General features: G+C 38.0%; 4 protein-coding genes and 1 pseudogene across 8 annotated transcripts; 3 read left to right on the top strand and 2 right to left on the bottom strand.

Moving 5' to 3' along the window:
- The first annotated feature begins 310 nt into the window (after positions 1-310).
- On the top strand, positions 311-5202 carry LOC103708094 (glycerophosphodiester phosphodiesterase GDPD2-like). Of its 2 annotated transcripts, none has more exons than XM_008792872.5 (7): positions 311-787; positions 912-1093; positions 3531-3590; positions 3692-3973; positions 4092-4187; positions 4293-4489; positions 4579-5202. In XM_008792872.5, the coding sequence occupies exons 1-7, from the start codon at positions 691-693 to the stop codon at positions 4814-4816; spliced, it is 1152 nt and encodes a 383-aa protein (XP_008791094.2). In that variant the 5' UTR covers positions 311-690; the 3' UTR covers positions 4817-5202. The 2 variants fall into 2 exon arrangements, with proteins under 2 accessions (XP_008791094.2, XP_038989344.1); XM_039133416.2 differs by having other exon boundaries at positions 314-787; positions 867-1093.
- A 10104-nt stretch (positions 5203-15306) lies between these two features.
- Positions 15307-17325, top strand: LOC103708093 (NAC domain-containing protein 83-like). The gene is made up of 3 exons (XM_008792871.5): positions 15307-15843; positions 16095-16381; positions 16800-17325. The coding sequence occupies exons 1-3, from the start codon at positions 15663-15665 to the stop codon at positions 17055-17057; spliced, it is 726 nt and encodes a 241-aa protein (XP_008791093.1). The 5' UTR covers positions 15307-15662; the 3' UTR covers positions 17058-17325.
- An 8329-nt stretch (positions 17326-25654) lies between these two features.
- LOC103708128 (tetrahydroberberine oxidase pseudogene) lies at positions 25655-27397 on the bottom strand (annotated as a pseudogene).
- Positions 27398-31762: 4365 nt separating this feature from the next.
- LOC103708092 (dihydrolipoyllysine-residue succinyltransferase component of 2-oxoglutarate dehydrogenase complex 2, mitochondrial-like) lies at positions 31763-41513 on the top strand. 3 transcript variants are annotated; one of them, XR_015976960.2, is made up of 15 exons: positions 31763-31924; positions 36516-36576; positions 36659-36686; positions 36909-36979; positions 37073-37147; positions 37537-37592; positions 37667-37711; positions 37839-38111; positions 38237-38331; positions 38778-38868; positions 38945-39055; positions 39227-39421; positions 39507-39777; positions 39878-39965; positions 40121-41513. XR_015976960.2 is itself a non-coding variant. In XM_008792870.6 (13 exons), exons 1-13 carry the CDS (start codon positions 31883-31885, stop codon positions 39696-39698), a joined length of 1335 nt encoding a protein of 444 aa, XP_008791092.1. In that variant the 5' UTR covers positions 31763-31882; the 3' UTR covers positions 39699-39992. The 3 variants fall into 3 exon arrangements, 1 of the variants encoding a protein (XP_008791092.1); XR_015976961.2 differs by lacking the exon at positions 40121-41513 and having other exon boundaries at positions 39878-39992; XM_008792870.6 differs by lacking the exon at positions 40121-41513 and having other exon boundaries at positions 39507-39992.
- A 6614-nt stretch (positions 41514-48127) lies between these two features.
- On the bottom strand, positions 48128-70820 carry LOC103708091 (zinc finger (CCCH-type) family protein / RNA recognition motif (RRM)-containing protein). Of its 2 annotated transcripts, XM_008792864.5 has the most exons (8): positions 70670-70814; positions 66642-66730; positions 65292-65390; positions 63812-64734; positions 62063-63292; positions 61291-61632; positions 56342-56912; positions 48128-48531 (listed from the first exon to the last, which is right to left on the bottom strand). In XM_008792864.5, the coding sequence occupies exons 1-7, from the start codon at positions 70723-70725 to the stop codon at positions 56343-56345; spliced, it is 3309 nt and encodes a 1102-aa protein (XP_008791086.1). In that variant the 5' UTR covers positions 70726-70814; the 3' UTR covers positions 48128-48531; position 56342. The 2 variants fall into 2 exon arrangements, with proteins under 2 accessions (XP_008791086.1, XP_008791088.1); XM_008792866.3 differs by lacking the exon at positions 66642-66730 and having other exon boundaries at positions 70670-70820.
- Between the last annotated feature and the right edge of the window lie 344 nt (positions 70821-71164).

Here is a 71164-nt window from a genome sequence, read left to right as displayed (position 1 = left end):
CAAAAAACTTCAACTAGACTATATTATTGTTTACCCATTAAAAAAAAAGATTATTACTATGCAAGAATACATATGTATGTATAGTAATAATGATGGTTGTTAAAAGGATAAACCCAAAATAATGAATTCCAAAATAAATGGTAAACCGTTAGCCTTTCTCCTCAGAATAGCAAGATCATTATATCCCTTGTGGGGACGTAGCTTTGACGAGTCAAATGGATGACCGAAAATGATAGAATATTTCAGAGGCATATTCCATCCCACCAACTTCCCCCCTCCCCAACGAGAGGGAAGATGGAGGCTTTGAGAAGGTCCTCCTCCTCCTTATCCCTGGCTAAACCACCCCCACCAATCCTTATACACAATAGCTAGCCCTTGCCATCCACAGCCTCTCCTATCCCTCCTCCGTTATCCACTTTATCCCCCCCTGACGGAGTAATCCCCTCCTGATATCATATCCCCCACCCCGGACCGACGTCGACGTTTCCCAAGAAGCTTCGGAATCCGAGTTATCCCGTGGACCCCATGGAATATCCCGCGGCATAAACCTCCCATCCGCGAACGCTATACCGAATATTCCCTCTCCTCCGCTCTCCTTTAAATTCCTTTCTCCTCCCCAACTCTCTCTCATCGCCCTCTCCACCTCCAAATCCCAAACTCTTGACGCTAAAACCAATCATCTTAACATCAATGGCTCTGAAGGCCGTTCATGTCTCCGATGTCCCCAATCTCGACCTGGTCCCCGAGGGCCCGACGATCGCCGTAGCCTCCTCCCTTCTCCCCAAAGGTAATAAAAAAAACTTTATTTTTTTATTCTTTCTGTAATATATCTCTCAAGAGATTATTCTTGGATTTTGGGTGCATAGAGGTTGGGGGTTGGATAAAGCTGAGGCAACGGATGTTGTGAACAGGGATGGAGGTGGTGAAGTCGGCGTTCAAGCCGGCGAAGTTCGTCGTCATCGGCCACCGGGGGAAGGGGATGAACGCTTTGGCGTCGCCGGACCGCCGGATGAAGGAGATCAAGGAGAACTCCATCCTCTCCTTCAACCACGCCGGACGTTTCCCCGTCGACTTCGTCGAGTTCGACGTCCAGGTATATAAAACACACGCCGCCATCCTTTTCCCGTTATCTCTCCTATCCCCCTCTTCGCCGGCGTTTTGTCTCCGGCTGCCCGTTTTTGTCGGCGCTCCGTTCGGACCGCGGCGATCCGCGCCTGGTGCGCGGCGTTCCGCCGGTGAGTCGCCGCGGCCCCTTGTCCCATTGGGAAAGAGGTCAAAGGGCGGGTTCATGAGGCCGCGTGGCTGTGTATCGAGTGGGCCACGTGTGCTTTTATGGCCGGAAAAAGAGACGACGGTTGACCCGTTCTTCGGTGGACGCTGTGATGCGATCTGGACCGTCAGATCGGTCGTTTGGTCCACGGTGTTTTTGGTGGGTCCCACAAAAATTGGCCATGGTCATTTAATTATAAACCTAGGCATTGCATCAACGCCATTTAATTTTATTATGTTATGAGTTTCATTTTAGGAAGGGTTGAGGATGACTGGAGAGGTTATGGTGGTTTGTGGAGCCAGAAAAGCTTCCGTTAGCTTTACCGCTCCAGGACAAGGACTGATCACGTGACTTGCACGCGGTTAGGATGAGAACAAAATCTGGATCTATATTTTGTGGTAGAAAAAGTTTTACAAGGAGTGATTGAATTGCGATCACATAATACCATTTTTTCGATCATGGATGCCAAGGTGCTACATTAGATGATTGTGCTTGCAATTAGGATTCTTTATGGTGCGTAGACTGCACCGTAGAGTGCTGTATAGCCCTTTTTTTTTTTGGCTGAAGACGGAAGTTTCATACATATGAATACAACCAAGAAAATCAGAAAGCGGTACATCACGAAAAGCTGTAAGCAACTCCGCTTCTCCCTTCCATAGGTGGTCCCCCGAATGGTTAGCCACAAAAGAAGCTACTCAATCAGCCACCCCATTGGCTTCTCTAAATACATGCTTCACTTGAAGCATCAGCCCGTCGGAAACCATGGCTCGGATGTCTCTCACCAGCAGATGGTAGTCGCCAAGCACCTTAGAAGTCTGCCAAATCCATTCAATAACCGTCGCAGAGTCACCCTCCGGGAGGACGTGCTGTAGAACCTTCAATGATCATCGTAGATTGTCTCATTTTAAAGCCGTTCATCTTTTGATGGTAGCTATCGATGGTTACATAGGCGCTTTATGGTGCAGCCTATGCACCATAGAGGATCCATTCTCCTGGTTTCTGAAGAGAAAGGACGTGCAAAACTAGTATTTCTTGATCTTAATAAAACATTTGTATAACTTTGCACGTTAAAGATTGTTTTTTCATATTGTCCATTGATTAGTAATCTGATTATTTTTAGATAAAAGTCAAAATCCCTAGGATGTGGCAACCTAGGGGAAAATGTATTAAGTTGTTGCCCCTGGTAACCTTTTATTGGTTTCATCATCTCATTATGGTGTTTGTCCAAATAAGCCCATTAACAAAGTGCGGTATCATTAATGAATTCTGAGTCACAAAGTACTAAGTTTGTCCAACTTTCCAATAATAAATACACATATGCAAACATGCAAGGCTATACCTTTACACTAAGGTGCTTATGCTGCATGTCAATAAAGGGGTAAGGATCCTCTAGGGTACATGTTTTGCACCGTAGAGAGTTGTGTAGTCTTGAATGACCACCATATCATCCGATTACGAAGACGGATGGCTATCGAACAAGATGTGGCGGACGGCATGCAAAACATATCGTGAATCGCACACAACGTTGCCATTTATTTCCATGATCGGATGATGTGGTGGCCATCTAGGATTGTACATGCACCGCAAAGGATCCGAAGTCAATGGTGTAAGGTTGGGTATGCAAATGTGTTTAACTATTGCTATTTCAGGTGTAGTGGGCAATTTACGTACTTGATCTGCTTGTTCCTAGACCACCTTAGAAGTGGCCATTCTTTACGGTGGGAAATAACCATCTGCATTTCTCAGAAAAAAGATATTTCCTTGTAGGGCATTGGCCCATACTTGTAATTTTTTTTTTCTTTGGCCACTCAATAGTGTGATCTTTACTTTTATTTCCCAAGTTTTACGTTACACCAAATCAAGGCACTCCAAAGGGCACCGGCGGTGTGGGTGAGTACCACCTCCTGCTTTGAGACATTCGAACTATAGTTGGTGGTGATGTGGCCTTTCAGGCCAGGCATGTTTATAGAAAGGCTAATGGGGTTGCAAATTGGGTGGTCTCGTATGTAGCCAATCACTCTAGTGGGGGCTTTGTGAGTTGGAGAGAGAGAGTTACCTAGAGCGCTCCAAGGCTCGCTATTCTTTAACTTTTTTGGATATATTCGTACTAGAATTGTATGAATCATCCGTTGTAGCAAAAAAAAATAAAATCAAGGCACTGATTTCTTTAATTTCGTGGGGTTTTTTCTTTCTTTTCTTCCTTAAAAATATTGGATGAGCGAAGAACCTTATAAGAGAACCATGAATGTGATTTTTGTAGGTGACCAGAGATGACTGCCCAATAATCTTCCACGACAACTTTATACTCACTGAAGAGGATGTAAGATTCTATATCTTCTCTTTTTTTCTTATGATCACAATTAAACATTTCTTCTTAATCTTATTCTGTTAAATAATCTTTTTTTGCTTTTGATCATCCAGGGCAATATATCTGAGAAGCGTGTGACCGATCTTACCATGGAAGAATTCCTCTCTTATGGGCCCCAAAGAGAGCCTGGGAAGGTGGGAAAGACATTATTTAGAAAGACCAAGGATGGGAGAGTGTTTGATTGGAATGTGGAAGTTGATGACCCTCTTTGCACATTGGAAGAAGTATTTCAAAGGGTTGATTCCCATCTTGGATTCAACATTGAGTTGAAATTTGATGACAATCTTGTCTTCCAAGAAGAGCAGCTAACTCACATTCTCCAAGTAATTTTGCAAGTATGTACATCTTATCCCTATGGCTACTAATCAAATTTCTTTCTTCTTATTGTTTTTTCTTAGAACAATAATTTTGTGGATGTGGTTGTTCTTAACTTCAGTATATTATTCTTGGCAGGTGGTCTGCAAGTATGCAAATGAAAGAACAATAATCTTCTCAAGCTTCCAACCTGATGCAGCACAACTTATTCGGAAATTGCAGGACACTTACCCTGTAAGTAGAGCTTCCATTCCTCGAGACTTACAATTAGAATTTAAAAGACTCGGATAAGCTATAAAAATAGTAATTGACCTTTTGATTGCATGACTTTTGAAACAGGTGTTTTTCCTTACAAATGGCGGATCAGAGATCTATAGTGATGTGAGGAGGAATTCTCTGGATGAGGCCATTAAATTATGCTTGGCAGGTGGCCTGCAAGGGATAGTATCTGAAGTTAAAGCCATCTTTAGAAATCCATCCATGATACCTAGAATAAAGGAATCCAATCTAGCCCTCTTAACTTATGGTCAACTAAAGTAAGCCTCTATCAACTTTCCTCTGATCGAGATAAATGTCGGGTTTTATTAGTTTGGTGTCACTAATCCAATATTTTTTGTGTCTGCAGCAATGTTCCTGAGGCAGTATATATGCAGCATCTGATGGGAATTAATGGTGTTATTGTTGACTTGGTTCAAGAGATCGCTGAAGCTGTTTCAGATTTCATTAACCCAGAGACAGTAGGAGATGAAAGCTTGTCTAATTCAGTAAAGGAGGAGAAGGCAAAGGAGTCAACAAAGCTAGAGTTTTCTCAGGGCGAGCTTTCATTTTTGATGAGGCTTATACCTGAATTGGTGCAACAATAGCCAAGTTTTTTTTTTTTTTTTTTGACCAGGCATTAACACTGTTATGAAGAATCCTATCATACTCGTATACATCATGGCTGAGACCCCTTCTTAAACTGCAACTGGAATTTGCTATGATGGTTTTTAAGCAGAGCCTCTCATGTTGTCCTCTATCTTGGTCAAGTCTTTTGGATACCAGGGGAAGGATGGCTTCTCTTTCCATAATGGAAAGTGTTCAGTTTGTAGAGGTAAAATGTGAATGAAATGGAGCCTTTGGGAGCTTGCTCAGCAAATTTATACTAACTTTGAGAGGACTGCAAGCCAAATGCATGCAACAGTATGTAAGTGAGGGGTGTAACTTATACTTGTCAAAAAGAATTTTTGTTATTGGAAGGCATTTGGTATCATGCTATGATTGCTCTGGTGCTTGCAAATGCTCAGATCACTTTTAATGGTCAGGCATTTGCTACTATGCTCCCTTCATCAGTTTATACTGATCAGAGTTTGGATTGAATGGATCTCCACACAGTTATCAGGTGGACCAAATGGTGTTCATCCATTGTAATTGAGAGCCTAATTGATTTTTTAAGAAAAATGCTGATAGTTTTTTTTGCAGCTTGCTCCATATTTATCCTCTCACTGATGAAATTGTCCCTTCAAATATCGAATAATGTATTTTCTCAATATGGTGACCAAAATATTACGATAAGACAAATCGAGATTAGCTAAATGAGATGCAAGAGACCCTAGAAACAAAAAAGCGGAGGTGGTGCCAGCAATGTTGAGATGGTGCTTATGGGCAATGATGACATCGACATCTTAGGTGGTGATCAAGAAAAATGAGTTAGGGTTGAAGATGAGGTGTGGCTGGGGAGAAAGTCATGGAGGAGGGTGTGGCATTGGTTGCTAAGCTTCATCTCTAACTTCACCACCACCACCACCATCACCACTATCGCTCCTGTCCTTAGCGGTCTCCTACACTTCATTGAGCTAATCCTAATTTCACTCACCATATATGTTTTCGCCACTCTATCGAGAGATACATTATCAGGTATATGAAAGGACAATTTTGTCTGGGAGAGGCTAAAAAAATCAATATGCCCTTTTCTTGCAAAATCTATCAGGAAATAGATTATTTTTGCAGAATCCACTTCCAATTGTGGGTAAAAAGGAGCAACCACTTCAGCTAGGCCATTCAAGTCTTGAATTAGAAACGTTACTGGCGAAGTAAATCATCACACTTGGAGACTTAGCCCATGAAGTAATTCATTGTATCTATGATCCAACAAATTGGAAGAGAATCAATAGATTCTGTTTTGGCAAGCGATTCATCCTACCCGGATGCAGTATACTACTATTACTGCACTCTTCATACTCCCCCTTTGGCCTTCTCCCTTGCCATGGTCCCCTGATTTATTTAGAAATAGACAGCAACTATTGGTGAATGCCAAGAACTAATTGATGGTTTTCATTTATCTTTTCCTAAACATAGAACATGATCAAAGTCACAGTTAAACAGAACATGCTCAACGTGGGACTTATGTTTGTAGTGTTTGTTGAGTCATGAAGTTTAGACTTATGTTTTGACAATATAAAAAGTGAATAGTCTCACAGAGAGTATGTTATAATCTAGAATCTCATCCAAAAAAAAAGCCAGCCAAAAAATATTATTTAGTTTTTTTGATCCCATGTAAATATCCAACATCTATCCAGTGCATAGTCGATATAGAACTAAATGCATGCCCGCACGGATTCTCGCATACAACTCTATTTAAGCCTTAGCATCTTTAACAGGCTGAGGGTCCAAATTAATTCAAATCTAATCGTAAATATCACAATCGGCCTATAGTCAGCCTTTATGAATCTATGCTGCAATGTCTCATAGTTCATATTAGCTACGGGCCGGATCTGCTTTGATATTATTTATCATGAATCAGGACTTCATTCAAAGATGGTAGCTAGAAAATACTATTTGGATTTTTTGATTCTGTGTAAATATATAAGTTCTATCCCATGCATGACCAATATCGAACTAAATCTATATCTATTTGGATCCTCATATAATATAAGAATGGAATGAAAAAAATCCGGCCATAATGTTGCATCCTCGTGGAAAGCATGGGGCCTCTATTTGGATGGCTTGGTTTCATCTAAGTTAGTGCTGTCTTCCATGGGTGGAGGCCTGATGATTAAGTTGGCCCAATGAAACCATTCAAATTGTTGTGGTAAAGTATGATGAGACGTTCATCCCTTATATATTCTTTGAAGGCATTTAAAATTGGAGACCCCATAGTCATCTTCTCCCAAAAATTTTTGGAGATCATGGAGCACTTTACTGGTCATAACAAGACAACATGGATCACACAGCATATATTTAGTTCTATATTGATTATATATTTAATGAATTTTGAATATTGATATATAATTAACTAATTTAAATAATGTTTTTTGACTATTTTTTTGAATAAAGTCGTACATCGTTGCAATAATAACAAAAGAATAAAGCACTGATTATAGGATGTCATATTGAATTGAAATCCTCTAAGTTGACAGTTAACTGGCTTAGAGTAGAGACTGGTGAGTTTTTGTGAAGAACCACCAACCTTTAGGGCAAGTTCCATCCTCTTGGAGGGCGACTCGGCCACGGTGATCAGTTGGGTCCGGAAGAGCTCTCACAGTGATGGAGGAGTTCACCCTTTGCTTCATGACATATGGTTGATGGTAAGGGAGGAGGTTATTTTTCGAGCTATGCATGTATATCGTGAGGATATTGGGGCGGCGGACTGGGTGGCAGCATATATTGCGAGCCACTCAGGAGGCATCCTATGGGTTGGTGAGGATGATTTGCCCGGTGCATTCCGGGACCTTTTGTTTGTAGACTCTACTGAGTGTATTCGTACCTGTATAGTATGAAACACCCGCTTTAGCAGCAAAAAAAAAAAAAAAAAAAAAAAAAAAAAGAAAGAACCACCAACCTTTTTTATCTTTTTTTCTCGCCATTTTATCCTTTTATTCTTTTGAAGGTTCAAAAGGAAAATGCCAATGGAGTGCTATTTACAGCTTATTGGTGATAGATAAGCTTCATGAGAGCAACAAGCTCCTGCAATGAAGGTAAGGAAGTTCTTGGCCAATTGATCTCGCCTCCTCGCCGGATAGCTTCCTCGGAGGGCCAATTAGAGGGTTGATTGAGTCGATTGGCATCTCCACGGCCATATTCAATCTCAGTATGTGATTTTAGATAGAAAAAAAATCTTGTTTCGGAATAATTGAAAAAAGAGGCTCATATGGTACCTTTTGTTTTCTAAATCAAATTTTCAATAAATATATGGGAATACAGATATGTTTTTCAAAAGAATAAAATATGCGTGGTTTCATTTTTCATCAATTGCATTTATAATCTTAGCCCTCGAATCAAAATTGAAGAATCCTTTAGAAAAAATACAGCTACAGAAGCAATAAAGAGATAGTCACAATAAATCAATCCCGCATTGTGGGGACAGACATGTATTGAAAGAATTTTTTTGTAAATTAGTTATTAAATTATGATCCAGCTTTATTAAATTCTTAAAAAAAATCTTTGTAAACAAAATAATAAACATAAAAATCTTTTGGTTTGTCTTAGGATCTTTTTGACTTTGTTTTTGTTACCATTGTCATAATATTCATGCTCTTCATGTCCATATTAATTCCTCTTCCAGTGCTTTTCCTAATCTTCCTCTTCCACTCTCTAGTCCCGGAAGCTCTTTAGATTAAATCACTGGAAAGAAGGTGCCAATGCATAGCTGGTAAAGTTGGTAGGAGTTGCCTTCTCCGTAATAAAAGGAAGGGCTCAGAGAGAGACAGAAAGAGAGAGAGAGACTTGAGAAGTCTTAATTAACCTGCATAAGAGAGAGAGATGGCTGCATTATACCTTCAATCACAGAGAAAGTGACATAACATTGTCAACTTAGGCCAGGTTAGGCAATTTCCAAGCTTTAATACCAGTCTGAATCTGATTTCCTTGGCTGTCCTACTCAAAACAGGCTCAGAATTGAAAGGCCCAACTATGGCCTGAGCCTGAGATTCTAGTGGGCCATGGTTGGATCTAGACTTTTTTATTCGCCTAGCTCCAATTTATTATGTTTTAGGCTCCATCATAAGGGTTCGGATTGTATCTTTAGCACAAAAGAATAATTGATCTTCTCTTGCAGCATTGCCTATTGGGTCGCACTCTGTACAAATGTCAAAGCACTCTGAATCTATTCATTCGCCAGCCTGCATGGATATCGAAGCAACCATTTTGCGATCCAATGGTGGATTCATGCAAAGGAAGGTGAATCCTTCTTTCCCGTGAAAGATTCAACCCCGTTTCTGTTGTATACTTGAGCCCGAGCCCCTTCTATAGCCTAGACCAATGACATAAATTAGTTAACTTTTATGGACTTCTACTTCCATGGCTCTCACTTAATTGTTGAACGTTTTATCGATTCTCATGATTGTATTTATTCAAAAATAATATAATAATATCCAATTTTGCAAAAAATTAAAGAATGACTAAGATTGATGGTTAAGGGGTTAGCCTCACTTTTTTTTTTCCTTTGAGAGAAGCACTTTTGGTTTTTTTTTTTGTCAAGAGCGGCTGCTCATTTTATATAACTCTAACGTGAGTGCAACCTGCCAAATCGCGGAAAAGTAAAAGATACAAAGAGGGATGAATGTCTGATACAGACGTCCAAAGAAAATCTCTGGAATACCGGACAACAAAGGAGGCGATCCAGTCTGCAGCTCTGTTCGCCTTCCTGAACATCACCCATCAACCGCGCCATCCTATGGGTCTTCCGAATGAGGGGATGACCATCCCCAAACCGATCCGCCCCTCGGAGCCAGTCGATAACTACAGAAGAATCTCTCTCGAGACATACCTGCTCCACACCAAGTACCTGCCACGCATAGGATATACCCTCTCACGCTGCCTGCAGCTCTACCCTGACCACTGTGGACCCGGCGTGCACCGCCCTCCTGCTGCTATCATCCTACCAAGGTGGTGCCTAATTACAAATCTAACCCCTCCAGTCACACCATCCACTGACCGACTACCATCGAAATTTACTTTGAGAAAAACACTTTTGGTTCGAAACATTTCCATCTCCACAAACCTACTGCATCAAGCCATTATGTTCAGTGAGGCAACCACCTCACGCTCATGAGATGCGCTAGCTGCTTTCGAGCTGCACCAGAATAGCAAACAATTGAGTTCATATCACTCTATGAACTGTCTCCACTGACATCACCCCTATTCTCCAAAACCCCGAGAAAATAACTAAGAGAACGCATATTAATTGAAACATTTCTCATTAGATCTCATCCCTAAGAACATTAAAATAATGCCGCCCATCTTCGCTCGAAAAATATAAAATCGTGACCCTTCCAATGCGTCGATCACCCACCGACATACCACTTGCTAGGAGATAGGCCAAAATTATCAGATAACTCACCATTAGAATTAATCCATGGGTCCCCTAAGATATATGCATGGCCTAATAAGCTTGTAATTTCAGGTGTTGCTTCATTTGCAAGAAAATATCGTATGCCTGGTCATTCCGCTCCAAAAGCATTGAGAAAGCACACCACCCTCATGGAGGAAGACCTCAAAGGTCATTTTCTCTTTAATTATTACTGTGTCATTTGCCACGCCTCTTGGAGGGTCATTGGTTTGTGTTCACATTCGTCCACTTTTTTAATGTCAGTCTTATTTTTTGATAAGGAAATGATGATGCCAACGAAGAGTGAAGAAAGAAGAGAACGGTGGACAAGCTAGGGAGCGTCATAAATAATAGGAGAGAATGAAAATTGTTGAAAACCTCTTCCAAAAATTTAAAACAAATTGAAGATGGATCCTGTTGCTGGTGGTCCAAACCGAGAACGATTGACACAGCGGTGTGAACGGGGTTCCGTCTGAGTTGTCTTGGTTGGTGTTGGTTACGCTTCACCTTCCACCGGGAAACCTGCGAGCAAGCCTCGCACCACCACTGGGGTAGTGGAGGCCCTCCGACGATCAAGTCAGAGGAGATTGGAGGAGAAGGAGAGATAATAATCGCAAGCAAGAGAGTGCTCTGGAAGATATTGCTTACCCCCCCTTCTCCCCCCAGCCGCATATATACCTGGCTGGGGGGTCTCTGAGGGGGGTTTGTCATCGTGGGCGCGGCGGAGTGGCCACTGACATGGCCGTTACAGGGCGTCGTGGAGCAGCGCTGGGTACGGCCATGACAGGGCGTAGTGGAGTTCCGCTTTGTACGGCTGATACAGGAGATCGTGGAACAGCATCGGATACAGCCGTTGCAGGGAGTAGTGGAGCAGGAGGCCTCGGCGTGCCTCTGGGAAGCAGCCTGTCGTTATCAAGAGATCTCCGACTCGGGGTCGGAGTGCTGGATCAGGGGGCAGCCGACCCGGGGTCGGGCTGCGGTGCTGAGGATATCCGACTTGGGGTCGGATTGCTAGATTAAGGGGCAGCCGACTCGGGGTCGGGCCGCGAAGCCGAAGATGTCCGACTCGGGGCCGGACTGCTGGATCGAAGGGCAGCCGACTCGAGGTCGGGCTGTGGAGCCGAAGATGTCCGACTCGGGGTCGGATTGCTGGATCAAAGGACAGCCGTAGTCTTCATGGGCGCGCGTGCCGGTCACGTGGAGCATGGCGGCTTAGTTCCCCCGTAACAGATCCTATTGAGAGATAAATGATCATTAGAATGATGAAAAATTAATTTATACTAATAATTATAATATTTTATATATTTATTATTGTATTATACTATAAATATAATATAATATTATATTATATCATAATACATTGATATATTATGTTAAATAATTTAATATTATATTAAATTATTATTCTATAATACATAATGTTATAGTACTATATTATAATAATATTATATTACATTACATTAATATTATACTATATTATATATTTATGTATTAATACATATTTTATTTTATTATGCTCTATTATATAAGACTGGTAATGTCCTTTATGGTCATTTTGTCATACAAAAGTACTTTCGCAGTTTGTTTACCAAATACATGTTAAAGTGCCAGAGCACTTTAGAAATGTAGTTATCAAACAGCAAACAGCTTTTTATAAACGCTCTGCTTCAAACAGCTTTACTTCCAAAAGTTCTACTACTAACAGCTCTCCCAAACAGGGGCTTAGTTTCTTTCAAAATATAAAAAAATTTATTGTTCCTTAAAAGTAATGCAATGTGATAACTTATCATGAATACATGATTCACGTTGTGTTAATCTTTGCTTAACTCGATCAAACTTAGGAGAAAAGGAAACAGGGGGGGCATTTGCTCCCAACTTGGGATGCCCATCACCATCAGAAAAATTCTTTTCTCTCCACTAACTTTTTGATATTATTTTTCTTCTCGGAAAAGAGAGTTTCAAAGCGTGTTCCTTCCAAGGATGAGGTTCAAGGATTCTTCCAACATCCCCCAATGATATGAACCACAACATTTAGAATCCACCCTTTCAAAGCCACACACACACACACACAAGTGGGACTGGGACACACCTTGATGCGTAGATACTTCCACAAAGGGCTGCCAAGGAGGAAAAAGTTAAGTGGTGCACGAGTAAGACCCAAGCCCATTTCACATGATGGAACCAACTAAAAACAGAGTATGATTGAGACTTGAGAGCTCTAATAAACCATGATTGGGCTGTAATTTTATCAATGTTTCAATCTTGAAACAATTAAGGACACCTTTTATTCTCACATTGTTTGGTTGCTTCAACTATGTCTAGAATGCCAATTTCGTTTAACTAATGGCTTTTGACTCCAACAAAAATAGATTGATGAGCTTGCAATTCTGAAAAACCTACCAGCAACACCCGAAATTTCGATATCTGTAAATGTTTGATTTTTTTTCTTTTTGATAATGAAATAGTAAATTCATTAAATTTTTAGTCAAACTAAAAACGGTTAGTGAATTACATCAGATCATGGGCGAAAGTCGTAAATGATTAAAAGATATGGCATTGACAAATATTGGTGCATAATTTCTCAAAACAAAGGACGTATTGGAATATCATTTTAAATGCGTTGCCTCCTTATAGTGCTTCCAGACCAAAATGCAGTTGACATCAATATGAAGAGTACTATTAGGTAGTCCGAATAACTTAGTTTTGTATTTCAAAATTTGTAGCTTGCTGATATGCAAATGTTTATCACCTGATCATATAATATATACAAGTAAAAATTACATACTGAAAATGAAAACAACAAGAAGATTTTTTTTTTTTTTAATCACAAGACTGACAACTTGCTAGGTAAAAAAAGTTTTTGATTTTTAGATTTTTTAACATGATAAAATAGAATATCCACCTCATACTTTTTTTTCTTATGCCTGTGTCATTATGTGTGGTCCATGAATGGCACAACCATGTGCAAGCCATCCCCTCAGAAGTTTAGAATGGGGGAGGGGGGCAAATGGCCTTTTTGGTTCTTCCACTCAATCAATTCGAACCGCTGAAGCCAATAAATAAACAAAGCCAAGTCCAAACAAAACAAGCAAGAATTTTTCTTTTTTTTTAAAAAAAAAATATCCAAGCACAATAATTGTACCTTTTGACGTCTCCTCTTACTCCTACAAACCCTCTTCTAATCCCAACACGCAAACCTCTTTTGACCAGAAAAAAGAATTATAAAACCAAAACGGCACCTACAAAGACACCAACTTCAGAGGCAAGAATTGAGATGGAATAAAAACCTAATGAGCGAAAGCAGACAAAATATCTTACAATAAAACCCAGCCGCATTCCGGCTTGAGATGTTTCCACACTGCAAGTGGAATATGACATCTCTTTCCTGCCTTTTTACCTCTTATTCTCGTATCTATTTATATAAAAATCCACTTTTCCCCTCTCCCTACGGCAACGAAAGCCCGTCCACGTTCCTCACGAGGCTACACTGTATTCCCATTACCACCTCTGGTTTTTTTTTTTTTTTTTGGTATATCAACATCGCTCACATAAATCTCATGTGAGCACTACCATAAAAACTTAAAAAAAAAAATACACCCAAGCTATAGATTAGGTCGCTTTTTTTACTGTTCACCATCTGTTGTCTGAATTCTTAAGTTTTACTTTGAAATTACTAGTAACCATAGCTTGGACAACTGGAGCATCGTCTACTACATTTAATTTTCTCATGACATCTTTGGAAATACTATTCATGCATAGACACCAACAGCCCCCATGGTCTCTTTATTTTTTTTTTCTATTTCTATAGACAAATTATGATGGTTACATACAAGCTACCATAAGTTGATAGAGGCTCTGATTGCAACCTACAATATCCTTGGCAGAGTTGGTGTCACAATTTTTCTAACAAGCCAGTACTTTCCCCTCATCAATTTTGTCACCCAATAATATGCAGGAAATATATATATATATATAAAGGAAAACTTGTCCCCTTTATCCTGTAGGAAAGTTTCAATCTTAGCTTCTTGTTATTCTAATGCTTCTTTAACTTCCAAAACTCCTCAAGGATAATTCTTATCTTTTAAAATTCTCAATATGCCTTATCTTTTCTTCTTTTGTGTGTGTGTATATATATATATATATATATCCTCCTGTCTGTTGTTCTGGAAGCAACTTGGTCCACAACCGTGTCTCTATGCAAATTGGATTCCCTAACCCACTATGACTCATAAGATTACCATATTAGCCTTATCTCATAATGGAAAAAATTGAAGGAATTCAGTAAAAAGAAAAAGCTCTTTTTTTTTTTTTTTTTTTAAAGATCTCCTGATCATGCTTGGTTAAGACTGGAGAGATCCTCATTAGAAAGAGATCAAGCTATCATATATCACCGTCCTAGTAATTTTATCTTTCAAACTTGTATGCAGAAATTTTATGTTGGCTACAAAATCTATCCACCATTGCTTTTTACATGCAATTCGATTTAACTTAGTGCAGAACAAGATGAAAAAATAAGCAAGCAAATAATAAATCTCATCCTAAAAAGTAATCATTTGGTGTGCAGTGATCGCTTTTTGAACGTAATTACTAAACTATCACAAAAAATAGCTGAGTTGATAATTGGCAAAAATAAACTAAACTGAGCGGCTTCGATTCAGCTGTGTGGATTTTTGTTTTTTTTGAAGAGTCATGTTAAAGATGGAAGGCTATATAATAATGTAGTCATAAATAGTTAAGAAAAGGTCGCTTGATGTAATAAGTTATGAACGTGAAGGGTATTTTAGTCATCTTACTAGTCCACGGGAGCCGTTGATGCTCTCCAGCTGTAAGCATGACGTAAGCTTCCCCTATTCCATACGGCGGAGCCACTCCGCGGCAAAATGACCAAAACGACCCTCCTAATCGGCGAGCAGCTGGCGTATCTTCTCCGCAGATACGACAAAAGGATAAGGGTATTTAAGTCAACTGGAAGATAATCGATTCAGAAAAGTCCTCCTTCTGTCCTTTTCAATAAAAAAATATATATTTTTGTTTTCCTCTAAAATCCATGTCGCCACACATTTGTTAAAATGCGTCAAAGGGTTCGAGTCTGGTTCACGCCACAGCGGTCGTCGCCTTCTCCCCGCAACCTTACTATAAAGCTGCCCCTCGCTTTTCTCATATACAAACTCACCTCCTCCTCCTGCTTCTCCTCCTCCTCTCCTTTGTCCTCCTCCTCCTTCCTCCCTCCCTCCCTCTCTCTCTCGCCCCCTCTTGCTTCCTCTCTCTTCCTTGGATTTGAGAGAAAAAAAAATGGAACATGGGTGCTATTAGCTTACAAACCCATCTGGAATTGGACTCGAAGTGTTTGGTACTGCTTCTAGCTTCAAAGTGACGCAAGAGGTGTGAGGGGGTTCCTTTTGGTCATGGACAAGCCAAGTTTTATGAGGCAAGGAGTGCTCAGGCTGCCCCCTGGATTCAGATTCCACCCCACTGATGAAGAGCTTGTTGTGCAGTACCTTAAGAGGAAGGTCTTCTCCTGTCCATTGCCGGCTTCCATCATCCCCGAGATCGATCTCGGCAAATACAATCCTTGGGACTTTCCTGGTTAGTAGTACTAATTTTTAATGCATGAAATGTTTGTAAAAAACCAGCTCAACTTTCTCATCATAGACATGATGGCAGCCATAATTTGCAAAGTGGAAGTCTTTGCAGAATCATTTTAGCTAGATTTTTAGCATGCAGCTTTTTCTACTTTAGCACTCTGAATGTAATGATGATGAAGATGATTACATTATTGGGTTGAGCTTGAAGATGGTTGTGTTTTTCTTCTTCCTTCTCTCCTTCCTGTTGTTTAGGTGCGTGTAAGCAAGAGCGGTATTTTTTCCACCTTAGAGAAGCCAAGTATCGGAATGGTAATCGATCGAACCGGGCAACCGGCTGCGGTTACTGGAAGGCAACAGGGAAGGACAAGGCGATCGTAGCTTCGAGCAGCAACCAGGTGGTGGGGATGAAGAAGGTGCTGGTCTTTTATCATGGGAAGCCTCCAAGAGGGTCCAGGACTGATTGGATCATGCATGAGTATCGCCTCGCCGGCGCTGAGACTAGAGCCTGTGTCTTTCCCCAAAGAAAGAACTCAACCCTTGTGAGCTTTCAGTCCTTTCCTCCTTCCTCTTCTTCAATTTGAAAGAAAACTTTACTTGTACTCGCTATCACCCTCTCCCTCAAATTGATATCTGCTAAGCAAGCAGCTTCTTTTTTGCCAATCCTTTTGAACATTTCTGTCAGCTAAGTGAGCCCTCTCATCTCCTTTTTTGAATTGTGTCTAGCTAAAAAGTTCCTGTTAGGTTGTCAACAAAATCATAATAGTAGTTTCAATCAAGTAGTTTGAGTATTTCATCAATTACTTGTTTTCTATCAGTTTCCTAGCCTCATGAAAGATGCTGATACAAAACTACGAGTCTCTAAGAAGTGAGAAGAAGAAAAAAAATTTAATAGAACCGCAAGTGGAGATAAGTAAACGGTTCTAAAATCTTACTAAATTCTGCAATGCTTTTATGCAGAGTTCCATGGTTCCTACAAAAGATTGGGTGCTCTGTCGTATTTTTAAGAAGAAAAGAGCTACCAAGATGGATGTTGATGTCGAAGAATGCCACGAAGAGAGCCAAAGTAGAAATGGTAGCATTGGGTTCGTTGATTTCATGGGGCTGCAACAGAGAGATCAACGGCCTTCCTCAGCCTCTTCATCAGAATCAAGCTGTGTCACCGAGCCTTCTGATGGATCAAGCAGTGGAGATGCAACTAGCTGCAGCAACAGTTGATCACTTCCATAAGGAAGAAAGCTTAGAGCTCTTTTGCTTCGCTGTATCAAAACTAAAAGCCTCCTATTTTTCCTCTCTCTTTTTTCCCCCTTAATCGGAGATCCTCCATGAATAACCATAAGCTTTTGACTCTAGGAATTCTAGTCTCTTCATCTCTTGTAAGTTTTCTTTATGAACAACTTAGATACAAGAGATCTTTGTGGATCATCAGAGCTTGTTGCTAATGTGGAAGAGATGTTTTCCTTAATGAAACTCTGTGTTTTGTTTATTTCTAATTATCCTTCATTGTGTAATTCTGAGGTTTATTATTTTACCAAGGCCTAATTACCCATAATATAAATGAAGATAGCTGCAGTGGGTGCTTCAGTGCAGAGGCCTAATGGTTCTAAAATGCAAATGGTGTTTTGTAAGCAATAAAGAAGATCCAATGATGTAAAAAGAGAGGAAGGAAAGCATAGCAAGAAAGGGGGAGGCATTTGTCCATGTGGTTTGCTGAAAGAGATGCTTTGAGCCTTTGGGGCCAGCTGAGAAAATAAGGGGAGCTAGTCAAAGGAATCTGGGTCCCTTGACAAGCACCCATCTTGGCCAAGAATATTTGCACTAGATTTTGTTTTGACAAGGGAGGAGAAGAAATCAACTCAGAATAAGACCCAAGACTTGGATGTTCTTATTGCTAAGCTGAAACCCTGACTTGGTCAAATGAGGCATGCTCCGTGGACGAACAAACCTTGTAATTAACTCATGTAAAACTGTGACATTGCTTCTTAGACAATCCAAAAGGTGGTCATCTGTCAAAATCTAGATTCTTAAAGTTGTTTTGTCAACAACCTCTATGACCAGAATTAGAACAAGCTTGGTAAAGTAATTTATGCTGAACTTCATAAAAACTAAGCATCTAGGTGCTTCCCACACAAAATGGATACCTTAGAGGAGAAATAAACTTCCTAAAACACCAATTAGATTGTTATTCTAGTCTGATATTTGCACTAAACATGCACTAAACTGCCATTGTTGATGATTGTACAAGAAAAACCTCTCAGCCTAACTATTTCAGGTTGCTTGGAACACCTTAACACCCAAAAAAAAGCTGTCAATTTATCAAACAGTCTTCTAGTTCATGTTATGCCTGGTCTGATGTCTTGGTTAATCCGGCTAATTCTTAGCTGGACCACTTCTCTTGAAATTCGTTGCCCCAAGGTTATTTTTATGGATCGAAAACCTTGGAATAGTCAGTGATCGGGACATCGAAGAATACTCCGACGTGAGGAAAGGACAATCATCTGGACAAATTCAATGGACAAGTTGAAACCCATTCCATAGACTTGATGCAACCACTACTTAACAATGACTGTAATCAATAAATACTCTGGTTTCACTCATCAACATTGCTTCCTACCGAAAGCCATATATTACATTATGTAAGTTGTGCCTGAATTATCTAGTTTAGACACTCTCTCAATGCTGTTCTTAAGTCTTCTTCTAAATTACATTGGAGACAATAGAAGCATCGATTAGTGTTAAGTGTATGTTTTTTATTATGGCTTATAATGACCTTTATGTAGTTCTTAGGGGCACTGATTAGTTTCGTGTTTGCGTCATGACTTTTAATGACCGTCATATAACTATAATGGCCGTTACGAGTCATGACTAGTATACAAATTAATTAAAAAAATCATAACATTTTATGCAAGCTATTTCATTATATACAAACATATTCGGAGCAACACCTCATGACCATTATAAGCCAATAAGATATATTACAAACTGCTATTACAAAGCATATACTATTGATATTTTTTGAATTTAAATAAATCTTTTAATGCACAAGCTTCATGATAACCACTTTCAGTATCATTAGCAGTTCTTCATAATTTCAAGTTATGATCATTTCTGTGGGACAAACCCATTTATCGAAATCTTGGTTTGAATAAATGTGAAACCAAGGCTTCATTTAACATCTGATTATGGAAATCACTTCTCAAACTAGAAGAGCACAGGCTGGTGGAAGATGTTTTCATAATAAATGAGAACAGTTGAGATATTGTTCATGATCATATCTACAATCCAAGACATTCAAGAATAAAAATCGAATATTTTGAGTGCTTTTATGTATGAATAGTTCAAGTCATCTCCTGATTCAGATACATCCACGTAGAGGAAAATGATGCTTGATGAAAGGTGGATTGATGATGTGATGGACACACCATGCCTCATTGGCATTAGAGCAAAACTAAGTCATGATGACATAAGCTTATTATAATACATCTGTTATCAAGCATACAGAAGATAAAGAAATCCACATGACTAGCAGTGTTATAATGTAAATTATAAAGTTTAAAATAACATTAAAAGCACAAACGATGAAAGCAGTAGGGACGTCATGTCTTGGAAATTATAAAACACCCCAAAACATAGCATAGATGAGAACAATGACAAAAACAATATATAAAATCTAGTCAATAGATTAGCTTGGTAAAACTTGTAGGCATCTCAAAACCACCAAGTTTTTGATGGCATATGTAATATTATTTAAAAGTTACGTGCTAGCCATTACATGCGACCGAAAGAGAGAACGGCCGACCAAGGTTTCTTGTGAGTATGGTTTTAGGATCGTCATCCAACTAGATCTTGGGGAGTTCGTTCACGACACCACCAATGTTTCCTTTTCCATCCCCATTTCAATGAATGAATGAAAGAAACCCTGTCCCCCCCACTCCTTGACCCCTTCCACCGGTCTTTACCGGGTGCGCAAGATGACACCCAACAACCCGATAACCCGACCCATTTACGAGCAAGATAATCTCTAATTGAATTCATATGAGATCTATTCTATAATCGGGTTCCGATTCGGATCTTGCATGAATCCGACCCAATTACACCCCGCATGAGTGTGGGGTTGGATTGCTGACTTTGCGGTCATCGCCATCGACAAGGTGGGGACTGCCGGCATGGCGGACCACGCATAGTCTAAGCTTTGAGAGGTTTGGACTAACTACCCCCTGATGAGGGAATTTGAGCAGAGCAAGGAAGCAAGACATCATGCATGCATTTAAAATCTAGTTGAGAGTTGATTGAATGGCAGTTTGATCATTGAAAGGACAGTGGGGATCCACCCACCATGTGAACACCACATGAAGGTGCCCTGCCATGCAATGCAACAAACAAGGAGGGGAGGAGAAGCTTGTCTAGGACTCAATGTGCTGAATAATTACTAATTGGAACCAAACTGACAAGGCATTTATTTCCATATTTATTTTAAATGCTTCAATGTAAAGTTTGCAACTCTCTCTCTCTCTCTCACACACACACACACACAATTAATCTGAGAAATCTTGCTAATGATATGTTAAAGGCACAATTCAATTGCAATAGAATCCATTTTGCTTAAGAAAAAAAAAAACCTGAACTTCAAATTATGACTTGCTTAACAAATTCCTATGATTTAGATATGTTATGGATCATATGTGATGAACATCTGTTGCCAAATGCTTCAATACAATATTCTGTCTAGCAATTTCTCATCTTGATTTCACATTATGATGTGACTACCATAGATAAGTGTTTTACATGATTAATTTCCAAAATTCAGATTGCCATGAGATTATATAGTTGCATATTTGAATGTGTATGGTCTAAACTAATGAGTTGCTTCAACACCAAATTTTTGTTTCATGTCCATGTAAAAGCAAAAATTTCTACTTCTTTTTGGTAGCTAAAATTGCTATTTCTTTGATTTGTTGTCAACTAACTATTTCAGAAATCAGAACTACTGGAAATTCTTCAGATATAAGACCTAAAATGAATGTCGATCGCCCAACAGTAAAATGATCAGTAGAATGCCAGACAAAAGCAAATGGAGTTAATGAAATGATCAGAAATTAACTATTTCTGGTTCTAAATACTTATAGAACCAGAAATGAAATTAATGCATGCCTTCCACAAAAGCAAATGAAGTCATGCAGCACGCAGCACAGCTGGAAAGGGGGCCAATATATATCACTTACATTTGAAATGGAAAACAAATGGACAAGATGTCATTCTAGCTAACAAAGACAAAGATGAGGTGCAGCTATAATAAGTCAGCCTGATTTATGAATTTGTTTGTATTGGCAACAGACATTATCATGGTTTGCTTCACTTCATACATAAGTTCTAAGCATTGAGCACCCCTTCAGATTCCCTTGCTTCTAATGGAATAATTCAAAAGCCTCCAATACAAATTGAAAAAGAACAGATTCTTAGGGGTTGTTTGCTTGTCAGGTTTTAGTAAAATAGTTCCATACTGACTGTAATCCTTGTAATTTGGTTTCTTTTCATACAGCCTGTTTTGTGGAAACTGGCACATCATAGAGCCTGATAATTCAATTTTATAGAAAAGGCGCCCCCTTCTTCTTCATAGAATTGTTTTATAGAATATCAGGTTTAGTGGTTATCTTGTTTCTAACAACGCAGAGACAACAAAATGGCTCCTGAAAGACTTTAAGTTATACCAATAAACCACTGGACAGTAGACCATAAGCAAGCCTCATTGAACAGCTAAACTGAAACCAAGATCAAACAACAGGGGCAAAGATTTAACAAAGAAATACCAGAGCTTTTTTTTGAACATCTAAAACTGGGTGGCTTATTTGTCCCCCACCCCCCCTCTTTTTTTTTATTTTTTTATTTTTTTAATTTTTAAGTCCTAAACTAAAGGCGGTTGAGCCTACCATCTTCGGTCCATAGCAGGCCCAATTGGCCAATTCTTGTATTCTCCTCTCCTTAGACAAAATTTCATTCTCGAAATTGTCAAATTAAGGCCTTGTAAATTTAAAGATGCTCGGCCCAAAAACTTAACATACCCAAAATAGCTAGGAGATAATTTATTATGGGTTGAGTATTTTCCTAATCTGAAACCGTACGGCATCTCGGCATGCCACACACCAAGACCACTCCTCATGAGTCCTTCACTCAGACATACACCTCTAAACCTCTGCTTGGCACTTTGTCGAACTAAACATATGCGGCACCCTCGAGTGCCCGCTAGCAACCCAAACCCTTAGGTCAACCACAACACTCATGTCCATCTTTATGCCAAAGCATACATTCTTCCCAAAAGTGTTCTATAACTCAGCACCTCTATGCCTACTCTAAAGCTTTGCTCTTTAAGTAACAAAACATCCAAGATTTTGTCTCTCCTCCATCAAAATTAGTGCGATAACTAGATTTGGATCAATTATCAAAAGCCTCCTATCGTATTTAAGATTAAGATATAAGCTAGCAATATTGGCACTAAATAAGGAACTAAGTAAGAGTCTGAAATTGAAATCATCATTCTGATGTGAATGCAAGACTTCAAATTGGATTGAAATCAACTAAATGCTAAATCTATGAGAGTATCTAATTTATTTATTTTTTTCATTTTGATTTGGGTCAATCTACACACAAAAAAATTCTATAAGAGCATCTAATTTAATTTCTTTTTTTCATGAATGCATGAAATATCTAATTTGCATGCATGGAATTACTTTATGTAAATTAATTTTGTAATATGTGCATGGCATTGCATGCATTTTTTTGTACACACATGCAAATTTTTTTTTGTTCATAAATATTTGTATAAGAATTTTGTTGCAAGCTAAAAATCTAATTTTAGCATGACTAAATTTTATTTCATGCAAAAAAAAATAATTTTATTTGAATCTAATTTAATTAATTTCTTTTTTATCTGTGCATGAAATTGATTTAATTTTCTTGCATGCATAAAAATATTATTTTATTTGAATAAATTTAATTACTTTTTCCATGCACGAAATATCTAATTTAATTAAATTTTTTTGTGTGCATGGAATTACCTTTTTATGCATAAACGTATGCAAAATTTGTAAATTTCTTTTTTTGTGGGCACTTGAAATTACTATGTCTTTTGTACATGCATGCAAGTTTTTATTTGTGCATAAATACTTGTACATAGTAAATAAATTTCCTTGTATGCATAAAAATCTAATTTATTTGAATCAAAAATAATTATTCTTTTGTACATGCATGGGATACCTAATTTAATTATTTTTTTTGTGTGTGGAAGGATTTTTTTTCCTTAATTTCCTTTTTGTTTGTGCATGGAATTTTGTACCATTTTTGTGCATGCGTTCAAATTTTTTTGATCCATAAATATTTGTATGTAAAAAATAGTGCATAATAAAAACTTGATTTTAGTATGATTCAATTTTCTCGCATGCATGAAAAAACTAATTTTATTTGAATCTAATTTAATTACTTTTTGATGCATGCTTAGAATATCTAATTTAGTTGATTTTTTCTGCACGCAAGGAATTACTTTTTTTTGCGCATAATGTGTGTAAAATTCTTTAATTTCTTTTTCTGATCATGCATGGAATTCCATATTTTTTTGTCCACGTTATTAATTTTTTTTTGATATGTGAATATTTGTACATGAAGAATTTCATTGCATGCTAAAAAATTAGTTTTAGCATGATTAAATTTCCTTACATGAATAAAAATCTAATCTTATTTGAATGTATTTTATTTATATGATTTTTTTATGCGTACATGGAATTAATTGAATTTCTAGACATGCATAACAATCTAATTTTATTTTATTTTAATTTAATTACTTTTTTGTAGATAAGCATGTGCAAAATTTAGTTTTTTTTCATGCATGGAATATTTTGTTCGTAAAGAATTTTGTAAAATGCTAAAATCCCAACTTTAGCATGATTGAATTTTCTTGCATGCCTAAAACTCTAATTTTATTTGAATCTAATTTAATTAACTCCTTTTTTGTGCATGCATAGAAGTGACTGAATTTCTTTGCAACCATGAAAATCTAATTTTATTTGAATTTAATTTAATTACTTTTTTGTGCTTGCATGGAATATCTAATTTTATTAATTTCTTTTTTGTGCATGCATGGAATTATTTTTTTTGTGCATAAACATGTGTAAAATTACTTTCCATTTTTGTGGGTCAATGGAACTATTTTTTGTGCATAAACATTAATGGAAAAATTCTTTTTTTAATTTAGCGTGACTGCCAAAAATATCTTTATTGTTCTACAAATTTCTTTTAAGTTTTTAAGAATTTTGGATAAGCGTCGAGTTTCCTCTCTCCTTTCGATTTAATAGATATACAAGAATAATACCTCATGGTTTTTCTATGATTTCCTTCTAATTTTTCTAAATTTTAGAGAGGAGGCGAGTTTTCTCTCTCCTATCGGTTTAATATATAGAGAAAGATAGAGATTCAAACATATTTTGAATTTCTTTTTTTTTTTTGTACGTGAACTCTAAATGATCAATAATTTTTTACTAAAATAATTAGGAAGAGTTCCATTCAAGTTGAAGTTGTTTTAAATATGTCAAAATTCTTTCTTCTAGATGCATGGAATTAGTTAATGGCTTTTTTAAATTTCTTTGTGCGTATGGACAATTATCTTTTTATGGATGGATTTCTTGTGTATTATAATTTATTTAATATTTTTTCCACTTAAAATCTAATTGTGGAATGATTGAATTTTCTTATGAGAGTTTTTGTGCATTCGTGCAATTTTTTTTTTATGTTCATGTATTTTTTGTACCACTAAAAATATAATTTTAGTATGATTAAATTTCTTTGGATGCATTTCTTTGCGTGTGCATGTAAATTTTTGTTCGCGCATGTAAATTTTTTTAAATAAATTTGTGCATAAATTTTTTTTGAGTGAAACTTTTTGTATGCTTTTATTTGAATATAAATTAATTTAGATAATATTTTGTGCCACTAAAAATCTTTTTTTTTTACGTGAATGCAAATCTTTGTTCATGCACGTGAATTTTTTTTATGAGTGTGCACGTGAATTATTTTTTATAAGTTGAACTCTTTTGTGCATACAATATCACAAAATAACATAAAATATTTTTTCTTTGTGCGTATATAATTTTTACATAAAAGAATGTGCGAGCAATTTTTACATAAATGGATCGATTTTAATATAAATTTTTTTTTGTGCTTAATGATGATTTTAACATAAATGAATTCCCATTCAATTTTAACATAAATTGATCAATTTAACAATTTTTTTTTAAATGACTTCCAAAAATGTCTCAATTTTTCTATACATTTTTCTCTAATTTTCTGAATTTTGGAGATGGGTCAAATTTTCTCTCTCCTTTCCACTTAATAGATATAGATATAGATATATATAATATAATGATGATGATGATGATGATGTGTTTTTGTTTTTCAAAAACCAAAAAAACAAAAAGTTTCCTTGGGTTCATTTTAATGATAAAATAAATTGCAAAACAAGAGTTTCATTTAATATTTCGCTTGAAATACACTGCTAAATATGCCGTTCCTGTTATTTGGATACTTAACAAATTAAACCATGTTTAATCAATAATCAACTTATCCTGGTCATAAAATGCAATTTTTCTTAGCACAACCAACAATAGAAAAATCTATCACAGAGAATAATGTAGTCATATCATGATTAGTCTAAGAATCAACAATATTTATCTTTTTTTATTAATAAAACCCTTCTTCGTTGAAGATTCAAATCTTCCATCATAACATATTTCAAATCACATTGAATAATTCAAATCTTCCATCATAACGTATTTTTATTCATGTCATTGCAAACTCAGGCAGTGGTAGAAGCAAATAATCGAATACATTTAAAGAAAATCTAATGCATTTATTTTTTGCAAAACAAGAGTTCCATTAATCTATGCCGAAAAAGGAGGGATGCTTTGCTCATTCCAAAAGTAGTTGTCCGGATCAACTAGAGCCTTCACGCGTGCCAGCCTTTCAAAGTTGCCGCGGAAATAATTCTTGCCCCATACAGTAGCATCAGAGTAGGTTGTATTTCCTATTTTATTGGTACCTAGATCCAAATCCTTGACGTTGAAATAGGTAGCTCTCGGGTTGCTCGAAACATATGGAGCCATGAAGTCGTAGAAACCTCTCATGAAATCCAAATGCTTCTGATTGACCTCGTCCGGACTGTCAGGCCAGAACAAGAAGTACTGAAGGTTGATAAAATTTCCCTTCCTGTGAGGGAAAGGAATGGCATCCTCAGGTATCTCTTCAAACTTCCCTCCCCATGGAGAGATAATAATCTGAAGACTCTCGTCTACTGCATCTAATAAGTACTTCCAGATCTTATCCCACGCATCAGCAGATATAGGCTCCCTTGGAAAGTCAGACTTGGCCTTGAAGGTTCTGTTTCTATACGGCCTCCTGTCCAATAAGAGGCTCGTGTCCGTGGTAGGATAGCCCGCAAAGAAGAGAGTAGATTCTATCCACTTCAACTCGATGAGGTCGTTCGCCTCGACGCCGAGCTCGGGGTAGCTATTCTGCAGCGCGGAGAGGAACTCATCGCGCCCGCCGAGGAGCATGCCCTCGAAAGTGGCAAGGATCGTTCTGTTCGCACCTGCCCCGACGGCGATTGTAAGGATTCTGAGGAAGAGGTCGTCACTGGAATCATGCGAAACTTTCTGCCATTTCTCCACCAGATTACTTAAATCTTGTTCTAAGGTTCTGTTAACCCTGAACACCGTGACCGTGGGGGGTACGGAGACTAACCGGATCTTGTAAGCCAGCACGACGCCGAAGCTGGCAGAACTCCCTCCTCTTATGGCCCAGAAGAGATCCTCACCCATTAATTCTCTATCCAAGATTCTGCCGTTGACATCTACGATCGAGGCATCGACGACGTTGTCGGCCGCGGCACCGAACTTTCTGCTCATAGCGCTCAGCCCACCGCCGCCAATTATCCCACCGACGCCGACGCTCGCGCAGAGGCTCGCCGGGAACGCGACGGTGTCCTTCTTGGTTTGGGCGTTGATGTTGTAGTACAGCTCACCGACCGTTGCGCCGGCGCCGACCCATGCAGTCCCTTCGGCCGCGTCGACCGTGATGGAGCGTAAGTTGGCGAGGTCGACGATGACGAAAGGGTCGCCGTTGGAGTAAGACGACCGGGCCTCGTAATCGTGGCCGCCGCTCCGGACCCTCAAGTGAAGGCCGGTGGCCTTGCCACAGGTGACTGCAGCTTGGACATCGGAGCCAGTTTTCGGGGTCACGACGAAGGTCGGCTTCGTAGCGCCGGAAGTTGATGCGAACCTCGAATTTCGGACGGTGGCGTTGTGGATGGAGTAGAAGGATGGGGTGTCAGGAGTGTGGATGAGTGAAGAGGAGGCTGAGCTACTACTGTTGGTCTTCTTAAGGAAGCATTGGAGGAAGGCTTCGTGGGTTCCGGCGGATATGCATGAAGAGGCTGCGAGTAGGAGGAGAGAGAGGATGGTGAAGCTGGGTAGCGCTGTTGACGCCATGCCTTCCTCCTCGTTTCTCTTGGTCTCCATGGCATTGGGAGGAGGCATGATTTATACTAAGTGTGAGACGGTGACTTATGGAAACAATGGGGAATGCGTACGTATCGCTCGTCGCTCTTCTATATCAAAGGAGAAGATAGGGCGATTTGTTACCAAAACTGAAAACAAAAAGATACAGTTGCTTATATTATCTGATTTGCTTATGGTATGGAAGAGTAATTACCTTGCAAAATGTTCATGCATTGTAGCAGTGAAATATAAACGTACATTGCAATCTTGGAAGGAAGGGAAGATGGAAGCTGTAAAGCTTGAAAAGGACTTATATATGTGGAAGCAAAATCATTATGCGGAATCGTAACTTTATGTATCTCTATTATATTATGGAATTCAAGCAATTAGTATTAGTATATTTTCATTTGTGGAATCATGCTTAAACGATTCCAATTAAAGATTTGACAATTTAGCTGGATCCATGGGTACTGAATTTATATCGAAATAGTTGCTCGAATATGGACTGTACAATGCACCAAGAAAAAGTATATTTATAATATTATTAAATCCTTACCCTGTATAGAATTCAAGTTACCAAGTTATAGACCACTAATCTGGTTGTCCATGCTTGATATCCACAATGCACTTAAAAAAAGCATCATAAGTATTCAGGAACAAACAGGAGAGAGTGCACGAGGAAAACCATGGTTATTATGGATCGGTAATCCAGCCAATCTTGTTGTCCATGATTAGTTTTTCCTTACCTGTAAAAGGTGAGATTAAATAGGCTTTATGTGATAAATAGAGTCGACACGTTTGCTTCCTCCTCTCATAGCGTGCATGTCTCTCTTCTCCGTATAACTTGTGGGGCGTGTTGTTACGGTATGAACGTTTTTAACTTGTGGATGAGCTCCACACCAAAGATTAAGTAAGGACTCCACAAAAGGGGGATAGGAGCCGATCATGAGGTCGGTAGATGCTAGGTACAATGACTTTCAGTATTTTATGTTATATTTCAAGTAATGCTACCGAGGCTCTAGTTATAAGCACATGAACAATTTTCTTGCCATACAAAAAAAGTTAGTTGGTGCAACTTACAAAATTTTGCGGTCAAACATGGAAGTTGGCAGATGATTGAATTGTCAAAACCTAGTTCGTTCGCTTATTATTTATGCTGGAAAGGAGTCAAGAGGGAGAGAGGAAATTTCTTTGATATAGAATCAACAACTCGCATAATTTCAGAAATAATCTATGTTAGGAAAGACACTTTCACTAGACAAACAACTTTCCTATCTTTGTGTGAGTAGAATGAAAATTGGTGCATTAGTATAAAGGTTTTGCTTAGATCACAAAACTTGTGGAAGATTGTGGATAGAGGCTATGAGGAGCCTCGTGAAGATGCTACAATGAGTCCTACTCAAAGAAAGGCTTTGCAGAGAATGTGGAAGAAGGATCAACAAGCTCTCACTCTCATCCGTCAATGTTGGATGAAACCATATTGAGAGAATGGCTAATGCGACCATCGCCAAGCAAGCATGAGAGATCTTATAAAACTCTTACCAAGAAGTTGATAAAGTGAAGAAATTGTGCCTTCAAATGTTATAGGAGATTTCGAATGTATACGAATGTAAGAATTCAAGTCCATTGCAGATTTTTTTTCGAGGATGTTGGCCATAGTGAAACAAATGAAGAGGTATGGAGAAAGATTAGAGGATGTCTGGGTTATTGAAAAAATTCTTTGCTCGTTGTGTTTAAAGTTCGATTACATTGTTGTAACCATCGAGGAGTCCAAACATTTGGAGACTGTGATGGTTGATCAACTTATGGATTCATTATAAGCCCATGAAGAGAGAGCCAATAAGAGGAAGGAGGAGCCGGTCGAGCAAGTTCTAACCACCAAGCCCTCGATGAAGGAGAAGGAAGGGGAGCATGAGAAAAGTTAGCAAGGAAGAGGACGTGGACGTGGAGAAGGTCGAGAAAGAGGAAGAGGCAGACAAGGCAATCAAAACTCTAACAATAAAGAAAGGGGGCATTCCTCAGAAAGATGTGGTAAATAAAACTACACAAGGCAAAAATGATAAGTCCAAAGTTCGGTGTTACAATTGCCAAAAGAATGGGCATTATTCTGGGGAGTGTTGGAGTTCTTCTAGCAATGTTAAAGAAAAGGCTAATTATGTATAGAATGAGGAAGCAGAGGCCACTTTGTTGCTAGCCTATAAAGGAGAAGAAAGAAGTAAGAAAGATTTGTGGTATCTTGATAATGTCTTAAGCAATCACATGTATGGAGATAAAAGAAAGTTTGTGGAGATTGACGAATCATGACCGGATTTGTCACTTTTGGAGATAACTCTAAAGTTCCAATTGAAGGCAAAGGTACAATTTTAATTCGTATGAAAAATGGTGGCCATCAACTTATGAGTAATGTTTATTATATTCCAAGTATGAATAGTAATAATTTAAGTTTGGAACAATTTTTGGAGAAGAACTACGAGTTTCATATGAAAAATCGTAGTCTCTTACTCCAAGATAATAGGAAGAATGTGATTGTTAAGGTGCCCATGACAAAGAAAAAAATAGTTTTGCTTGATATCCAAACTGATGTTGCTAAATGTCTCAAGACTTGTGGAAAAAATTCTTCTTGATTTTGGCATTTGAGGCTGGGGCATGTGAATTTTGGAGTCTTGAAGTTGTTGGATCAAGAAGGGATGTTAAAGGGCTTGCCGTCTATTGACCAACCGGAACAACTATGTAAAGAATGTCTTGTTGGCAAACAATTCCAAAAAAGCTTTCTAAGAGAAACTACTTCAAGAGCAAATGAGCCACTTTAATTTGTTCATGCCGATATTTGTGGACCAATCAAGCTTTCTCTTTTGTTTTTTTTGGATCGGTAGTTCATACATAATGGGTGTGAGACTTGCCTAAAAAGGTGAGAGCAAAATAGACTGCAAAGGAGGCGGGATAGAAGCCTAGTCCACCCAAATAAAATCGCCTAAATGATAAGCCACATAGGTGGCCACCCAATCCGCTGCACTGTTGGCCTCTCTATAAGTATGAGAGGCCCAATAGGAGATACATTCGCCTAGCAGACGACAAATATCGTGGAATAATCGCATTCCTCCATCGGCACTCCCGATCCCTTGGATCCCCTCGATTGCCATGGTGGAGTTCCCCTCGAGTATAATATAGTCTACCCTTAGCACTCGTCTCGCATAGAAAACTCCCTCCCATGCTGCTGGACCCTCTCTTTTACTTTTTAGTTCGAAATTAAAACCATTCTTCAACTCTCTTCTCTACCATAGATAGCCCTTTATTGTATCCTTGTTTTACATGAAGATGGTCAGATCATGCTTTTAGCTTTATGAATTATTTAAAGAAAAATATTATAAAAAAATTGCAACATTTATCTTTTAGTGTATGAGATTTGGAATGATTATTTTTTAGAGCTAGAAAATTTCTCGTGTGCAAGCTAGTAGCCGATTTAATATTACTGTGACAAGATAGGCCCCATATACTAGAACTTTTCTTCTACTAGAAAATTAAAGCTCCAAAGAAAAATAGCTTAAGGTACACAACATAAAGGGCGGCCTTCTACCACATAGCCGTGGAGGTTGTTTATAAATTTAAAGAGTTTTAAAGTCCTTCAATGATTTTGCTTGGAGATGATTGATGTTGTTCTTCCACCCATGTGTATAGTAGTAGCAAAAAAGCTTAATCATTGCAATCTATCATGTGCCTTCAAGAGATCGTAATCCTTTTCTATATTCTAATACATGCTTTTATATATACATCTATAACAAGAAATATTACGAGCTATATTTTAATAAAATAAGATATAGTGGTTATTATAAATGGAGAACAATAAAATAGAATAATCTCATGATTAGTAAAAAAATTCCAAAACTCTTTTTGTTAACGAATCAATCTTTTTCTTAAGTAATATTTTTATAGAAAATATTAGGGAACATATACTAGACAAATCCGAGTGTTAAATAATTTAAAATAGAACAAAATAAAGTTAGAATTTTTTGCATGTAAATCTTCTTAAATATGTAATTTTGCATAAATACTCTTGCAAAGTTGTTATTTGCATGTATATCCTTATAAAATTTCTTTTTATATGTCTACCTATTAAAAATATTTTAATTATTTTTAATTTTATACTGATATTTTTTTACGGCATTATATATATATACACACACATGCAAAATAAATATTATATATATATATATGTAAATATATATGTATATGTAAATAAATATATATATATAAGTAAATATATATGTATATTGTGTGTGTGTGTGTGTGTGTGTGTGTGAATATCTATTTGAAAGAATATTTATGTAAGTTTTAATATTTAGAAAGTACGTATGCATAAAAAATTAAAAAAAAAAAAACGGGGAAAAGAAACAAAAGAAGCGCCGAGACGGCACCGTAAAACGAAAACCCTCGTCTCCGAGCTGTGTCTATAAGAGGGAAAAAGAGTTTCGCCTTTCATCCAAGCTTCGGTGGAGAGGATCGCGGGGAATGGCTACGAATCTCGCTCGCCTGGTCCGCCGACCCGCGGCCGTAAGCTTTTCCTTCCAATCTATTCAAATAAACGAAGAAATTTACTTCCTTTTTGGTTCTCTGGCCTGAATGATTTGGATCTCTTCCATTGTTTTTTGGGTTGAAGATCTTGTGGTATACATAATAGTTTGCTCTGTTTTGATATGCTCTACAGCATGTTTTCTTTTGGATGTGGAGGAATTTCATACCTTTATTTTTGGTTTGAATCGTTCTGGTGGGAGGTTCGAGTGAGAAGGCTTAGGGGGAGGTAATTGTGGTGCTGAGAAGTTAGTTTAATCTGGCCTGATTTGGGTTGCGATTTTGTTGGTGAAATTAGACCTCAAGTGTGGATCAAAAAATACGTTTATTGTTTATTGCATTCAAGTTTTGCTTTAGATGATATTCCACTGGAAAATTGGAATTATTACAGCTTCATGGGCGAATGATAGTATAAAAAATTGATTCTATTAGGTTGGATTACGATATCAGTGCGATGCAGCGGAAATATTTCGAGTGTTGACATGCCAGTTTGGATCTCCGGGTTCTATACTTAAAGCAATGCTATGTTTAGCATCGATGTGAGCTACCTAGCAATAATCTTAGGAAGTCAATTATGGATTGGTTTAGCTTATTGCTGGAAGAAATGCTGAAGTGTCTAGAGTTAGTTAATTGGATGTTAAGTTGGTGTGTGCTGTTGAGAAAACTGATTGAGCTGTGTTCCAAGGCCAATGAATCTAACCAACTGGAGCAAGGAACGGAAGCAAAAGCTCTTCTAAACAAATTGTTTTGTTGGTGTAAGCAAATGATCAACAAATAACGAAGATTCTTGGGGATTCTTGAACAAGAAATTCTGGAAGAAGAGAAGAAGAACTGTGTTGGAAAGGAAAGAGGGAAAAAAGTAGGTGAGTGGATGAAGAGGAAATGACGGAGAATAAGGGAAGCAAAAGAAATGGTGATTGGAAAAAGAAATAATTAGACAGCAAGACAAGATTCTCAATTGGAAAATTAAGGGGGAAAGAATACTAGGTAGCTGAAGGGACAAAACAAAATGAAAGAAGAAAAGAAGGGAGAAGGGAAGAGAGAAAATATTTGTGACAAGCAGATGACGAGTGTGACAATTGTTGGTTCCCTTGCACCAAATGAGAGGGTTTGAAGGAGTTATGAGCTAACATAGAATTGAACATCTAACACTCTTAGCCTATATTAACTTGCAAGTTAAATATTAAATGTCAAAACACATGGGTGATACTTGATATATTAACTTATTGATTTACTACATGCCCTTTGCGATCAATTAGTTTACCTTACAGCTTCCATTACTTGACTCCTTAATACATTAATTTCATCTACTCTTTGTTTAGTTTGTATTATTAAATTTACATGTTTTTCTGTTTAGTTGTGTGACATATGAATATGCTGTATTAATATGCTAAATTACTTATAATAAATATTTAGTTACCCATTACTTGAATTTTTACCTTCTCATGTATAAACATGTATACCAAATTTCTTGTATGTAAGTGTACAAACATAAAGTTCCCTTGAAATTTGCGTAATCTACTTGTTGTATTTGAGCATATTTACTTTGTGCACATAAAATGTAAAGCATATGTTAAGTATAAAGATTTACCTTAATATTTACAAAACTTAATATTTAAAGCATTGGTACTCAATGCAGTAACTAAGTAATCATAACAATTATAGGCATTAGGTAGTACTTTTCTAGGCAGCAGAAGTTTCCTAGGAACACAAGTGGGTAAAACCATATTCACCTCATCCATTGAATGTTGATTGTTTCAGAATGAATCTCTTTTTTCTTTTTTGAGGAATTCAGAATTTGATTGTCTCAATTCATAGACTTGCATGATGCTATTATACAAAAGGAGTTATATCAAACTTATAAATTTTACAGTAAGGAAACTTAGCAAAAAGCATGGCTTACTCATTGAGGTATGTACAATATGGTGCTAGTGGAAACCCAGAAGCATATGTACAATATGGTGCTAGTGGAAACTCAAAAACATTGTTTACTGACTATGGGAATCGTCGGTGGCAGGTCCGAAGTGTGTTAGGTGGAAGTGAGCAACTTGTGTGTGTTTGGTTCAGTGGATGTGAGGACCACAGTTCGACAGTTATGTCTTGACTTTTTGAAAAGTCCTGAAGTGGTTTTAACCTTTTCTCTTCCTTGTATTTGGGGAGAAGGGTTTTTCCGAAGTCACTTGGGGAAACTGGCCTCCTTCATTTTTGAAGACTTAGAACCAAACATGCCTTTAACTAATGCAAAGGAACTGGCTGTGCAGTCTGAAAACAGGCTCGCCTCCCAAATCAAGAGTGGTGTTTCCTTCAATTGATTTCTCTGTATGTTGGGCATACTAATCTTCTTGCACAAATTTCATATTGCCCCGATATTATGAGCAGCAAACATGCCACTGGAATGGCTTGCAAGGGAAGGGATGAACGATAATGGCTTAAAACAAGAAATCTTGATAATGTGCTAGATAAGATAACTCTTCAAAGAATAAGGAAATTTCCAGCTTTTTCACATTTATGGAACATTTGAATGGTTAGACATTTAACTAGAACTATGCCGAATCTTAAGGCAGTTGCCTTGTCTACAACTCAACTCAACTGAGCCTTAATCCCTAACTAGTTGAGGTTGGCTACATGAATCCTACCAAGGTGTTGAAAAATCTTGCTTTATCTGTGTGCAGTTTTTGATTAGAACAAAACGCTAGAGGCTCTGGTGTTGAAGATTAGGGATTTTCATTTTGTTTGTATCTGTTAGCAGTTTTGTGCATTAATGAATTGATTTCAAAGGTTGTTTTGTCTTTAACATGTGTAATTGTTGCTGTAAATCATAAGTATATTTTCTTCGTAACGTTAAAGAATGAGGTTGCACCAAGAAAGTCATAACATAACCAAAACTTTCCAAAAGAAATATATAACTATCACATGTGACCGAAAGTAAGGAAGATGTGGATAATAGAAAAAATAAAGTATATGTAAAATCATTAGAAAACCAAGCTTTTGTCTTTTTCGAATAAGAATTATGTGTGCCAAAAACAAATCATTTTTTGTTTCTTAGGATGATGAAGTCAGTATTGTTGTAGTAGCAAAATTGGTTTTGTTACTATTGTTAGTTAGGCAAATTATTGTTATTGCAGTAGTAATTTTATAACAGACCATGGTGCTACCATAGCACAATGTAGATTCTTCACCATTGTTTTTTCCTTATTTTTATTCCAGCTGGTCTTATTTCACTTTGTGGTGTTATATTAGAAGAATTATTTTGAAGAAATAATTGAAATCATATTTCAACTTATTTGCAAGCTGACAAAAACCTCCACCTGTTTGGTCCTCTGAACCTTCCAAATTCCTAGGAAAGATCTTCATGGATTGAGTTGTACTCAATCCTTAATGTTAATTAATAACCTTCCAAAATCTATTGCAAAGGCTCCCATTTTCCAAAACTTTTGCCTTTCATTTGAAGTTCATCCTCTTATATATTTTGAATAATTTTCATCATTTGCATTTCCTCAAGTTCTCTCCCTCATTCATGTTCTACATTTGCTTGCTGATATGGTGCTCTATTTGATCTTTCCTTATGTTCCATATCATGGTTATAGAAACCCCACCATTGGCCAGTCTGACCAAAAAATCGGTGAACCAAGCCCCCAGCCAATCCTGTTTTCATACAGGACCGGATATGCGGTTGAACCGCCTGAGAAACCAGTGGCCCGGCTGGTTTTATCAGAAAGCAGGTGAACCGGGCGAGTGGACGGTGGGTGATCTGGTCAAACAATTTTTGGAAGAAGGCATATTGAGTCAGGATGGAACACATGACCCAGGTTTCTTGGCCAAACGCTCAACCACTAGGACAGCCTTTGATTCTTGATAAATTATCAAGTGATATAAACTATATCAATCTTATTCCAAAAATGTCATGTACTCACTTTTTTGATAATCAATCCTTTCCAATAAAGAAGAAAAATAAACAATTATTTTTCTCTTTGATGCAAAATTTAAAGAAAATGCATCAATTTTATGCATTGGATACTTCAAAACTTTACTATTTAAAAATAAAATATCAATAAATTTTATACATTTCCCTAGGTTATTTACAACTTTTTTTACATTTTTTAAAAATTAAATGAATCACAATTTTTCCTATTTATGTTCTAACAAAAGAATTGTGTAGAATGTAGTTCAATGCATTTTATAGAGTAGTATATAATGTAGAAAATTATAAATAGTTTCTTGAAAAATTAGAAAAAAATATAAATAGTTAATACATATTTTTATATTATATCTAATCATTTTAATATTTTTATTTTATAATATTTTTTAGGCATAATTCAGTTCGACTAACTGACCCAGTGATTGGACCAACAGTCCCGTGACCTTGGCTCTTGGCCAGATCAGTCACCATTTTCTGTTTCATTCTTCATATTGTTTGGGTTGGATTCCAGTCATATTCTGATTTTAGTATTAAATCTAATCTTTATTTTGCCTCAAGTAGATTTTTCCTTGTTTTGATTTTATATATTAAGTCGATCGACTAATTTTTCCTCTGTCCTGCGAAGCGCTCACCAGTTTTGTCATATCTGTGCAGACATTATTTCTCTTGAGAAGTTACAGGCATGTCAGACACTTTAGCCATCATATATTTCCAGGTGATCTTGTTTATTTATTATCTTAAGCATATTTTGTTGATAATGTTAAAAACTGAGAATCTTACATCATGTTTCATTTCAGGTGGTGTGGTCTGCTCGAAACCTAGAAGGTTAGCAATAGAATGGAAACTTCATTTTTCCTTTCAATTTACTAGTTGACTTATTGTAGAAGTAATCAACCATCACAATTATTTTAATTTTCATTGTTATCTTCACTTTTGTAATGTTATTCTTTAGTCAGGAGACTATAGTCTACTCACATAAAACTGTTTTTCTTGGAGAATGTTGCTCCAAGGGTTTTCTCACAAATAAAATTTGCATGAAACTTGCAGGGATCTTATCGAGTTCCTCCCAAAAGCCTCTCCTTACCAAATATGGAGTAGGTCATTGGCTGCTGACAGTGGTAAGCGTCTACAGCTACTTCCACCTTTCTCGGCATATCTTACAGTTCTAGAGTATTAACTTGTAAATTTTTGCCATATTTTCCTGATTGAAGGCGACCTAGTCGATGCTGTTGTTCCTTTCATGGGTGAATCTATAACTGATGGAACTTTAGCAACCTTCTTAAAGAGTATGTAATTTTCATCTCTCTCTTCTCTTCTCTCTCTCTCTCTCTCTGTCTCTCTCTCTCTCTCTCTCTCTCTCTCTCTCTCTCTCTCTCACACACACACACACACACACAAACACATACACACACAGAGACATGCATGCTCTCAAACAGAATGCATCATTGGGCCCAAACATGCTGCCTCCACAGCTTGACACATCATTGGCATTAAACCTAGAAGCCAGATCACAGATGATGTGTTCATGTATATTTGGATCGTGTGATCTACAGCTCCTGCCCACATTTATTGGGATAAATTCTGGCTGTATGTGTGGATCATGGATGAATGTGCTTGTCTTCATAAGCATTCATGCTAACTTGTGCCTCTTCTGGACATGATAATTGGGAAACAGAGCCTGGTGACAGGGTTGAAGTTGATGAGCCAATCGCGCAAGTTGAGACTGATAAGGTAATATTGCTTTATTCACAAGTTATATCTAATTTATGTTACATTCAATATAAAAGGGTAGTCACTTATTTCAGGTGACCATTGATGTTGCTAGTCCTGAAGCTGGGATAATCCAAAAGGTTAGGCGTCATGCTATAATATGCTGCCAATAATTAATTTTTCTTATATATCATTTACCTTGCTTCCTCTTATACATTCAAGCTTCTGACTCACACAAATTTGATGTCTGTATTATATTGTTGACAGTTTGTAGCCGAGGAAGGTGCTACTGTGACACCAGGAACCAAGGTTGCTGTTATATCAAAATCTGCTTCCAGTGACACACATGTTGCTCCATCAGAGGAGAAAGCAGGTAAAGATGCCCCACAGCCATCTCCTCCTGCAAAAGAGAAGAAGATGGAGAAAGAAACGCTAAAAGCAGAAGCTCCAATCAAAGAAAAGCCAAAAGCATCTTCTCCTTCATACCCTAAAACTTCAGCTTCAGAACCTCAGCTTCCTCCCAAGGAAAGGGAAAGAAGAGTAAGTCTCACACAGCTGTCTTTTATTGCTAGAAGTGTGTTATTAGTAAAGCATGCTGCACTTGATACATAAGGAGGACTTGATAGAGAGGTTTCCTGGTATTGCTTTTGTCTTTTATATTTCAGGTTCCCATGCCGAGACTAAGGAAAAGAGTTGCCGTGCGTTTGAAGGATTCTCAGAACACATTTGCTATGCTAACTACATTCAATGAAGTTGATATGTAGGTATCTCTGTCACCACTTTCTTGTGGCCCTTGTGTTTATGTTTGTCACTGCTGGCATGGCACATGTATTCCTTTTCTTAGTTTAATTTATGCTGTGCTAGAATTTACAGTGAACTGGTATGATAATTTATGTAAAGAAACAAGACAAAAAAAAGGGGTGGCCCAATGCACGAGGTTTCTGCCATTGTGAGATATGGGGAGGGTCAGATATACGTCGCCTTACCCCTACATATAAAAAGGCTAGTGCCATGCTTCGAACCCATGACCTCCAGGTCATAATAGAGCAACCTTGCCATTGCGCCGAAGCTCACCCTCTAAAGATACAAGACACTTTAGATTAATTTGTCTTTTTTAATTTATTTGTTGAAAAATCTACTGCAAAGCAGTCTTTCTGCTATATATACATGTTCTGGTTTGTCACCATCATGATTTTTATATCATAGGACAAATCTAATGAAGCTTCGCTCAGACTATAAAGATGCCTTTCTCGAAAAGCATGGTGTGAAGTTGGGGCTGATGTCAGGCTTCGTTAAAGTATGTAATGTGTAGTGAATACTGCAAATAATATTTCATTGATCTATTCATTTACATTAATTCTTCATGTTGTCAGGCTGCTGTTTCTGGGCTTCAAAACCAGCCAATCATTAATGCAGTAATTGATGGGGATGATATCATATACAGGGACTACATTGATATCAGTATTGCTGTTGGCACACCTAAGGTTTGGGAGTATCATGTCTCTTGGAGGCCGTATGAGCACTTTATGTTTTGACCTTTTCATTTTGACATGAAGATATGATCCTGATTGTTTGGTTTTAATTTGTTGATTTCTTAGTTGTATGGCTGATAGAATAAGTGGCCGGATGAACATTTAATTTCTTAATTTTCTCAGGGCCTTGTGGTTCCAGTTGTCCGGAATGCTGATGAGATGAATTTTGCGGGAATAGAGAAAGAGATTAATAACCTTGCAAAGAAGGCAAATAATGGGACAATATCAATTGATGAGATGGCTGGAGGTACATTTACAATATCTAATGGTGGTGTCTACGGAAGCCTTCTGAGCACGCCCATCATCAACCCCCCACAAGTAATGCCCCTGAACTGCTTCAAAAGGTCTCTGTTACCATGTATTATTTGTATTGTACCCTGATGTGCCTACATATTTTGTGCAGTCTGCCATCTTAGGTATGCACTCTATTGTGTCTCGTCCAATGGTGGTTGACGGCAACATTGTTCCAAGGCCAATCATGTACATTGCGCTGACTTACGATCATAGATTGATTGATGGAAGAGAGGCTGTTCTATTCCTGCGGCGTATTAAAGATGTGGTTGAAGACCCTCGCAGGCTTCTCCTTGACTTGTAGGCACATCCTACTGGCAATGACTGTTGGACCCTTTTCCATACCTGTTACCAAATAATTTCCTTCTGAAACTACAATTTTGGTAGGTTCCTTGTTGCTCGTCTTCTAAACAAAGTGAAGCGACAAATCTTTCTAAGGTCGTAATTAATTGCGACGTCATATTTATTTCGTTAAATTTTCAGTGTTTCATTTGGCTTACATTACGGGAGTTGTTCTGCAATCATGTTGTATTTTAGCAACTACTTTGAGCTGTATGACTGGAGATACAAGGTATGTTATGAATTACTTGTTGGACAATTGAATTTCGCATCCTTTTTTGCGACTTAGGATGTTGCTTTGTCCATCCAAATTATGGTCATGCTGCAGTAAGTTTGCTTTAGAAGCCTTTTAGATTTGCTGCTGCAATAACGCTGGACTCTTTACAGGGAAGGATGCGAAGAACATGCTCCCCTTCGTTCCACTCCAGTTTGGGTTACTTTGACCTCATCTATTTCACCTGATGTTTTTATTGGCAACACCTGCAAGTTATTGCATTGTAGATCTTGAGTTGTCTGTGTGAGTATTAACAGGTACCGCCTTTACCAAGCTGACAAGTAGAAGGCCATTCATTTAAGGTGTTTCAGGTACTCGAATACTAGAATGTCTTTGAAGTAGAGGATGAACAATGATCACTTTTAAAAGAATAGTAAACACCGATAAGCCTGTGGGATTTTTTTCTTCTTCTTTTTAGAATAGGTGAGCCATTGAATAAATTATGTTATATGGGATTGAAAAGCTTTGTTCAATATCCAAGCATTGGTGGAATAAAATATAAGACCTGTAACTGGGGATCAAGATTTGAGTTCAGTCGAACCCGTATAAGCATTCCTGATTACATGATACACAGAAAAAAAAAAAGGAGATAAAGTTTTTATTCCCAGATACACATTTTGAACCCATCGTGATACTACCCTATCAAATATTTCTGAGTCCCAATACACCAAAGCTGAATGAGAACAAAAATTTACAAGGTTCAAGAATTTTTGTGCCCTTGTTTATGAGCAATACCTTTGGAGGGATTATATTCCTAGAGTTTAGACTAGCAGAAAAATGCTCTCATAATCTGGTTGTTAACATATCGGCCTCAACAAAATCCTGACTGCTGAGAATCTGATAATGAGAAACTGGAACCATTGTACCATGCGTGTAGTATGTCTGTATCACGAGGAGTTGACAGAATATCTATTTCTTTCATAATGATTTCATTATCATACTATTTGGCTTAAGCTGCAGCATTGGGTTGGTATTCATTCTTTCCCTGCCAAGACACTAGATTTTTTGACAGAATGGAGGGAGAGCTAGTTGGGATGTTATCATTATCAATTAGTCAATTACTTGGTGCATTTGGCTTGAAAGAGATGCCAGAGTATTCAGAGATTAGAGGAAATCTCCCCAGAAGACCTGCAAAAACCAGATACTTCTTGGTGAAGGAAGAAAAGAATCTCTAAACTAGACACTGTTTTTATGATCCTTTATAATATTGTATCTGGTTAGCCTAGTGTATCCTTGTTTAGATAGTTATCTATTAAATCTTAGTTAGGCTTATTCTTGCTACTCTCTTTCCCTCAAAATCCAGTTGGTAACATAATGCATTCTTGTATTAAAGGCCCAAATGAATCATCTATTCTTGTATTGCAGTGCTGTGGTGACTCAGAAAGATCGCTTCTGAAGTCAGAAAGCTGCTTTTCACCATTGCCTTTGCTTCATGAGAAAACAATACACCACCTGAGTGACCAGTTTTGTTAGATTTTCAGCTTGTTAAAGAATTTCTGTTTCTGATTCTTGCTCATTCTGGGTATGTGCTTTTTTTGGGGGAATGCAATAGTAATACCCATTTGGACTCACACTCAGCAGCTCATAAGGTGAACAATGGTATTTAGGTGGGCAGCATACAGCTTTCAATTCTTTACATCCAAAAGAAAAAACATTTCCAAGACTATATACGACTTGCATGCTCAATGAGAAAATGCTCGCTTAAAGGAAAAGTTCCGCCGACATTGAATCTCTGATTAAAAACAGTCATTTTTTTCAGAAATATCAAAAAAATTCAGCATCTTCTTCACATGGAAACCATATTTTAGAGCCCTGTTTGGATGGCCGAATAGCTTACCTATTGATAAAAAAATCTGCCCGAGAAAAGGAAGAGAAGAAGTGGTGGAAATGGAACAATCCAAGGGATCAAGAGAAACCGCCAACCCCACTCCTTGAGGTTTCAGGAGAATGCATGCAACTTTGAAGGTAGTTTACACACACACACACACACACACTCAAACTTGGGTTGTGAAGTGGAAATGGTTTCATTCATCAACAAAATTCTGTTTTTCCCAATCTTTTTTCTTCACTTCTTGATCGCATGCAAGATGATATACCGATAAATAATTCAAACATCTGAATGAGTACTTAAAGCTTTTGTCTGATCATGACCCTTGTTTGATGATCAAGATTTCTTAAGCAAAAACTTTATTCCCTAAATAATGAATTATGTTTTTTCCCAGCCTTTTTTCCTCAGACTCTACCATTTTGCACAAGTTATCACACCAATAACTAATCCAAGAACATGAACCATAGCAATTGTCCTGGTGGTAAATTCCCTCTGCTTGGCAACAAGAGATTCTGGATTTGAAGTTTGGATGGAGCATCCTAAGTATGGGAACCTAGATAATTATAGTGTGGGTGGATCTCCCTCCCTTTCTCTCGAAAAAGATAACTAATCCAAACAGGAACTTAATGCCGTTGCCGGCCGTTACTGTTGTTTAATTGATCAAGATGTCTTTCATTCCCTCACCAAGAAAATTCTGTTTTGCCCCAGCTCTTTTACTCCCATTTTCCCACAGCTTCGGGTTATCGCATTGATAACTAATGCAAACATCCATATGGGAAATGAAAGATTTTATTTAGCCATGACCCTTATTTGATGATCAGGATGTTTGAAGTAAAAAATTTATCCCTTTCATCATTGAACTTCTTTTTTTTACAGCTTTTTTACTTCACACTCTTCCATCATGCATAAGTTATCACATTGATGTTCTATGCAAATGTCCAAACAAGGAGTTATCGCTTTTGTCTAATCATGTAACTGTTATTTAATGATTAATTTTCTCAAATAAAAGCTTTAGTCCCTTCACCAACAAAATTCTGTTTTGTTCCCAGATTTTTCTCTCACACTTAATGCTTTCGTCTGATCTCAACCCTTAACATGGATTACTTGAGCAAAAATTTGATTACCTTTGTCAACGAAATTCAGTTTTCCCTACCTTTTTTCCCTCACATTTTCTCCAATTTTTTTCCTCACATCTTTCCTTTTGATAATAAATACTACTGCTGAACAAGGACTAATGCTTTCATCGAGTCATGTCAGTTATTCCCTTCGTGAAGGGAAATTCCATTTTTCCCATCTTTTTTTCTCCCAAAGTTTCCAACAATTCACAAGTCATCATTTGATAATTGATACAAATATCCAAATAGGGACTATGCTTTTTTATTGTCATGACAGTTAAATAATGATCAGGATTTTTTTTTTTTTTTTTTTTTTTGTGGGGGGGGGGGGGGGGGGGGGGGGTGGAAGCAGGAGGGGAGTTCAAGTGTTCAACCCACTTCATTAGCAAATGAAACAAAATAGTTACAAAAGAAGACAAAAAGATTGGGGGGGATCAGATGTCCATGAGTAGAATAGGAGAAGAGCATTCTTCAAAACTCTCTTGAGGTCCGAAGATTTTTGAATGAAAATTCTGTTGTTGCACTCTTTCCAAACTGACCAAGCTACTGCATAATGATCAAGATTTCTTAGCAAAATTTTAATTCCCTTCATCAACAGAACTCTGTTTTTCTCAGCTTTTCTCCTCATATTTTTTTAACTGTTCAAAAGTTATCACATCAATTACTAATGCAATTGTCCAAACAAAAATTCTTAATGCTTTTGTCTATTCCTTTAAACAAGGAGTTCTTTTTTTCTCAGCTTGATCTCCTCACACCATTCAACAGTGCTTAAGTTTCCAGATTAAAAACTAATGTAAATGGCCAAACAAAGACGTAATGCTTTTGTCTAGTCATGACTGCCATTTAATGATAAGGATTTCTTAAGCAAAAAAATTTATTGCCTTGATCAATAAAATCTGTTTTTCCTGGCCTGTTTTTTTGTTTGTTTGTTACATACCTTTCAACCGCGCAATAGTTATCACTTCAATAACTAATGAAAACATCCAAATTTTTCCCTAGGTTTGTTACATACCTTTCAACCGTGTAATAGTCATCCAAATTGTTTGTAGGAGTGTTTTGCTGCTTTTGGATTCCATGTTATCCTATCATGAACCTTGTTGAGTCTAGGTGGATAAATAAGCTTAAGAGGAACTCTGATAGGAGTGTGGCTTGCTATAAAACTAGATTTGTAGAACAAGTCTTTGAACAAGTGAACAGTATTGATTACTTTAAGACATTTAGTCTAGTGCTCAAACCACCAACAATTCAAATGGTTTTTTGGCTATCTCCAATGGTCAGGAAATCAAACAACTTGATGCTCAAAATGCATTTTTAACATGGTGATTTAACAAAAGTTGTTCATATAACACAACCCCAAGGTTTTATTCACCCGAAATTTCCTCAACATATGTGCATGTTAAGAAGGTCCTTTATGTGCTTGATAGATTCAGCAACTTTATTCACACCACAGGTTTTATGCGTAGTCCTGTAGATAATTCTACTTTGTTTGTTTCACCTAAGGATGGCAATTGGATCAAGTCAAACTAGATACAAGTCAAGTCAGATATAGGATAGACAAAATATCTCTTAACCAAAACCTGACATTTTCATTAAGCAGGTCAAAAATCCAAACCCAAAGGCTGAAGTAGATCATTTTATTAAATAGGTAAAATAACCCAATATACAATGGCTTGAAGCAAATTAAACGAGTTAAGCAGGGTAAGCATTGCCACCTCTATTTTCATCTCGACAAAGCCTATTATATGTCATCATATGCGGATGATAAGGTCATATTTTCTCTGCTAAGTTTGCTCCAAAAGATTCGGTTGTAACTCCACTACTTCTTGGGTACAGAGGCTAAGCGTGACTCATCGGGCTTACATTTAACTCGACATTATATTACAAAAGGTCTTCTTGCCAGGTTTGGTGCGGATCAAGTCAAGCCTCTATGTACATCACTTGCTGCTCATACTTTGCTCTCATGCATTGATGGTGCAACTCTTGATAATCTAAGTATGGTTACCTATCCACTACTATGACAAGACCTGATATCTCCTATGCAGTGAGCATGGTCAATTAGTTTGTGCAGCAGCTCAAAACCACACACTCAGCAAGCAGTGAAACAAATATTTCATTATCTTAAAGATATCTTTGACAGAAGCCCTCAATATCTCTAATAGCTTTTGCTATTACCAACTGGCTGGATGACCTTTACAGTCATCCCTCCACAACTGGCAACTGTATTTTATTTGGTGATGATCTAATTCCTTGGGTTCTAAATAAGTTCACAGAATGCCATATGAGCATGAAAAACTGGGTTTGCAGCAACGTAAGTAGCTGCGACACTGTCGTATTAGATGGTGATTGACTCATGAAGATAGAGTTCAAGGACTTTGAGGATTTGATGCAGCCAATAAATTTTTCAGCAGCAGCATAAGCAACTGAAGGAAACTCAGGTTCTGCATTAATTGGAGCGCATTTTGTTTAGTATTACTCAAAAAGGATGATCTCTTTTAGTGGAAAACTCCACACTCTAGAATATAAGATTCCCATTTTCTTCATAAATCTCTAGTCCCCACTGTAGAAAATGAAATTCCGATATCTTTTTCATGCATATGGATTTACTCTAGCTTCCATTAGAAACCAAAATATTAATGCCTTATTTGGATGGCTGATTAGTTTATTTGGAGATAAATTAATGCTTGGTAACAATTCTTGGGATTAGGACAAACCATCGTCCTGCGATTCTCAATTTATCAAGATCATGCACTCATATTTTGCTTTTTTTTTCTCTCTTTTCTTCTATGCTTTTGCTTTTCTCGTCTCATTTTAATAGAGATAGATTACCACTGTTTTGCTCCCAAAAAAAAAAAAGAGTGCGAAGGGTTCCCCTTGTCAATGAATTTTTTTTTATTTGTTTAGCCTATTCTTCTTCATACTTTTTCACTGTAGACAAGTCATCAAATTTATAATGCAGACTCCAAATAAGGAATTTATGTTTTCATCTAGCCAAGATCCCTATCAAAAATCAAAACTTTCCTTGATCTAATGACTAATTTAATTCTACTTCTTCACCCGTCTGTCAGACATGCATAAGTATTTTTTTTATAGATACAAACACCAAAAATAATTATAGTTAACTAGAGTAATATGTGATATAATTATTCCAATAGATATGCACATATGGCTACTTCTCCTCCACTTCTTGTGAGCTTTATTTCTTTTTATTTACATTGAGCTTAATTGTTCTACCAGAAGAGAGATGTTAGACAATAAAGAATATCATAAGGTTATACCATTCAATGCGAGACAATAAATAAAATAATAACTGAATTAACAAAAAGAAAATAAAAGGACAAGATTCGAATACACATATAGCACTTATTGTGACATTCTAGTCCTTTAAATACAAATATCTACAGGAACTATATAGTCATAGAAATATCTCCAGAAAATATGTAACGCTAGAAGCCTAGATCCATCCATTAGAAATATTCTATGGAAATATCTCAAATAATAGAAATCTCTAGAGACTTCTGGATAACTTTACGTAAGCATGCATGCATGCTCATGCAGAGATATTTGGAATGGGTTTCAGGTTTTCAAGTATGGATCCACATACAATAAGACCTTGGGTCTAAACTCTAAATTCAGAATTCTGACCTAATCCAATAGCATATTAAAATTATTTTTTCATACTCGAACTCCCTGTATCTGCTAGCAGGCCCACTCAACAGTCATACCTACCTGGTGACCAGGTTGGGCTCCACTTTCCAAACCAAACTTCCAGGAAAATTGGAAAGATGAAGGTAATCAAAAAGATTAAAAAGCTTTCAGGTGAAGGGTGGGCTCTGCTCCTGTTTTAAACTTTCCAAGGAAGGCCACTTTTTTCTAGAAAAATTAAACAGATGAAAGTAATCAGACAGGAAGGGTGGGCTCTGCCGGGTCCATGTGACAAAAGGAGATATCATCTGGATAAATTGAGTGCCAACAAACAACAGGACAATAAAATGAACTCAAGTGTCAAAAGGCAACCTAAAATTAATAGCCAGAATGATGGATAAATTTCCTGACATCAAGCCATTCCTGCAACCACCAAGCCTGTCAAAATAGATGCATGAACCATATAGACAGTATCTGCATTATCCATGTATCAAGCCAGAACAATTTGAATGACAATTTGAAAAATCTTCCTTTCAACGAAGGCTCAAACAGAATAGAGGAAAAAATACAGATGCCTGCTAAGGAAAAGTATACAAGTCCAGGCCTTCAGGTTGCAAATAAACATTTCAAACTCATCACCCACCTTTTCTTTTCTTTTCTTTTTCTTTTATCAATTCTTTTTTTCCCTCTCCAACAAACTTCATCTTTTCTTTTCTTCTTTTTTTTTCATTTTTTTAATTTTTGTCCCCTCTCATACATTCATACCACTCTTCATTTATTTCTGTTAATAAATTGATCCACTATCACAACCCTTGGCTTCCTTTTTCTGTTCTTTTTTTCTGCAATTTCTTTCCTTTTTTCCCAAATAAATGTTTCATGTGTACACACATTGTCATCCAGTCATCAATGGCTGGCAGGTAGCAATGTGCTGACATCATAGCAGTTTCAGGAGGCTGGCGATTCCCTCAACTTTATATTAATAGAAAATTTTTTTGCTAAATGCAAGCAAAAAAGGTGGGAAAAGAAAAAACATGCAATAAGACAAATAAATGGTGGAGCTTACCAGATTTCTAGTGTTATGCCATCCAAACTCCTGTACTCTCAAGTCAATGTGAAACCTTCTCACTTCAGGAAATAAACATGGAACAGTTGATCCAACCAAATAGCCCCACAATGCTAGTCAAAATTCTCCATCTCGGTAGCGGACTCCATACCAGTGTCACACTAACACAGTGTCTGTACGGTATGGTATGGAGTTTTTTGGCATACCGACGCCGTTACACTAACACAGTGTCTGTACAGTACGATACGGAGATTTTTTTGGTATACCGAGTATCGGTACGCCACTCATACCGGATACCGGTACCGAATCAATATGGTACAGTACGTTTTGTACTGCCCGATTCGAGCCAGTACGCCCCGTACTGCTTAATTCAGGTTGGTACAGCATACTTTGATGCTAGTAATAAAATAACCTACACATATAGCCCACTGAAGGTATGCAGCAGAAGTACCTTAAAACATGACATTAGTTATATGGCAATGATAATTTCTATAATCAAGGTTAAAGTATAATACTCATCAATGTAAAGTGCCAATTGACAGCAAGATGAACATGAATAACCTAAAGGAAATTACATTTCTAAAAGTAAATGCAGACGAAACCCAATCCGGGTAGCGACTAGTTCGCAATTATCCTTTTCCTTGCAACATAGTGTTTTCAACAAAGGAATGTTATGTATTCAAGTCTGCTGCCACAGCTAACAAGATTTGCAACTGGATTTTCTTTGAATGTTGCAAATGATGTCGGAAAGTTCTTTCTCCACTCAAGAAGGAAAAAAACAAAACAACTTTCTGTTGGATACGAGAACTCCAAGGGAGCAACGGATATTTATGTACGCTGAAGCCTCACTGAGCACCAAAATCTGATCCAGAGTGCCTGCATAAAAACAAAGTTATGGAGTGATGATTTATGATCATAAAAATTAAAGAAGGTGGTGCTCAGTTTCTGCATGTTATGGTAATATTCATTCTATAAAATGCTGAAGAGCTAACACTTGATATCCAAAACATTTCATAATTTACTTTCCAGCTAAAAGAATTTGCAGGAAAAAAAGACTATTTGTGTCATAAAACGTCATGCATAAACATGAACAATGGCATTGGTATAAGCTTGAGTTAACCAGTTTTTATGCACCACCGAGGAACTCACGTAAACTAACAATAATAAAAGGTTAACAAAATCGATCCCCTCACTGTCACACACCCAAATCAACATTGTCCAAGAAATCAGCAAGCTAGGAGCTAAATTATGTATAACTAACAAATTTGGAATCTTCCCATCTTTCTCATGATTGGTTAGAATTTTTATGGGTGGTAGGCCAGTAAGAAAACTAACTATTTTGGCTCTTTGTTGTGGCCCTAGAGATAATTTACTACTTTTAGCTCTTTATTTCCTCTTGCTTCTACTGTAACACAAAATTCCCAAGCAATGTAGCACTCTTTTAACTGCTGCTTTTTTTTTGGAACTGCCACCATTAAAAGCTGTCAGAAAAAGGAGGACAGCACCACATCAATTGAATGATTTTTTTTTCTCTAGTGAAATCTCTGAGTTACCAATTATTTCCTTTCCATTTACTTCTCTAAGTAAAAGGATGATTATGAAAATCTGCCAGCATTGGGAGTTTGAAATTTTTTTTTTTTTGTTTTTTTTTTTGCTTCTGCAAATGTCACGGGCTAATGCTAGGGCGGACCATTTTGCACACGTGAAAAGTTCCTGCCACATGGGAACTGGTCACAAGTCATGAGAATTAGTGCAGTATACAGAGGGTCATTGAGTATAGTGTCATACTGTCATACATGGAAAGTAGGACTGAGAGAACTTTTCATGTGCACTAACAGGCACCCCAGAGCATTTTCCTGGGCTACAATAGACGGATGGTGTGGTACTGCGATGCTTATTTAGTGTTGTACACTTTCCATTTAAAATATTCAGCTTTTCCAGTAAAAATTGACCACAAGGGAGAGAGAGGTTAAACCATAATACATAACTGACTTGCATCAAAAATAGCATGAAACATGAGATTTCACACTGCCATAGTATTGGCTTTTCTCCAAAGTTCATCCTTAGTTACAAGTCGCATATATTTACACTCATCTTCACAGATTATGTATTACTGCTTTAAAAATCATTCGTTGGCTAATGATATGTTTTAGAAGTACAATTATATCATCCTGTCCAATTAGCAATTATTCTCTTATTTTTAGATGTTCTGATGTGATTACTAGTTTGCTGAGGCATCTAATTAGCAAACATTTTTTCGTCTAGATATTGCTTTAAGTTGCTGTAGTTTATATTAATTTTCTGCCATTATGAGCCTCTAGGGCATGTCCTTTTTGTAAAACAGGCTTATGTAGGATTTAAATTTAATAGACCATACGGAAAAATGCAGCTGCCACTTTTAAATTGTATGGGTTATTTACCTTGGATTCTACTCAAAAGTGAGAATAAGAGGATTAACTAATTTCAGGAAACCATCTATTTACGAAAGTACCAATAGTTGCAGCTTGGGTTAGGTTGCTGAACTGCCCTAAGTTTCATCTCATTTTTCCTCAAGACTACTCTTCTTTCTTGATTCATCAATAGTATCAAAAGAAAAAGGTTGTGGATTTTATTAAGGGCTTCAAGATAGGGAGTTGCATACCACATACTTATGTCGATGACTTATATTTATGGTGTCTAGAGGGGAATTGGTGAATGCCTGGTCCTGATTGCTTGCTTTGAGCAATGTCATCCATATACTTATGGATATGAGTATGCCAGTTGGGTACAGGTCCACCTAAAAAAAAAAGCACTTGAACCTTATACCTGCAGTACATGTGATATATGCTTAGAGTAGTTTTTGGGCCTCTAAAATCAACTAATCTAAGATATTAATTCTTGCAATGGATATAAACAAGACCAATCCTGCATTTTTTGTGACACTTAGGACTATTGGGACCACCACTTGACATGAAAAATTATAGTTTAGAGAGTTGTTGTCTCTTCGATCACAACTATCTCATCAGAATACTCCTGCTTCTCCTCCATTATTGCCATCGAGATCCTACTCCCTTGCATAGGGGACCGGATGCGGAGCCCCACCTCCGCGTCTCCCCAACCTCCGCCTCCTCCTCACGGAGGCTCCCCAGCTTCCGTCAGCCGGCCTCTCTCTTCCTTCCTCTCGTTCTCCCTCCCTCCCCCGCTCTCTCTCTCTCGTTCTCCCTCTCCCCCACCTCTACTGTGTCGGTATTGGGCCGGCACGGCACGGCACAGGGCTGTACCGATCTGTGCCGCCAAGCAACCGATACGGGCCCGGTACCGGCATAGCAAACATTGTCTTTGAGATTTTAAGACACTCAAGGCAAGCGTTTTTGCATCCAAATCGAGGATAAAGCTTTAATACACGACTCTATGTGTGTGTGTGTGTGTGTGTGTGTGTGTGTGTGATGGGGGGTTCTTGTATGCCATGGCCCCAAAATAATGCACAAGACAGATGGCCACTTTTAGATTCAGTGTTTGTAGTAATGGTGGTCAAATCACTATAAGATTGCCATTTCTAAGCCAAGGAGGGCATGGGGGGGCTAATCAAAAGGTTGAGCCAGGCGGGCTTTCTACCGAGCCGGGGTGACCTTTTTACCAAGCCGGGGAGGTTTAATCAAATTGGAGCTGGTTCAGCCTATTTACCGAGCTGACAGAGCGAATCATCATGGTTCCCTATCGGTTCAGTTCGGTACAAGATAGTACATCCAACCATGCAATGAATATATGTATTAAAAATCCATATACATGGAAAAAAATTATACGGTAATATATTTAAACGGGGTGCTATTGATCAATTTAAGCTATTGACCAAATAAAAGTTATATCAGCTATTGTGTTTTTCAGGGAGATCGGAACACAAGTTTATGTATCCAGAAAACTAAAAATGTCAATATTATTATTAAATGAGCAACTTGATTACATATATTATAGAAACTAAATATACTTCTTATACCTTAAATGATTTTTAAAGCAATAAAACATGCTGTCCAATCATGTATACCTTTACTTTAAAGCATTAGCCATGCCCTAGTATCTATGAAGGACTCAAATCGTAAAAGCATCTAACAAACATGCATTATTTATTTGTTGTTATATAGAAATAGGTCTTAATACAATAATAAATTTCCATCATGGCAAGAGGAGGACAATTTATTTCCATTTATGCCTTCAACTATCCTTCCCTTTGTCATTATTATGATACATTAAGAGGCAAAAAGAAGAAAGTGAATATCCATCCACCTATGGAATCTTAGTGAGAATGGTGGGAGAGAGGAGGGATAGTCATAGTTGAAGAGAAAAGGGGAATTATAGGAGTAATAGCAAACACATGAGATTCAAATTAATGCTTTTCTTAGAGTGTCTAAGACTGAAAACTTTTAGGGACCTATGGCCTTCCATTCACATTTAGTAAGATGGAGAGGGGAAGAGAGAGGGAGGGGGAGAGAGAAGGAGAGATGAAATGATGCATGGTAGCGCAAACCCCACTCCAATCAATTGACCAACGAGGGATTAAGAAAAGTAGGCAATACATTTGATAAATCATTAAGACTAACAAGATGATGGTAGGCAATTTTGAGAAGGGAGATTAGTATAAAGGAGTGAGGGCATTTTGGAAATAAAAATAGACAATATATTACAAGAACGTTCCAAAAATTAAAAATGATCCCTTTTTAATCTAGTATAGAAAATTAAAGTAGGCTTTTGGTGGATTATATTACTCAAAAGAATCGACACAATACATCCAGTCTATATCCCTCAACACTAAGATTGGCGGAACGGTCCTGAACCGGACGGTTCCGACTGACTCGAGCTGTACAAGCGGCTCACCAGTACAGTTCCGGCAACAGAAACGAGACCTATTGCCGGAGCCGAAGAAGGAGAAGGAAAGAGAGAGCAAGCGGGGGAGGGAGAGGGAGAGGGAGAGGCGGCAGACGCCGACGAAGGGCCGTGGGGGGCCAACGGTTAAGGCTGTTAATGAGTCGAGCTGCTCGGGCTCGGCTCGGTAAAAGCCCGGCTCGGGCTCGGCTCGTTAGTCAAACGAGCCCGAGCCCAATATGAGGCTCGTTTACATCCAAGCCCGAGCAGCTCATGAGCCCAAACGAGCTCTAGTCTCCCACTGAAAAATCTTATTTCAGCACTATAATTCATAAAAATCTGACCACATAGAGAAATATAGCCTGTTATCGAGCTCGAGCCCGATTACGAGCCCGAGCTCGGGCTCGTTCTGGAGCTCGTAATTGAAACGAGCTTTACGAGCTCAAGCCCGAGCCTTTGCTTTGCCAAGCAAGCCCGAGCTCGAGCCCAATATAGAGCTCGTTACCGAGCCCGAGCCCGAGCCCGAGCTTCTGTGAAACGAGCCGAGCCGAGCTCTCCCAGGCTCGGGCTCGGCTCGGCTCGTTAACAGCCCTACCAGCGGTGGCCGTAGCAGGCAGCCTCCGCCTCCCTCTCTCTCTCTCCTCCTTCTCTCTCTCTTTTTCTCTCTCTCATAGTATCATGCCCTCGCTCATCGGTACAGGCTCGACATAAGCCGTACCAAGTCCTTCCGCCGGAAAACTGGTACGGTGCCCGGTACCAGTTCCTCAAACCTTGCTCTCTACTCTTCATCGTTTTCTTTTATAAAATCTCTACCATGATAAAGTGAACTGTGGGGATGTGACTCCACCCTATTTCGATTACACCTTCACATCACCCATTCTTTTCTAGCCATGGGTGTCTCTCAAATGGTCAAAAAAAAAACTTTTCTAAAGACAAGAACTCAAGAGTCCCAGATCCCTAAGCTGCTTCATACTACTATCGTAAAGAAAATTTTGGGGGTGCCACTCCTCCCCAAAGTTTGACTGCACTTCAATCTCCCAATCTTATAGCCAAGGGAGTCAATCTAGCAGTATTAAAAAAAAATTAATAACATTCTATCGAAAGCGAAATCTAAGAGTCCCAAATCCCTAAGCCCCTTTATATTTATTAAGCCTCAAAACCCCCCAAACCTAAGCTAATAAAGAGTGTGGTTTTGTGCACACATCTTTTCTAGAATTCTATCTTTATCTCCGCTGTTACAATGGGACTTTTTACCCTACTATTGTCAGCATCCATCGTTGGGATTAGAGTCCTAGAGCCACAGGGTTTTAGATGTGACTTGTGACAAATGGAAGTTAAATTGTAGACGGCAGCCACATCAGCATAGCCATCCATGTCTCTTATCACATGCAATTCAACCCCCAAGTTCAACTTCACTCTAGGCTTTTTTTTTTTTACCCTTTCTCCAATTCTATCTTGAGCATTTGTAACTCACCACAAGGCCCATCATGGAGACTGTACCCTGCACCTCCACACAATTTTCCTAATATTTCACAAGAGGCCACATGCTTCAATTTTTCCAACAAAAAAAAATCCCTTCATTCCATTTACATCTGCCAAGTGCATTTTTTGTGTTGCACGCCAGTCTGAAAATGATGTCAGATCTACAGCAATTTAGATTTGGATATACCTATGAGTTCAGTCTCAGATCAACTTCAAGAATAACTAAAACATCCATCTAATTTTCCAAGGATCATACAATAGGGGTTAATGACTCATATATATTTTATGGTTACAATTTAATTAAAGCACTTGTGTTGTCATAGCCAATAGGCATGCCAAATGGCATGTTCACTAGCATGAAGCATTAATTGTAGCAGACCTTACAAATACAACACCCCAGGATTTGGGCCATCACAGACACCCATTTCTGAACTATTTGAATACACCTGCAAGCTGCGAGATCTTTATTTTGTTTCAAATTCGCATTCTTAAAGCATTCTAGAAGGTAAGAAAGTTTTTAAGATTGTAGGGTGGCATGAGTATTATATTAGTCTATTAAGTTAAAAAGGTGTTATTCTTACTCTGAATTTAAGGATTGGAATTTGTGGTCCTTTGATCATTTTAAAATAAGACCTAAGAAAACAACCAAGTTGCTTCCTGTGAGAGAACTAAGGGTCTATTTGGTTTGAAGCAAAGCAACCAAAAAGAAAACAGAAAGGTAGAATTTTTCCATGAAAGAAAAAAGGATTTCCAGCAAGGTAATAATAAGCTTTTCAGATTTAACAATTTTCTATTCAAACAACTAAATGAAAAACTTGATTATCCAAGAAAAATAAGTTCTCCAAGCATATTTCCTAGTAATCAAAGAGAACCCAAGTTATTTCGTATGATTCTTACACTTTTACTAAGATAGCACTCCAACCTTCCTAACCCCGTGGCTCTCTACCAACAATTCTCAAACATCATCACTGTGGCTACTGAATCCTCCATCTATGATCTACCCTTCTATCGGTATCTTGGTTCTTACCTGTACTGGGAGAGCACAGCTTGTTGCCAACCAAAATTCTAAGAAGTACAGTAAAACAAGGATTGATTGAAGTTCCAATTTCTGGCAGCTCAGGATGTAATCTGTTTTGCTCAAGCAATAACATCTAGGCCAAAACTAGTAAGAAACAATCATAATCAGGTGGCAAATTATGAATATTTCTCGTTCCACTTGCTGACGTTTTGCCAGAATGCTTATTTGGTGACTTGTTTCAGGTTATTACAAAAACACCATAAATAATTATTATTAGTGACAAAATCAAACCTTTTCATCTTAAATTAGCTGCAAACAGGTGTCTATTGTACACCACAGATGCAGTTTATGCTGACCTTACTTGCCTCCTTTGGTTTTTAATATCATTCCAAGTTGTCAATCATGTTACATGACATTCCTGGAAGTATGATATTTATGATCTTTTCATTACTTGCCTATTGGATCTCAGAAATTAATCACCATCTTAGTTCCATCCGCCACGTAGTAAAGAATAGGGCTGCAAGCAAGTCGGGTTGGATTGGGGATGGGAACAACCCGAAGCCACACTATATTTGAATCAGGTAAAAAAATGAACTCAAACCTACAATTACCTTCAGGTTGGAATGGACCGGATTTAATATAGTTTTATCAATCCATTGGACTTTTCTGGTCAAATCAAGTGCAAATTATCAAACACAAATCATAATAAACATAATCAAAGTATTTACTTAGTTATATCGTAAATATATTATGCAATAAAATAATAGCAAGCAAAATGTAAACATTATTGAGAACATATTCTACATGGGATTTGATTGGTAACCATGCATAATTATAATCAACAACATAAATTATTCACAAATTATATCATGAGAAGAAGACTTATTTACTAGTTTTGAATCGGTCTGGTTCAGTTCAGCCATATCTGGAACAGGTCATTTTTCAAATCCAAGCCTAATCCAAATAACTTCAGTTCTGGTCAGACTGGATTAATTTTGGATCCATTCCAAATTGGAAGAAGTTCAATCCAATCCATTGCAGCCAGCAAAGATCCTCCCGTGTTTACCAAGTATCCCGCACAATATGTGGCCAGCTTTTAGTTCCCATTTTTCTTGCTTGAAGAGCTTTTTAGTTTTACTAATCACAAAATGATGTCATTCTTCTATCAAATCTGGCATTCAATCCGAATGGCCGCAGACGACCATTTTACCAAACAAAAACAATCAACTACTTGGATATTTACTAGCTATTTGTAAATATAATCGCATGTAGAACAAAACAAGACTACAAAAAAGCAATTTCCTGTTGGTTCAATAGATAAAAAGAGTTTGTGACCAAAATCCATCATACCTCACTTTGCAAAACCGATGTTGACGTTATCTTCAACCATGGGAACATCAGACATTGGGGGATGCTCCTCACATGGTATGGTACTGGAATCGGAGGTCTGTACCAGAGCCTTGGGAATGCTAGCAGGGGCAAAATTTGTGCTTTCAGCATCCATAACAGACACTCCATTTCCAATAGCAGCTACCTCGGACATGACATTGCATGTTGACTTTCCTGCAGTCAACGAAGATGACCCAGATGTTGCTACCTCAGCCTGGATATCAGCAGATGTCACTACCTCAGCTTGGACACCAGCACTTAAAGCCCTCATAGGAGTTGAAGTTTCTTGGATGTTATGATCAGTGCTGGAATTGGGAGAGGCTGTTAACCACATGAACTGCAAATTGTGGCCTTGCCAACATTTACCAGTAAGAAATGCCCTCATGGCAGATTGATGGGTGGTAAAAGTTACACATGCAGAGCAATTATGAGATGGCTTTAAGCCTGCATTCTCACTGTGAGCTTCCGGCTCTTCGAGCACAACAGAAGAGAGATCGCCAAATGATGAAAAATGATCGTTCAAAGCAGCAACCTGCAATGAACAAGAAGACATCACATCAATAGTAGAAAATAACCAGGTGACAGGCTGACAACAGCACGAATTTCTTTTTTTTTCTTTCCATGGAAATTTTAAAAAGAAGGAAGATATGAAATATATTATACAAACTACTACTGAAGGCACGAAGTGAAAAAAATGAGAGAGTATAAATGTTTCAGCCATGACAGTATGTAAGTATATGTCCTGTAACATGCATTATGCATGTTGTTTGATGACAAAGATATAAGACATTTTTTTTTAATTTTTGAGTAGAAGGAGACGGCTAACAGCCCAAGAATAATAATGCAGAAATAAGAGATTCACATTAGAACTTTAAATGCTTAGTTTCTTCAGATATTAAATATATTGATTTTTCTATCAGCAACAATGTCAGGCAAGGTGCAAGGAAACAGATTATTCAGACTCTAAAAAAGTTGAGGGCACAGTTACTAGTAAACAAGTAGCTTAAAGAAAATACTGCATATTGGTGGAGCAGGCAAAGAACAAGAATTTTTGGCAATGCAGACAGGAAAAAAAAAGACACTAAAATGTGAATTTTTCATTGACGTACTGTCAGAATTCAGGATATTTGGGCATGCAGGATCCTCATGAATCAGAGAAACCAATTGTCTAATCAATGCCACACCAACATGTCACGAACAAAATGTCCATACAACAAACCATAAGAGGTTAAAATAACAATCACAAAAGTACGTTAGGATCACAGTTACATTGTACATAGAGGGTGATAATCTTAAATTGTCCAGAAACAACGACCAAAACAATTTCATGCTTCAGTAACAAATGAGAGCATAACAAGGTATATTATCCTTTCTGTTACTTCACACCAATGACTGTTATCAAAATCATTGTGAGTCATGAATAATAAATCACAATGAATCATTTTAAAGGTTCCACTTCCATATGAATTAAATGATCTAATTATCTAACAATTTCAATTGTCAATAGTATGATTCAATTATCCAATGTGATTCAAGCTCACCTATGTCCACATAGTACAATATGGTACAATGTAATCTAAAACAGTATAAACCATTTCAATGGTATAAGCGTCTTTTGAGGAATTCAGTGGTATAAGTGTTACTCTATATATATACATAACATATATACATATATACATACATACATACATATATATAGAGAGAGAGAGAGAGAGAAAAGGGAGGCTAGAATGCTTCTGAAAGCATTTAATACCTAAAAACTAAAAAACATTTATTTTGGAGCCCTCTTACCTGTGCATCTAGCTAGCGAAAAAAGACTGGTAGCAACAAAGCTAGTAAGAGAAAACATTGCATAGACTATTTATTTTGCAATTCCAAATCGTTGATCTTGGTCTAAATATAAACATATAAAGATAAAATTTCAGATAATTTGGATGTTTCCAAACTATAGATCAAACTAAAACATAACATCATAATATTCAAATTGTCAATTTCATTTTCTTTTGATGCATGAGTAAAAGATCTCAGAAATTTGTGATTTTTGGTTTATATATCATAGATTATGATCAACAGTGCCAATTTTCATTTTGCTAGGATCTTTTCCACCAGGAAGCATGTGCAGCTAAATGCTCTCAAAGGTATTCTAACCTAACTCTATATGTGTATGTGTCTATGTATGTAGTATGTATGTAGTATGTATGCATGTATATGTAACATACATAGAAACACGCAATGCATGCATGCACACATACTGTTGTGGGATGGGGTTCCGAACTTTAGTCCCACATCGGCTAATCAGCGGAATGGTCTGTGCCTTATAATGAGGAGGCCTAAAACCTTTCCTCACGAGGGCCCTTTTGTGGGACAAAACCGTGAGGGACGCCCAAGCCCCCTGTACGAACTCCGCGCCTGCAGGTGGGTGCGCACCCCGTGCGAGCTCCGCGCCCGCGGGGCTCAGAACGGACAATACCTCGGGAGGGACGCAGCCGCTTTTCCCTCTCGGCCGGTGTGCGGGCTGTTGCCGGGATGAAAATCCCGCAACAGATGGCGCTAGAAGGAGGGCCCCGGCCACGCACAGACCTTCCCGCTGGGGGGGCTGTGTTGTAGGATGGGGTTCCGAACTTTAGTCCCACATCGGCTAATCAGCGGAAAGGTCTGTGCCTTATAATGAGGAGACCTAAAACCTTTCCTCACGAGGGCCCTTTTGTGGGATAAAACCGTGAGGGACGCCCAAGCCCACTGTACGAGCTCCGCGCCTGCAGGTGGGTGCGCACCCCGTGCGAGCTCCGTGCCCGCGGGGCCCAGAGCGGACAATACCTCGGGAGGGACGCAGCCGCTTTCGCTGCTCGGCCGGTGTGCGGGCTGTTGCCGGGGTGAAAATCCCGCAACAGATGGCGCTAGAAGGAGGGCCCCGGCCACGCACAGACCTTCCCGCTAGGGGGGCTGTGTTGTGGGATGGGGTTCCGAACTTTAGTCCCACATCGGCTAATCAGCGGAAAGGTCTGTGCCTTATAATGAGGAGGCCTAAAACCTTTCCTCACGAGGGCCCTTTTGTGGGACAAAACCGTGAGGGACGCCCAAGCCCCCTGTACGAGCTCCGCGCCTGCAGGTGGGTGCGCACCCCGTGCGAGCTCCGCGCCCGCGGGGCCCTGAGCGGACAATACCTCGGGAGGGACGCAGCCGCTTTTCCTGCTCGGCCGGTGTGCGGGCTGTTGCCGGGGTGAAAATCCCGCAACACATACATACATGCATATGGTGTTGTTAAAAGCGACAGCCTAGGCACTTTTTTTTGGCTGGGCTGTCAACCCTACCTCTTTAAGGGTTTCCTTTCCCAAATTCTTTATGTATTTAAGCTCCATATGGCACACGTAGGAGGATAGCGAGGGCTACCACCAACCTAGTATATCCAGTGGGCTGATCAATGACTACTAATAGGTCAGCCAACATTGACAAGAGGCAACGGCGATTATAGTGACCAGCACATCTCTTCTTCATCTAGCCATTATTCTATTTTTTTCCTAAATTTTCCTTTTATTCTACTTGCCACTCTCTAGTCCGCTTGCCGCCTCCTGCTTCTTGCTAGGTGCTAGGTACTTGGATGTGTTCAACAGCTTGCTAGATACTGTAGTAGCAGCAATTCTACTACCTCTCCTAGTAGATTTTGATCTTTAGACTTTTTAAGTGTGAAAAATAAGGTTTATGATCCCAAATAGATGAGTGTATATAGAATTTATGAACATGCTTATTTGTGCATATGATTAGAAGTATGAATAATAAAATCCTAGAAGGCTTTCCTCCCTGAGCAGCATATGATTAGAAGTATGAATAATAAAATCCTAGAAGGCTTTCCTCCCTGAGCAGCCTCCTAGGCACCTGCCTAAGCCATACAAGGGGTCCACCACCTGGCCTCACCTATGCATTTTAGCAATTTTGCATATGTACATACATATATATGAATATGTATGCATGTATGTGTGTGTATGCATTTGTATATACATATATGTGTGTATAAACCCACGCACATGCACGTGCAATGCATGTTTAAGAAAAATTATAAATAAAATAAAATAACAATTATAAAAATAAATAGATTTAAGTGATTTCTTATTTTATCTAAATCGGATTTTTATTATTGAATTTTAAAATCTTAAAGACACTTGAGTTTATTTCATAAATAAGGAGGTTGTAGGAAAGATATTCAATTGGACAATTGGATTGGAGAAAAAATTCCAAACAAAATTAAACTACATTTAGTTGTCTATGTTCCATTTTTCCCCTTTCAAAATAGCATCTTTAAGTATGTTTTATTAACCAAATCTAATATGTCATTTTGGTCAACAATTTTGACAAATAGAATCTTTTGGCAAATATATATCGCATTTTATAATAATTGAGAAGAAGTGCATGTTTCTTAAAAAGCCTAGAGTTATAAAGTAATAATGCATTCACAATATTTCTTTCCTGCAATGTTCTTTTTTTTCTTAGAACTAAGACGAGAAATGCTGGCCAAAATCTGGGTGAGGTTGGGACTTAAAATTCTTTCCCACAACATTCTATATCAAAGAATGAAAACAATCATAGATTCTCTGTGGATATTAAGTATTAATAATTTATATTGCAAACCTAAAATTCCTAAAACTGTTTACCAAAATATCTTTAAAATTGTATGGTAAATATCCCAAAAGCCTCACAATTCATCCCCTCCTTATTTGGCACCTACCAGCTGGAAAAAGAAAATTGATTTTTTATCTTCATATATAGTAGTTGGCAATCTTCCAAATCAATTAATGCAGATATATTCACATGAAAAGCTCAAGGTAGATTTTCCATTGCTGAAATAGTATTCCCAGCATAATGTACAGGCATGCTGTGTTTGTATGAGAGAGAGAGAGAGAGAAAGAGAGACTTACATTTGCAAACTCAGCTGGTAGAGGAGGAACAACTCTAAATGAAGTAGGAGAATTGTCCAGCTTAAATCTATCCAGCACTGGTGCTGGCAGACAACTTGTCTGTTTAATATTCCTAGGAGATTGCTGCAGAGTAGTTGCATTTTCTTTCGAAGAGGATAGAACAAGAATCTCTCCAGAATTTCTCTTTTCCAATGTCTTTTCAGCTTCCTGATGTGCCCCTGTTGTACTAATGTTTGTGGGTGTTGAGGCTGTAGCTTTAATCTCTGCTTCATGAGTTGTGTCCACTTTAAGCATTTTACCAGCCTGTTCAAAAGCTACTTCCCCCTTTTTACTTGAAATTGTCTGCAGTAAAAATGTCAAAGGTTCTGAATACCGTAAATACGGATCCACAAACTTAAAGGTAAATATTGTTATTGAAAAGTTATCCTTTTGATCTTAATTCTTTTAGATCAAAAACCAAATAAGTAGTAAAATGGAAAACCAAATCAACTACATGTAAATTTAGAAATCTTCAAGTCCTTCCTTTAAAATTGAAAAGCTAAGACATGAAGAAAAATTCAAAGGAGATTTCATATTAAGGGGAAAAGGATTTTACTAAGAATGGAAAAAAAAAAAGTTAAGGGAACAAACATTTTCATGTTGCAGATTTCTGAAAGTTGTCTTTGACAATCTAACAAAGTCTTAATTCTGGGAAAACAGTGGGCATATTTCCAACACAATTGCCAATACTATCTAAAAGATAGTTATATATAAGCAGAAAAAAAGAGATTACCTGTTTCTCTAATTTATCTAATTGGCGTCGGAATTCATCACGTTTCTTGTCCAAAATTTCCTGCTTTTTACGCAGTTCCTCTTTTAAAAGCTCCAAACCCTCCACCTTCTTTTGCACGGGCGGCGCTGCTTTTGGACCATGTGCTGACACACTTTTTGGAGGTCCACCAGCATGAAAAGATGTTTCGGCTCCAAGTGCACTACTTCCCTTTGGAGCTGTAGATGGGAGATTTTCTTTACCTCTGCCACCAATGGACAACTGAGATGCAACAGAAGGAACTGCCACACCAGGAGATTGTGTAGGCCTATTATGGACACTGCCATCTCCCTCGTCAGAAATTGTATCTCGGTTGGCCCACCAGAGTTTTATAAAACGGTTACCCATTACAGCATCAGGCGCCTTCAGTGCTGCTTCTGCCTCCTCCCTCTTAGAGAATTGGACAAAAGCCTTTTCACTGTTCAGTGGAATATAAATGTCAATAACCTCACCAAACTTCTGGAAGTGTGAAAGAAGAACCTCCCTTCTGTTGCTCTTTTGAGGAATACCATTTACATAGAGAGTACGAGATGCTTTCTGAGATGCTCTACCACCATTACGCCCAGAATCTGCACGCAGTCTTGGTAAAGGTTGAATAGCTGTTGCTTTTGGACCCATCTCCTTACCAGCAGCTCGTTTTCCTTGAGTAGCAGCACAACTATCAGCTATTGCTTCCTCGTGATCTATCTTCATTTCACTCCCAATATGACCTGTCGCATTTGTATTACTATTAGCCTTCCTTCCAGTTTCTGACTTATTCCCAGGACCGATGCGGCCCCAGACAGAGCCAATATTGGCTGCAAAGCTTCTGCCTGCATGTTCACTTTCAATGCCATCAATTGACCTGAGACCCTGGTGAGCAGAAGAATCAGCTTCCCATAAAGTATCATCATCATTGTTTGGCGTAGGAAGCCTCAAGTGTGCATTTGATGTTTCAGGATGTTCATTGTTCCACAGAGGCTGATCAGGATCATATACGTCTGCTTCAGCAACACCTGAAGCAGATGAAACTCCATTATTCAGTTTCAATGCATCATCTGTCACTCCAGATTTGTTATTTTTTGTAGATGCAGCTTTACTGTTCGTCAAGAGGCTTGAAGATGCACTAGCGGGAGGTACAGATCCTGCCCCAGCTTGAATTCCCAGTGCGTGTGAACTTGGAATTGAGACAGGAAGATTGAATTGAGACAGACTCTGCAAATTGCTAAAGAATCTATTACTGATGAAAGATATACAAAATAGTACATGATAAAATCATGTTTATCGCATGTATGAAATGCATACTACCACATACAGTTCGTCAGAATTTGGCAAGTGATTTTTGGCTGCACTAAGAATTTATACTTCCATAAAACCACAATAAGAATAGCACTAGGGATGTCAATCCCAACTAAAACAAGAGATCTAGGCAAGGCCCAAATGGAAGAACTGACTATGTAAATCATGCTAACAACAGGGACTTATTAATTTTGAGGTATGAAATTGTTCTGCCCATGGAATTTCCAGAATAAAACAGTGTCCAATATCAAACGCAATACATTAGAATCCTATGATTGGGAAGTTCTAATTTATCTCTTGTGTACTTTCTTAAAAGCATGTTTAGTTACAAATATGGGTGAAAGTTTATGTTTCTAAATATCTAAGCAGTGAAATATATTGATGCATGCTAACGTACTCACAAAAAGTTGGATTGCAAAAACAGTAGATATGCACCTGGACATCTTCAACAACAATTCGATTTACACCATGTTCCATCGGGCACATATCCCCTCTCAAGCAAAAGCCCCGCTCCTCAAAGTCTCTACAACGCTGACGTGGCATGCCAATATTTAGTAGAGGGCTGATTGAGGGCTGAAGAGTCCCTTGCAAACCAAGTGGGTGAATTGTATCCAAAATTCTGTTATTCATTCCAGGAATAAAGCCATAGGCACCCCAAGATGTATTTTGTGTACTTGCAGCACTCGGTAAACCTGCCCCCACATAAAGACTAGAATGTGTGGGTGGTCCTTGTGAAGCCATCTGTGATGCAAAATCAAGAGTGTCATATTGGTTGAATCTTGAATCATGTTGACTCCAGGGAACGGTATTCCTTCCTCTTCCCCTCCCTATAGAAGGACGACCTGTGGATGCAGATGAATCAAAACGAGAACCACTATCAGAACGAAACTGGTTCACTCTAGCACGTGGGCCTGAATCTGGAAGAGCCCGAATCTGTGGTGTCAAGCCAGCGCGGCGTTTCTCTGACCTTGAAGAGACATCCCTCTCCAAACTAGATGGAGGATCAGTTTCCAGAAAACGTTGTCCATTTTCAAAAGGCCTGTTTCGCTTTCTGTTGGGCCTTCTTATAGGTAGTCCATGAACATCATTGTCAAAAGAATGAGGTCGAACCTCCCGCCTACGATGTTTGTGGTTACGATCATCATCATCACTAATTTCTTTGTCTTCAGGATCACTGTCAGGTTCAGAAGAAGAAGAATGAATTTCTTCCTTTGGTGATGAACTTGCCATCTGTACAGTGTCTATTGTGGGAGATAGTGATAACTCCAATTTCTTAATAACATCCAAGTTTGCATGGGCTATTGAAATTGAACCATCTTCAAGGGCCTGGAACAACTTTGTCATAAATGATTTTGTACCTGCAAACATAAGAAGAATGGAAGCATTAATTGGTGACTGACCGAAGCAGAACATATAAAATAAATTACACGATAGCTTTGGGTAATGTCAACCTTTTAATGCATGTAACCCATAAATGTAATTAAAAGAATTGGAGGAGCAAAAAGGCAAAAAAGAAATTGTTATTTTTTTATATTATGTAATAATTTTCTATATGTTATGTAATAACCTATGTGCATTTATTTTTATTTGCTACATATGGTTTAAAAAAGGTGCCTGCTAATCTTAAATATATTAAAATTGGATGCATGTTAACCTCATGTAAAAAGAAAACCCCTATTACAAATAATAATCTCATAAGTGCATTGACACATCCCTTTTGTTTGAATATGTAACATGATGGAATACTGGATAGTCAAATGCAAAAACTGAAAAGCTTTCTATCAAATGAGCAATGAACTATCATGCAAATAATCAAAGGCTTTGATCAAAAAAAGGTGGATATATAATAATTCAAGGATGAAATATCACTTTGGCATCTATAATCTGTAAAAATATTGGTGGCTGAGAAACATACCATCACAAACACCAATATGTTTTCCGCCAATAAAAACATTTGGAACTGTCCCTTGTCCAGTCCATTCTGTTAGTGCAGATTGTAGTGCAGTTCCATCACCTTCATGAATGAGATTAAACCAGTCAGAAAAAATAACAAAAGAAAAAGAGAGAATTTTTTTTATCCACCTAGAATAGTCTTTGAGAATAACTATGATGGAATCAGTAAGTAATAGGACATAGATTATACAGTTTAATCATTTGGAAGAAGAGGATAAAATTGTTTCACAGCATTTATAGAAGGTGATTATATGCCCACGACCAAATTGATGTAAGAAAAAAAATACAGTAACAATGAATTCCATCTCATGACCTTAAATATTACTAATAGGCATGAGTTATGCTACAAAGACATCAAGTCTGATTAAGCGAAGTCCAAAAAGTCATGAGTCATGCTACAAAGGCAGCAAGTCTGATTAAGCAAAGTCCAACAAGGTGTGATGCTACTTTGTAGCTTATTTATAACCTCAATATAAGGAAAATAATGTATACACAATGAGATACTACTGGGGCAAGACCAGCAATATACCCTATTCTGTATTTTTCGAAAGCATCCAAATCCAGGCAAACTCACAAAGTGAGAATCCTACCATCCAGGGGGAACCAAAATATTTCCTATGCATGCAAGTCCTGTTCAATTACCACTGTGGTTTCAAGTGTTGGCTGTGACAGTCCATTCCAGGCCAATACCAGCCCCTAGTACCAAGTCGTTACCAAGTACCAAGTTTGCTGGCATATATCAACCAGTGCTTATCAGGCATGGATCAACATGGCTCGGCACTGCTCAGTGTTGAGCCAAACAACCTCCTTTATAATTTTTCTGTTACAACACAGCACAGCATGTGTCAACACATGCCATGTCAGTGCACTTAAATCTTTCATCACCTCACATGAAGAAACCTGCCGGTGCCACAATGAAGTTATCCACTGCAGTTTATTATAGTCTCAGGCAACACAAAAGAATCAAATACCACCATGATTGTATCCTATTTCTGCCAAGTCTGATGAAAGTTAGACTCTTGCAGTTTAATATCATCAAAGATAATATGTTCTCTTGCCTCAGCAAGAAAGATGTCTTTTTTCACTTAATAACAATTTCAGGGTATAACCGACAAAGAAATGAAGTTAAACAATCATCAATCAAGACTGCATGATAAATCATGTATTGGTGTTCACAAGATCTTCCACATGAAAACAATAAAGAATATTACACATAAGCAGGAATATAGAGATCGAAAACATTCTGCACCATTAAGAAGCAAGCACAATCTGACGATCTCCAGAATAAAATTGATCAAGTACTCATACTCACTTTCAACATCTAATTCAATCACTTTATAAGTTGCTCCTAATTGTGTTAGCAACTGCTTAACCTGCTTGCAATATTCACAATTTGTCTTGCTGCAACCATCATAAACCGCATTAGAAATCCATGAGCCAAAGAAGGTAAAAGGATGAATTACATGTTAATGAAAAACAAAGAGTCAACATCAACAGTCAAGACAATGAGCTGGCACTAAATGAATGAGATCCTTTAGAGTAGTTGAAGATTTCATGTATATATTCACCCATGGGTTTTTTTCTACTCAAGTCAACTCAACTAAGCCTTAATCCCCAACTAGTTGGCCTCAGCTACATAAATGCTTTTCCTCCATTCCGCTCAGTTTAAGGCCATGCTTTCCAAGAGATGTTGAGATATCAAGTTCTTCTTTACATCTCATCCCATATAATTTTTGGTCTACCTCTATGACTCTTTCCTTCTACATCTATCAAATCGCTCTTTCGTACTGATACATTCTTCAGCCTACGTTATTAATGTCCGGACCATCTAAGTCATCCTTGTCTCAATTTATCATTGACTTGTGCTATCCACACCTTTTTACGAATGACATCATTTTTATTCCATCTTTCCTTGTATTATCATGCATCCATATTAACATTTTCATTTCAGCTATACTCCTCTAATGAACATATTTTCTAATTGCCTAACATTCTGTACCATAATACATAGCTGATCATATAGTTGTCCTATAAAATTTTTCCTTCAACTTGATCGGTATCTTACAATCATATATTATCCCGATTGCACTTCTCTATTTTATCCAAACTGTTTTAATCCGCCCATAGATTTTTATCAATTATAAAATTTATATGTCATCAGCGAAATCTTATATGAAGTGGATTTTTGATAAGGTATTAATGTTTACACATTATTTAATTTTTATTTTCTTACACAACATGTTTATAATATAAGTAACTTGTTTATGCATATTTCTTATGGCTAGTGATTGGATTTGTTTTTTCCCTATTTGACCTAACAAACTCAATAAATCAATAAATAAATCCTAAATTCAATCATATCTTATCCGAATGGAAATGAATTAGGCTTGGGTTCAGTCTTTTGATTGGATCAAATCTATGGTGTGCCAATTTCAATCCAACCTAATCCACTTGCAGCCCTACTTACGAGAAACTACAAACATGAAAATGATGAAGTAGGCAAGAAGTCACCATGTTGCCTTAATTAAATCAACGAGCTTACTCTTTCTTTTTTACCTTCAACTTGGAAATATGAGTTTCAGGCTTCCCTATTCTTCAAATTTCATAGGAGGGGCAGTGTGGCATGATAATGTTAACAAATCCAAGTGTTTAATGATTAAAGCACAAAATAAAGTTAACCTATGTCAAAACATGGTTGTTGAGACCAAGGTTTTAAATCCTATGGGACGGAGGTGACCCGGTTTCTCTATGGAAAGAGACACCCTGCTACCTCGCCCCATCCCAACGGTGGTCCCATTCATGCAACCCTTCGTCTCTCCCCTTCGTCTATCATTTCTTTCTCTTCTTTCTTTCCTTCCTTTCTTTCTTTTTCTTATCCCTTCCTTTATTTCTTTTGTCCATTTTCTTCTTCTTTCCCTTGACTTTCTTCCTTCTTTCCTTCTTTTCTTTCTTTTCCTTCTTCCCTTTTCTTTCTTTCCTTTTTCTTCTTCTTCTTTCCTTTCACTTCTTGCTTTTATCCCATCACATCTTTCCTTCCTTTTTTTCTTTTTTTCTTTCTTCTTCTCTCCCCACATGGATGGGTTTCAGAGCCCCAACCCCATCCCAGTCCGGTTTTCTCACAGGAACGGGATGGGACGGCCGAGACACCTCCCATCCCGCTAGGACTTAAAACCTTACTTGAGACAATTACCTTGCTTAAACGCATCATCATCCCGACATTCAAATACTAGAAAATCAAAAATCGAGACTTTTAAACTTGTTTTTTTATCTATAATTAGATATAACATGTTCAAGATGTTCGAGAGCAAGTTAGCTTGGTGGCTGACCGGATTAGGCAATCATAGAAGATTTTTTTACCTATTTTCTCTGCAATAAAGACCATGCCTGATTTACATTTTATAAATCTGACAGTGAAGAAATCCTCCTTTCAATCACGCCAGTCAACTTCATCATCAACTGTTCTTTATAGGCTACACGACAAACATCTCCATTGCCATAAGTTGGCATGACCAAGAATTGGGTACCAATTAGCCAAGGGTTGACATTGGGTAAAGAGTCAGTCTTCGGATCACACCCTGATCCATGAATAGAAGGCTAGTTGGAAAATAAAAAATAATCTCTTGCTAAATTTGAAAATCAAATATTTAATTGAAATATATATTATTCTTTGATAATTTTAATCAAAGATCTTATTGTGTGCTGATTTGAAAATTGTATAGTTGGTCACAAAAATAATGAAGATACATGTCACTAAATTTCAACAAAAGGTATAGGGCTAAGGCTCATACAAGGGAACTACGGAATAAGTAAATGCTAACATTACATAATTCTGCATCCCAGATTCTGTGCAAGCAACAAAAATACAAGCCTTGCTTAACACCAAGTTCTGGGTAATGTCCTCCTTTGACCAGACCTGAAACTTATATGCGGTATGATCATCTAAATGCTTCTTGAACCATGTTAAAAGTCAAGGAGCTAGCCAACTCACTTCCAACCTTATCTGGACTTTTGATTAGAAACAGTTTGATAATTACAGTACATTTGATTTACCGTTTACAACACAATGATATAGTTCCTTTAGTCTAGCGTTAGCCCCTTGGTTTTCAGTTATGATGGTTTTTTCAAATAACAGCAATGCTTTTGATTCTAGATCATGAAGCTTTCTAGAACAAGGTTTTTAAAAAGACAATTAGAATGAGGATACAGCAAGTATCACTTTTACTTTCCTGAAAATGTTGGCTGTGGAAAAGGCTTCTAATACAGGATAATCTCAAAACGAAGATAGCAAAATGTTCTTTATAAACTTTTGCTCCTAAAAAATGCATAGAAATCTTTTCCCGTCGCTTTGTTTTTTAATTTTGACTTTAAATGGACACTCTCATGTCAAGCCCTTCAACACATTCAACTTTTTCCTTCCTTTGACTACAAGTCATGGAGTAAAAGTTACATTGACACATGTACCTAGACAAAGGTTGTAGAAACTTGGAAAACAACATAAGAAACCATCTTGCCTCGTTTCTAATTTTTTTTTATAAGCAAAAACAGGGCAAGCCTAAAGAAGTTTTAACATCTCTAACTTTTCACTGGTGCTAAGGTTTGGAAAAAAAAATTATCCACCAAAGAAGCCTTCACAAGAGCAGGCCCTACAGAACTTTTAAAATCTCTAGCTTTCCTTGACTAAGCTTCGGAATCTCATCCATCAAAGAAGCCATTAACAGTCAATCGAATAGAAATGCAGCTTTTTCCCGTACAAAAAATAAACAAGTTACAGGCAACTCCAAAGTCCTCATAGACAACAGTTTCAATCACTAGAGATACTTTTGTGGCCGTTTGTGGTGCTTCCTTCCCTTTCTTATTCAAGATAGATTAAAAACTCATATGTTCTCGATAAAGGGTTCCAACTCCCCAAACTTTGTCATTCTATCAATTTAACAAAATCATGCATCCTCTTTCTCAAATTAACATACAAGAAAGCAAAATTTTCGCACATACACTACCCATCCACGCCACTCTTCACTCAAAAATCCAAAAATTCACGCCATCCCTCAAAAAAATACCTATTTCCCGAACTCACAGCTCCCCCCCCCCCCCCCCCTCTCTCTCCTAAAGGTCCCTCTGTCGGCTACATTTCGACGCGTAAACCCTAATTTCTAATCCCAAAACCCATCCCCGAATCCCTATCCCGTCATCAGACCGAGCGCCGATCACCAGATAATCAAAATGAAGAGGTCGAAAAGAAAACCAGAAAAAAAAGGGGGAATGAATTCGGAATTCAACGGGAGAAGAAGGAAGCCATCGAATTCGAAGGAAAGAAGGAAGAGCGGGAGAGGGGAACTGCACCTGAAGACGACGACAGGAGCGGAGGATGCGATCTCCTTGGCCTTGGCGAGCGCCATGTCGAACCCTAACCTATCCTCCGCGGGAGAGCTGCTCCTGCCATGGCCATTAGTGGGGTTGCGACGGCCGGGCGGGGGCTGGGCTGGGCCGGGAGGTCGACTTGTGGTTGGCGGGCATTATTTAACACCGTGAACAAGGCTTGGGCTCCTGGCCCGGCCTAGCCCAGTGTTATGTGATTGGACCTAGCCTGGCCCGGCCTAGCCCAGTGTTATGTGATTGGACCTAGCCTGGCCAAAGGAATTCATTGGATGGGCCAGGCCTAATTTCAGCCCATGGACTCGAAATAGTAACTTTTGGCATGAGGTGATGGGTCTCAAACTATTGAAATCCCACAACACTACCAATTTGAAGACCATCATTTGAAAACTATCTTCTAAATTAAACCATATTGAATCATTTGAATCTCTCGCCTACATAATTTAATAATTTGCATTGGCT

This window comes from Phoenix dactylifera, chromosome 4, assembly GCF_051530095.1.
Source record: "Phoenix dactylifera cultivar Ajwa chromosome 4, Ajwa_hap1_PhDact_Kaust_v1.1, whole genome shotgun sequence".
Lineage (NCBI taxonomy): Eukaryota > Viridiplantae > Streptophyta > Magnoliopsida > Arecales > Arecaceae > Phoenix > Phoenix dactylifera.
The sequence above is the reverse complement of the archived record's forward strand: the minus strand, read 5'-3'. Positions and strand labels throughout refer to the sequence as shown.

Excerpts from the sequence above, each read along its gene's own strand:
- LOC103708094 (XM_008792872.5), top strand. The coding sequence starts at position 691 with ATGGCTCTGAAGGCCGTTCATGTCTCCGATGTCCCCAATCTCGACCTG. Across the intron at positions 3,591-3,691 it reads TTATACTCACTGAAGAGGAT|GGCAATATATCTGAGAAGCG; the intron begins GTAAGATTCTAT and ends TTGATCATCCAG. Across the intron at positions 4,490-4,578 it reads TTAACTTATGGTCAACTAAA|CAATGTTCCTGAGGCAGTAT; the intron begins GTAAGCCTCTAT and ends TTGTGTCTGCAG.
- LOC103708093 (XM_008792871.5), top strand. The coding sequence starts at position 15,663 with ATGGACAAGCCAAGTTTTATGAGGCAAGGAGTGCTCAGGCTGCCCCCT. Across the intron at positions 15,844-16,094 it reads CAATCCTTGGGACTTTCCTG|GTGCGTGTAAGCAAGAGCGG; the intron begins GTTAGTAGTACT and ends CCTGTTGTTTAG. Across the intron at positions 16,382-16,799 it reads AAAGAAAGAACTCAACCCTT|AGTTCCATGGTTCCTACAAA; the intron begins GTGAGCTTTCAG and ends GCTTTTATGCAG.
- LOC103708092 (XM_008792870.6), top strand. The coding sequence starts at position 31,883 with ATGGCTACGAATCTCGCTCGCCTGGTCCGCCGACCCGCGGCC. Across the intron at positions 31,925-36,515 it reads TGGTCCGCCGACCCGCGGCC|ACATTATTTCTCTTGAGAAG; the intron begins GTAAGCTTTTCC and ends ATATCTGTGCAG. Across the intron at positions 36,980-37,072 it reads GTCATTGGCTGCTGACAGTG|GCGACCTAGTCGATGCTGTT; the intron begins GTAAGCGTCTAC and ends TCCTGATTGAAG.
- LOC103708091 (XM_008792864.5), bottom strand. The coding sequence starts at position 70,725 with ATGGCGCTCGCCAAGGCCAAGGAGATCGCATCCTCCGCTCCTGTCGTC. Across the intron at positions 65,391-66,641 it reads GATTGAATTAGATGTTGAAA|GTGATGGAACTGCACTACAA; the intron begins GTGAGTATGAGT and ends TCATTCATGAAG. Across the intron at positions 63,293-63,811 it reads TTGTTGTTGAAGATGTCCAG|AGTCTGTCTCAATTCAATCT; the intron begins GTGCATATCTAC and ends AGCAATTTGCAG.